Below are 72,089 nucleotides of genomic sequence, written 5' to 3' on the forward strand. Positions count from 1 at the left end.
GTCAGGTACTGTGCTGATACTAAACAGTCTCTTAGTCTGATAATTGAATTGCATTTCATCAACTGACATTTACATACCCTCATATTTGTATTTACATTTCTATGTATATTTTATATTGTAGCCTCCTATTTGTACTTTTCTGAGATTCAAATGCTTTCCCCATGGAGAAGAACAAATACCATCATGTATATAAAGATTTGGACTACATTTTAGTGAACCATGGGAAGATATTCTGAGCAGGTGAAAAACAAATTTATTCAGATCACTTTCACATAAATTTGCAACCACGATACAAGAATTAAAAACAAGAATATGGAAGTGCAATGAAGAAAACAAAGCTAGTGTATGGATAATTATAAATAACCTCTCAGAGAAAGATGCAGATTTCACAAGTATATTTGGGGGGGGAAATTCCTTGCATAAAGAGTGGCTCTTCACTGAATTTTTAACATTTGGTTGCTTAAAATTTCCTGACAGCAAATTCAAGTTAAAATATGTAAGCACCTTTATAATATCTGGAATGTGAAATAATTTTGATGTGAGGCACAGGGTAGACCACTTTTAAAGAAATAAGTATACAGCTTCTATTATGTCCAACTGAACCTATAAGAATGTACAAAAAGGCTGACTGAAAAAATGTTCATGATGGCTTACCGTTAGAAGTCCTGTAGATTTGAACCTGAAATGGTTGGATTAGGAACATTTTCTGTGCTACAGTCCAAATTATGAGACAGCCAAAAAAGTGAAGAAAATATTTCTGTTTTCTGTGTCATGCAGTAAGAATGCAAAAGGATTCGTTTCTCACAAAATATGTGGCCTATTTAATTTCTCATATGTTCCAAGGACCACAAGAAAATCTTCCAAATTGCAATGAATCTTCATGAATTAGTAACTTTCTTTGTTAGACTAATCTTGGCAAAGTAAATCTTGGCTAAGGCCTGAATCCAAAAGTGTCAAATAATTCTGTTCACAAGTAACAGCAGATACTTTTTTCAGTAAAGGAAAACAAGACTTTGTAATGGGAAATACTGCAGCAAGTAGGCCACTCCTACCTCTTTGAGCTGCCACCATAGGGCCATCAGCTTTCCTGAGCCCCTGTTTCTCTCAGTAGTCACTGGCTCCCCAATACCAGCCACAATTGTTCCTGGTGCTAATACACTAAAAAAAAAAAAAAAACCCTACATATAGGCAGGCATGGTAGCTTGAATGTATATCGTGTAGACAATATAGTTGTTGACAAATGAAATGTTGTATGTTCATGTGTAATGTTGGCATATGGTGACCAGGAATGATAGTTCAACATCCTTGAGAGCTATCAAAGATAAGAGGTAAGCACTGTCAAGCTGCAAGGGGGAAACAGGTCTTGTCAGGCTAGACAGAAAGTATGATGGGCTTGTTGCCCCAGATAAGACAAACATTTGATTTAAACATACTAAACAAATTCTAGTACTAATGGAGCAGAGGAGGTTGTCTGGATGACTCTTGGTCTAAAATTGCATATTGTTCCAAGCCATCATATACCTCCAATGATTGAAAATGACCTTATATTCCCCACATCTAGCGTATCACTTTTTACATACAGTATTTAATATATGGAATACACTCAAAGTGCAGCAATTTTGATGTCAACAGCTAACAAAGCATAGCCAACAACTGAATATTTATAGGGACTTTCAGAAAGCTGGTAGTGGGAAGGAAGACTCCATTAGAAATTATTTCACAGTTTTTTGGGGGGGGGAACCCTCATCTATTTCATTAATTGGGTTTTATCAAAAGGAGGTATAATTCTTCTACCTAAACAACCAATTGTCAATTTGGAGTTGTATTTTTTTAACTTGGATTATTTACAAATTTGGCTCTTGAACTACTAGTAGTCCTATCTTGCATGTCAGGTATTATCATATAATACTGTATTATTTACTATGCTGCCTACTCAGTTTATGTTAGTATAATTTTTTAAACTTCATTCTTTCTAAGTGCCTAAACAGTTTAAAAGTCGGTGTTCATGGAGAACATACATTAGCCCCCTCCTCACAAATAAGACTTGTTTTGTGATGCCACTAGATTATATTGTTATCTGTTTATCTAACCAAATTAAATTTAAATTTCCCCTAAATAATGGAATATATTGGGCAATGTCAACTTTGAAAATAGTCCAATTGTTCTGCCAAGTGTATATATCAGCTTTAATCCAAGTTACTCCAGTTCTATCAATGGGGAATAGTTTCTTGATACTTGTAATTGAAAATCTTTAGAGCTATACAGAAGGAAAGAAAATATGCAAAGCAATCTTTAACAAGCATTGGAAATGGGCAACTCAGTGTTCCATAATTCTGAGAAACAGCTTGTGTCAAAATATCAATATACTTTGGGTTTAAGAAGATGCTTTCCTGCTAATACTTTTAAAATGTAAATACCTTTCATATGAAAAGATGTAATTAACAGGCACTGCTACACACTAAGTATTAACCGTTCTTAATGTGAACAATACATTTTGTCCCAAGGATAGAAACGTATCAAGCTAGGTTTTTTAGTTCCAATGGAACTTCATTTTTTCCCAGCGGGTCCAGATTTTGCCCCATGACCACTGATCTTTCCTCCTCCTCATTTTTATGTATTATATGGCTGCAAACCAAAGAATTGTGAAATTAACTCTATGACCCCAAAAAGGCTTTGGACAGCAGTGCCATGCCCCCTTGCCATACAGCAAGAAACATCCAAAGGGGAAGAGAATGTCAGAAGTAGTTTTGTGATATGGAGTGGGTGGGTGTGTCTGCTGTTCAAAATAAAATGTGTAAGATCCCATTGGGCATACATGAACCTTCAGATGAAACCTAAAGTAGCTCTTTGGATCTCAGCCTATATGAACACCCTTTAAATTGTTCCTTAAGCTCATTCACAAATACTGTACTGATTTCCAGCAGTCAAAGACAAGGCATTTCTGTGAATGGGTTAACTTCTTGTAGAATTTGAAATTCTGTGTATAAAGCACCAATCTTCCACTGTCCTCAAACGCTGAACGCATGAATTGAGCAACAAAATTCATTCTGAAGAAGGTCTTAATACTTCAGTCGTATTAAAATTCATTGTATATACTCTGGTCCTTTTTTAGTTTTCAGAAGTTTTTACATCCTGTCTCAGTTTATAAACTAATTTCATCTCAAAACCTTGGGCACTGATGCATATTTTTTCTTTCATCTTAATATCTATTAAAGAGAAAAGAAATAGTTAACTATAACATACTGTATATCAAAACAAAAGTACTAAACAGAAAATGAGAAATGGCAGCTGGATTTGAAATTTAAGCAACATTAGCACATTACTTTTAGAGTAAAAGGCAAAACACTGTTGGCTGCACCCATGCACAGGCCTGTGTAATATTCATGAGTGTTACTTATAAGGCTTTTAATCCAAGCTCTAGCGATCTTAGAAAATGTTTCATTATATCCAAATGGAATTGTGCCTGGTTCTTAAAGAAAAGGGGTTGTTCCCAGCATGTTGTTTTAAATTAGTTCTTAGCATAGTGAGAAGCTGTGATAAATTCCTCTTGCAGCTTTGCTAATATTACTGCTGACCTCTCGGAATCCTGCTGTTCTAGTTCTTAGGCTTCCACAAACTCACACTGTTAACAATTCTGTAGACCAACTGTAACTTTGGGCTGATAGTGACAAAAGTAAGTTCAATTGGTTGTTTTGATTAAAATTTATTTTCCCAGTAGTAGTAGTAGTGTTGGTAGTATTTAGGATGTGCCTTGTATTACATTCCTTAATGCTAGTTGAGGAATAAACATGGAAACTGGGTAACAATGTGCACTCGTAACATTTCCATCTCCCAGGTTCACATATGCATACAGAAACAATGCAAACAGAGAGATATACAAACACAGTGACTCCTATGACTGTGTGGTACAGTACTGCCCAAGAGACAATCAGCAGTTCTATCACTGGTCAGATTAATTTGCACTACCATACAAATTAACATATTAATTTGCACTACCTATGGCCATACTACCTTGAACACGCCCAATCTGGTCTGATCTTGGAAGCTAAGCAGGGTCAGGACTGGTTAGTACTTGGATGGGAGACCGCCTGGGAATACTGGGTGCCATAGGCTTAGAGGAAGGCAATGGTAAACCACCTCTGAATACCTCTTACCATGAAAACCCTATGAATATATGCAAAAAAAGATTGATAGGGTCGCCATAAGTCGTAATTGACTTGAAGGCATATAACAATAACAACAAACCATGAATCCATGCAATTGTGGGCCTGAAGGATACACCAGACTAGCTGTATATGAGCAAACCCTAAGGGGCTAGGTATGGAAATAAAAAGTTAGCATGGATCTGTTTGGACTTCGTTAGCAATCTTCTCCGTGGCTTTGTGATGATGCTCTGTATGTGAAATAGATAAGACGTATCCAGAGAGTTGTGTGAGTCAGGAATAGCAGCTGAGGCTCACTAAGTCCTGCTGCAGTAGGAAAGTACAAATCCCTTTAAATCCTCAAAACAAGTTTTCTGAAGAAGTATTTCAGAAAGAATCTGACTTGGCAAGCAACTCAACACTTGCATTATTGTAGGGTCATTCTAGGCCATTTAATTATATTGATTATATGAAAAGCCAAATGAAAGAAACTGGCCACATTCACACATTATGGTGAACCATGGTTATTGGTTTACCGTGAACACCGAGATTACTCCCGCTTTGGTCCTCCCCCAGTACGAGTGTAAGTAATAAACCACAATCCCTGACTTAGTATTACATCTGAAGCAAAGATCAACAAACCACAACTGGAAAGCAAAGATCAAACCGTATTTTACCCGTGGCTTGTTTGAAGTAAAACAAACCATGATCTTTGGCTTGAATGTAACGCTAAGTCAGGGATTGTATTCACAGTAACTATGATTTAGTGTGACATATGAACGCAGCCATTGTTATAACAATAGGAAGTGCTGCATGTATTTTATAGAATGAACTTTTTTAGACATAGTTTAGCACTATGTGTTAGCATTACATCCACATGTCTCAGGCTTGTACAATCTCCCCCACTTGTTCCTTGTTCCACTTGTTCCCCCACTTGTTCCTTGTTCCTTTAAAATATGGAAACATATTTTAAAACTGTAACTCACCCTAGGACATTTGGATGAAGGGCGGGTAATAAATTTCAATAATCTGCTTTCACTTTTAACTTAACCAGAGTTCTTTGTTGCATTTGAACTCAAAGGAATTCTGGTTAATTCAAACCATGGTTTGTTCAAACAAGTCATGATCATAAATCACAGTTTGATCCTAGCTTGTTTAAACTAACCAGAGTTCTCCTGAAATATAAAAAGGAGCTGTTAGTTTAAAAACAGAAGTGAATACTTCTGTTCTCACCAATCCACCAAAGGAAGGGGGAGTGCTCGATCCCTAGGCTTGGGGCTGTAATGCTAAACCATAGGTGTGTCCAAAAACGGTCATTCTATAAAATACATACTGCACTTCCTGTTGTTACTACACACTTTTCCCTAAGGACCATAAAATATGTTAATTATACTACAAAAATATTTAAACCAAAAAGTACTTACGGAGAAATTGTGCAACCAGATGCATATGCATGGTTACCTGTATAGCGGATATCGCAACGTACTACATTGTTGGAGTAGTCTGATTCTGGTACCAAGTAGCTTGGGTTTACACTAACCTGCAAAAGAAAAACATGCTATACTTTGCAATTTCATAGGATTATATTATTACACAAAGCTGCTAATTGATAAAACTTTAATAACTTTAAAATGTAATTTTCATACCTTTAAAATGTAATTTCCAGGTTTTACATCTGTAATATCAATCCATTGGCAGTCTATGTCAGCATTGTATGTGTCATAACACCCAGGACTCAGTCCCTAGGAGAAAAGTGTAGATACAAGTGAGAGGCTAACAGTTTTTTAAAAAAATCAGTACACTGTTGACAAATGTCAAGAAACTTGCTTAATAGCTACAATTTCTCAGTACACTAGGGCCCCGCTTTTCGGTGGCTCGCTAATACAGCGGCTTTCAATTAGAGTAAGGCCCCACTCATACAGCTCTTGTTCCACTTTTACTGTGTTTTTTGGGCGTCGGGCACCATTCTATTGAATGAATTCCGCTTTTAGGTGGGTTTTGCTTTTAGGTGGGGGTCTGGAACGTAACCCGCCGTATGAGTGGGGCCCTACTGTATATCACAATATAACACCTTATTGTCTCTATTCTTTCCATAAAAATGACTGGTGTCCTGATATATGAATATCATGGCCATTACAAAAAAAAGTTCAGATTCTAGCATAATTGTTTTGCATTCAACAGTTCAACAACAGAATTGCTTTTCTGTACAAAGCAAGGAAGCCACTTTCGTGGAGGATAAGGGTACCAATAGTTACTAGCCACAATGGGCACATTCTACCTTCACTTTACAAGGCAATATGCCTCTGAATACCAGTTGCTGGGTATCGCAAGTGGGGAGAGTGGTTTTGCACTCAAGACCTCCTTGTGGGCATTTGGCTGGCCACTGAGAACAGGATGCTGGACCAGATGGGCCTTTGGTCAGATTTAGCAGGCTGTTATGTTCATGGGAATAGCTTAGTAAAACAGGACTTATGTTAGGCTTTCTCAGTTCTCCATTGCTGTTTTGCTAGATTAAAAGTAGACTTAACTTTATGAAACATATTATTGTGCTGAAATGACAGCTCCCCTTAAGCCATGAACTTACAGCCCTTTAGGTCTACGTAATGTGCGCGGTCTAGTCCCTTTCGCAACCCTGAAATCATTTCAAGTGGTGTCTGACTGCCCCTAACAAAAGTACAATGTTTGGCCACAGATTGTGTGTCACTTGGCAAGAACCGTGTGCTTGCTATGGAGAGGAAGCTCATCAGTATACTGAGAGCTGGCAGATGCATGCATTTTAAAAAAAACAGGATGTTGTCTTCATATGCTGAGGAAAATACTGCAAAACAAGTACAGGTCTTGAAACAGATGAAGCCACAAATATTCTAAAAGAATTTGAAGTAGCAATCAGATGTTATACTGCTTGATAGACTTGGCTAGCCAGTTGTAGAAGAGTTAGAAAAAACTTTGCAGGCACTCTTAAGAGGTAGTTGTGAGTTTCTCTATACTTGTACTATGATCCCTGGCAACCAATACAGCCAGGGACTGTGTATTGCAATTGGCTGCCACCTGCAACATCACCAAATTAGCAAGCCTACAGAACTACATACCAATAGAGTTGCTACAAGTTACTGAGACTGAATCTGTCCAAACTGACAAAAATTTCCTCCTGCTGGGAGGAAGGGTGGGATATAAATCAAATAATAAACAAATAAATAAATAAACAAATGTGGAAAACACAACCATGGCCCACAGACTGGAAGGGTTTAATACAGTATACATCCCAATTCCAAAGAAAGGAGATCCCAGGGAATGCAGTAATTATCGAACTATTGCCTTAATATCCCATGCAAGTAAAGTAATGCTCAAGATTCTACAAATATATGGAGCGAGAAGTGCTAGATGTCCAAGCTGGATTTAGAAAGGAAAGAGGTACCAGAGATCATATTGCAAACATACGTTGGATAATGGAACGGACCAAGGAATTTCAGAAGGAAATCACCCTGTGCTTTATAGATTACAGCAAAGCCTTTGACTGTGTAGATTATGAAAAACTATGGAATGCTTTAAAAGAAATGGGGGTGACACAGCATCTGATTATTCTGATACACAACCTATACTCTGGACAAAAGGCTACTGTAAAGACAGAATACGGAGAAACTGATTGGTTCCCAATCGGAAAGGGTGTGAGACGGGTGTATTTTATCACCCTATTTGTTTAATCTATATGCAGAACATATCATATGGAAAGCGGGACTGGACCAAGATGAAGGAGGTGTGAAAATTGGAGGGATATGCAGATGATACCATGTTACTAGCAGAAACCAGTAATAATTTGAAACGAATGCTGATGAAAGTTCAAGAGGAAAGCATAAAGCAGGACTACAGCTGAAAGTCAAGAAGACTGAAGTAATGACAACAGAAGATTTATGTAACTTTAAAGTTGACAATGGGGACATTGAACCTGTCAAGGATTATCAATACCTTCCACAGTCATTAACCAAAAGGGAGACAATAGTCAAGAAGTCAGAAGAAGGCTATGACTGGGGAGGGCAACTATGAGAGAACTAGAAAAGGTTGTCAAATGCAAGGGATGTATCACTGAACACTAAAGTCAGGCTCATTCAGACCATGGGATTCCCAATCTCTATGTATGGATGTGAAAGTTGGACAGTGAAAAAAGTGGGTAAGAGAAAAATCAACTCATTTGAAATGTGGTGTTGGAGGAGAGCTTTGAGCATACCATGGACTGCGTAAAAGACAAATAATTGGGTGTTCAAACAAATTAAACCAGAACTATCACTAGAAGCTAAAATGATGAAACTGAGGTTATCGTACTTTGGACACATCAACGAGAAGACATGATTCACTAGAAAAGGCAATAATGCTGGGAGAAACAGAAGGGAGTAAAAAAAGAGGAAGACCAAACGAGATGGATTGATTCCATAAAGGAAGCCACAGACCTGAACTTACAAGATCAGAACAAGATGGTTATACTATTGGAGGTTGCTGATTCATTGGGTTGCCATAAGTAGTAATCAACGTGAGGGCATGTAACAACACAGAACTCAAGTAATGCTGCTGAAAACTGCATGAAGTAACAGGAGATTCCAAAATAATACAAACATAATTAGTATTAAAAGTTACACATTGAGGTAAACAAAATTTAATCTAAACCTTTATCCACAACTTGCCTATAGTCTGCTGCATATGCTAGGAATGTGGTCATTCCCAGTCTAACTTTGTGACTAATGTTGACGCATAATGTTTTTGCATGTAAGTCTGATCAAGAACATTTCATTACAGTTACTGCAGAGTTGTGTCTGTTTAGATCACTATAGGTATTTCACTAGTTGAATTTTTTGTTCTTACATTTCACAAATTTAAAGCACAAAAAATATTAGAAACACATTGTCTTTCACAAATGCTTATTAATGTGAGGGCATTACCTGTAGATGTTTCATATTTAATATAATATCAAATGAAAGAATGAATGGATTGTATGTTGAGAGGTAACTGAAGTGCACTAGCATTTTTGTATCTGACAGCCCTGTATTTTTACAGATATTACAATATACTGAATCAATGTGTTGTTCTTTATTTCCGTTCTTACTATGACATGTCTCTAAATTGATACCATATTGCTGTGTATCATACAGCTTTTGATTCAACAAGAGAAATAACAATAGAACTGGGTATTCATTGGAATATTGATAAAGAACACTCTGGATTTACGTAGAGGTGAGTTTTCAAAGTACAATAGCTAAAGATGAATATTGCAAGGCCCATGAAGATACACAAGAACAATCTCCCTTCAGACCAAAACAGCAAAATAAATGAGCAAACTACTGAAAGTTCAAAGCTACTGTTTTACTCGCTACTTGTAAGCCTCTCCTAAAAGTTGTGGACTACCTCTGGGTATCAAGTTATGGAAGTACTGATCAATTCTTTGCACAGATCTCTAAAAATGTCATATGTCTGCATTATGATAATATTCCATCCAGTCTGGTGGTATAGGCTGCAATCCTAACCCCACTTACCTAGGAGTAAGCCCCACTGAATTCAAAGGGACACTTATAAGTAGACAAGATTAGGACTTAATCTATGAAAATCTATCAGTACGATGACCTATTTGTTTGGCAAAACTGCCACAGAGAACCACAGAACACTTTTCACAGAAGAGGGTTCTTTGCACTATTCTCCTATCCTCAGCCTGCTGTGGCATGCTATTCTAACTTACTCCACCGGACAATAACCGAAAAGAGTCCACTAGCCCAAACAAAACCTAAAGCATCAACTTCCACTAACCATACCCCTATGCTCTTAGAAGATACCTACCCTAAGCCTAAAGAGAGCGGGAGAATGAAAGTTTATAAAACTGGCTATAGAGTATTCCTATGTGGCATTACTGTTTTACTGTTAAAACTGATGGCTGAAATCAGTCTGTATTCTTTTTTTTTTTTTCAATAATTTTTATTCAAATTTTCATAAAACATACAAGATGAAATCATAAAACATTCAAAGACAAAAAACAAAATCAAAGATAGTTAAACAAAAAAAATAAAAATAAAAATAAAAATAAAAATAAAAAATAAAGAGTAAAATATTGACTTCCCATTTGTCAAAGATCAGATCAGTTATAAGTCTATAATATATAACAATCCTGTCTCTTAAGTCATATTATAAAATCACTTTCCTCCAATAGTTATCTTACTTAATCATCAAATCTCATAAACATTACTTTATTCTTTCCACAAAAAGTCAAAGAGAGGTTTCAATTCTTTAAGAAATATATCTATCAATTTTTTTTTCCAGATAAGCATATCAATTAATCCATCTCATTACTAATTATGATAATCTTATTGTCATAACCATAGTCAAAATAAACATTTCAATTAATCCATCACATCAGAATCTGTTAGGTTCAGTAATTTCAGTAGCCATTGTTCTATTATCCCTATTAGTTCCATTTTCCATCTTCCATCTTCAGTAGTCTTGTTAAGTCCAGTAATTTCAGTATCCAATCTTCCATTATCAGTATTCCATAATAATCTTGCTGTCAAAGCCATAGTCATATAGTAAGAGTCTGATGGGAATTACCTCTATCCCAAATATTTTCTTGCCATCCATTCTGAATAGGTTGCTGAAATACTGCTGTAAAATCATATCTCTGTTCTTTTTTTCAAAATACACTGGGTCATCTCTTGAAAGTTTTTCCATTGTTACATGGCTGCAGTTAATTCCATAAATTTTCTCTATATTGGGCTCCATCACATCATTCCAGTCCAGAAGATTATCCATGCCATTGATAACTTTATCTCTAGAATCTTCATTAATTTCTTCAGAGATAACATTGAGTTCCAAACAATAGATTTTATTTCTAAAGTCCATAGACTCCAAATCTTTTTCCTGTTCCACGTTTGTTCCAATCTCCGGGGTCTCCTCTCTCACAGGGACCCCTGTTCCAGTCTCCAGGGTCTCCTCTCTCACAGGGACCCCTGTTCCAGTCTCCAGGGTCTCCTCTCTCACAGGGACCCCTATGTCTTTAATCTCCTGTGTCTCCAAACAATAGATTTTATTTCTAAAGTCCATAGACTCCAAATCTTTTTCCTGTTCCACGTTTGTTCCAATCTCCGGGGTCTCCTCTCTCACAGGGACCCCTTCCAGGGTCACCTCTCTCACAGGGACCCCTATATCTTTAATCTCCTGCGTCATTTTACTCAATTCAATTTTCAGCTCCTTACAACCCTGTCGCAGGTTTTGTTTCGTTATCTCAATCTCATCCATTATTTTCTGAAACATAGTTATTTCCAGATTCTCAGCCACTTTCTTAATTGCCATTTAAAAAAAAAATATAGGAAAACCACTTCTTATTTCAGCAACAATTGGGTTAATACTCCAAACTTGGTGACATCACAGTATAAACAGAGCAGACAGCCTTATCTCTCCATAGTTAAGTAAACAAAATGCAGTTCCCAGGATCGAAACAATTAATGGCAGTCGTCAAGAAACAGATTCGTCAAAATAAAATAGACCAAAAAGAGAGTAGTCTCAGACAGTATAATATTCTTCAAAATAAAAATCTGGAATAGAAATCCCTCTTCTGTGTATATCTTTAGAATGCAAATCCAGGACAGCTTTTTGCAACAAAAACAGAGATAAGCTATTAATTAGTGCGTAGCAGAGAGAAGTTATGGCTCCCCAGTGAGATGTCAAAAACCGATCAATCTGGCAAATCTCTTTTAAACAGCAACAATTTAAGTCAAGTAAAAGAAAAATATAGAAAGAAGGGTGCTTGCCTGTTAGTGCGTTCTCTCTTAGAAGATAAGATGAACGTTCGCTTTAACAGATAGAGCTTGCTGTTGAAAATCCGTCCCACCTTCGTCGGCTGGACCTCGTCCCATAAATTAATGAGATCTGGTCGTCCCAACAAAAATAGGCTTTGAGGTTAATCTCTTCGTTTCTCCCTACCCGGGAGAAGTTTAATCAGTCAAAAAAAAAAGAAAAAACTGACTGATATATCTGAATAAGCTTCTTTTGAGGCGGGAGCCCGTCTCAAAAGCAGGCACAGGCTAAGTCACCCTTCCCGGAAGAAGAAATCAGTCTGTATTCTGACAGCAAAGACAAAATTTTATTAATCTGTCTTACCTGTGTATGTGCCGTACATGCAAATCGCCTATAGTATCCATAATCGCAAGAAGTATCTTCGAGACAAAAACTTGCTTTGTGTCCTTCAGCTACTCTCCTCTGGGAGCTTGCTTCAAGCAAGTCATAATGGCTGAATTCATCCATACTGTGGTAATGTCTGTTAAACCACAGGCAAAGATTTACAAGATTTGCTTTTTGTAAAGTTAAACCAACATCCATAATAGTAACCGTTATCCAGCAAAGCAATTAATGTAAATCTTTAACATAAATCTTTACAATCACTGTTTAGTAATCAAGACTAATGGGTTAATATTTTGTTGCCCTGTGATATTATTCTCTACATATAGTTCCATTATTCAACAATTATATAAAAAGTAGCTCTTAAAAGTAAATTGCTATATATCATGTAATTTGTTTAAAGACAAAGCAATGCATGATCATTGTTGTTTCAAAATTTCCTGTTGCAATGAGAGTAGGAAGCACCTAAATGACTATATATGAATAGTTCATCCTTCAACTGTTGCCCTTGAGCATTGTTTATCTAACTAAAAATGCTTATCTTGCATAATATAAATTCCAAGGACAGTGTTGTCTCTGATTTTTTTATCAGTAGCCCCAATAATTTATGCAAAATAATTTGAGCTTTTGCTTCAAGCTCCGCTGTGTTATATTTTCTCATGTCCTAGTTTTACACAAATTGCCTTGTTATGTTTATGAGTATTTCTTGGTCATGTTCTGAAAAGCCTTTGTTGCACTGCTACATCATTTTTCTCACAACAGAGTAACAGGAAGGGTTATACTCTGCTATTGTTGCTTATGGCATATACAACAGAACATGAAATCAAACAACACTTCAACACAAGCTTCCCTCTTAGGGTCTAAAGCAGCCTTTGCCAACCTCAGGGCCCTGATGGGAGTTGTAGTACAAAACATCTGGAGGGTACCATGTTGGTGAAGGCCAATCCAAAGTCAATTACGGACATATTTGCCCTTTGTGTGACCTAAGCAGCCGAAAAAGAAAAACTTCCTTCTGTTGTTTGACAGTCTTCAGATTATAAAACCATAACTAGATTAACAAACATCTTTAAATTCTTCTCAGATACAGGAAACTCTCATTTAGTTCAAGAGGTCTGGTAGCAAAATTACATTAAGTTGAATGAATTTAACCACCCACTGTTTTCACTAGTTGTTAAATAATTATGCCCTTTATGTCCAAGGTCCACACAATGTTGTTATTAGTATTAGTATTTTAAATACAGTGAAGAGAAACAAGTTATCATTTTCTGTCACATTGGAATGGTCCTATTTCTTTTAAATTCTTAAAGTCATAAACTTGAGTTCAGTGGGAAAGGGTTCCACTGTTGCTGTTTTCCACACAGCAGCAAGTGAAGGGGGGGACCATATCACAACAACCAAATAGCAAATGAACATAATTGAAAAGTACCATACTAAGCATTTCACTCACTGATGACAGCTGTGCCACTCCCATGAGTATCGTGGTCTGCTTGGTAGAAAATCTGATGTGCCTTGGTTTTTCACTCTCTGAGGGAATCTCAGAAGCATTCGGCTATCATAGTCTCTGACATCTGACCTGTAAGCTGAGCTGCAATGATATAAACATACATAAAATAGGCTTGAAATTGCTTGTTCAACAAGCTTTAGCTTACAGTGTGACATCTGTATTCATGTTGGTTGAAACACTCTGGGAACTTATGGAGAATCCAATTTTCCAAAAGCTGAAGCTTTAACCATTTCCAATGCAGTACGGACCCATTCTTTTGAATATAGTATGGGTTTCAAGTAATGTTTTCCCATTATATTTAATTAACAAAAAAGACCACCTTCTGCTATGCAGACCCCCTTGGCTGTTAAGATTGGTAGACAGGGCCCTCTTGATAGTTCCACCAACCCCAATTACAGGGGCAGTAGCCTGGGAGAGGGCATTTTCTATGGCAGCCACTCTATGTTGCGGAATTCCTTCCTCACAGAGGTGCTGAAGACACACCTCTTTACCCTGGCCTTTGACACCTGCGATACCTATTTTAGGATCCACTCTATGATTTGACTGCAATTTATTTTAACTGATTTTCATATTGCATTTTTACTTTGTTGAAACCTGCCCTGGAAACTCATAGTGCAGATAAACAATCTTTTATTATTATTATTATTATTATTATTATTATTATTATTATTATTATTAACATCTGACCCCCCTTTTTTAATATGTCCAGGACCTGTATTTGGGGGGAAATATTTAGCTACTATGATCAGCAGCATCAATTCCTCTCTTCAAATCAGTGCCAGTATTCATAGCTTCAAAAAAAATTAGTAACATGTTTTGTTTAAAAGAAGAAGTAGGCCTTGACTGAATTTCAAATAAAACACAACAACAAAGTTTATTACGGTCAAAGACCCATATAGTATAAAATTGTACAACATATAGAAATAAAATAAAGGTGAAGTGAAATACGGATTAAAATGAAATTACATCCAGAGTATGTTAGTACCAAATATTAGTACCAAATCTAAAATTTCGGGACCTTTCTTATTCGGAAACCAGGGATAATCGCGTTTGTTGGATTGCATAGATAAACTTAGCTACTCGCTGGGAGATCCCTCTGTCTACGCCAGATAGGAGATAAGATATTATGATATCAGGAGGGTTGTAAGTAAAGAAGATAGAAATTTATTACGTATCTGGGAGTATAAGGTACAATTTAGGAGCATGTGTTGGGGGGTTTCAATAGAACCCGCTCCGCATGGACAGAGGCGTTGCTCATAAGGACGACCCACGAACCTTCCTTCTAACAGTGCCGAGTGTAAGGAATTAAACCTAGCCTTAGTAAAGGCTAGCTTTAACTTGGGGGCTGTAAGGAAATCCAAATAAGGAGCGGAGTTGCCAAAGTCCGCTTTTAATTTCAGAAAAATGGGAGAACATGTTTTAGAAGCCATGGCTATAGTAGATTGCAGGTCCAAGTCTTTAAGCCGAGTCCAAATTAAAAATTTAGCCGTGTTAATAGGTTGAGATGATAGATATTCTCCCGACAGACCTAACCGTGGGAGTTTTGCAATACATTTTTTATTCGAATTAGATATATATACATCGTTCCAAAGGGCATAGAGATATCCAGAGAGAGGGTTAAACGCTAATTTGGTCCAGTAACTAAAAGCCATCAACCATGCCTGACATTCTAGGGAGATAAAACCACACTCTAATCTGAGGACTGCCGAGGCAACACATCTAGGTACACCCAAGACTCGCCTTAAAAAAGGGAGAGGACTGCTTCCACTGAGGGGTTAAATGAGTGTATCTAAATCGGTGCTCCATATAAGAGCTGAGGGATGACTTTACCTTTGAAGACCTGACTAGCGGCTGGCACATACTGCCCCCCTTTAGAAAAAAAGTATCGCAACAGACCCTTTACTGTGTTCCGGGCATTCAAAATTGCCACTCTTATATGGGTAGCCCAGCTCAGTGAAGAATGAAAGATGATGCCTAGATATTTGTATTGGGAGACCTGTTCAATTTGATGGCCGTTAATTATCCAGGAGGAAGATGCTAAGAAAATACAAGGATTTTTGTTTTGGAAAAGTTTATAAACAGGAGGTTCTCGCTACAATAGGTCATAAAGGCCCGTAGTAGTCGTTTAAGTCCCACTTTAGAAAAGGAGAGAAGGGCAGCGTCGTCTGCATATAAAAGCAAGGGACATCTTGCTTCAGCAATTTTTGGAGCGTGGAATTCCTGGGAGAGGCAGCATGCGTTCAGATCATTTAGGTATAAATTGAATAGCAGGGGGGCTAGAACGCAGCCCTGCCTCACCCCCGTGTTGGAGGGGATTGTTAGATAAGCCACCCTCACGGCCACAGCGAACACGTAAAGAAGTGTGTTGGTAGAGATTATAGATCAGGAATAGGAGCCTTTTGTCAATAGACGTGATTGCTAACTTGGACCAGAGTCTATCTCTGGGGACGGAGTCAAAAGCAGCTTTAAGATCAACAAAAGCCACATAGAGTCCGTTTCCCCTTGGCTTGGCATATTTTTCTGCAAGATGACTCAATACAAGGCAGTGGTCAAGAACCGAACGTCCTTTCCTAAACCCGGCCTGCTCTTGTCCTAAAATCTCGTGTTCCTCCATCCAGGACACAAGTTTGGCTTTCAAGTAGGCTGCGTAAAGTTTACCTATTACCGATAGTAGACTAATAGGCCTGTAGTTGTAGGGGTCCTCTCTGTCCCCTTTTTTAAATATGGGTACAACTATTGCTTCACACCATGCACCCGGAAATTGACCAGTGTTGTTAATTCTGGTGAAGAGATTGGCTAAGATGGGAGCCCACCAGTCTGGGAAGTTTTTTAACAATTCTGGGGGGATATTATCGGGGCCGGGCGCCTTAGTCGTTTTCAATCCAGCAATTAAATCTCTAACTTCAGCCTGAGAGACAGGAAGCCAGGGAGGGAGGGCCATAAGATCGGGGGAATCAAAAGAGATTAAATCATTACCTCGGGATTCCACATAGATAGAGGTAAAATGTTGTTCCCACACTTGAGGAGGGATATTACATAATGCAAAGTGTGACGTTTTAAAAGCACTGGAGATAATGGACCAGAAATTTTTGGAGTCCTTAGATCTTGCTACATAAATTAAAGTCTCCCAGTCTCTCTGCACAGCCATCCTTTTTTTATTGGCCAGCAACAATTTATATTCCCTTTTGATAGCATAGTATTCAGGAGGCAACTGGTTGAGATTTTGGTGTCGATATTTCAGATAGGCCATCCTTAGCTGACGTTTAAGGGCCAGACATTCAGTATCGAACCATTTCGGGTTTGCACTTGAGTTTGTTTTGGCAGCATGCGAATTCGGGAAAAGGATGGCATTTAGATTTGAGATTAAAAAAGAATATTCATCTAGAGCATCTTGAAAGTTATTAAAATTCTTTAAGTTCTCCGAAATGGACATTGCCATCGGAGGTAAGAAGAAATTTTTTATCTTAAGGGCCAGGGATGTCGACCATATGGTCCTTTTACCTTTAAAATAGGCATTATTGAGTGTGGAGTTGTAATAATTTGTTAATCGCGGATTATCAGGGAAAAGGCAATTAATGTCAAGTGGAAGATGATCACTGTTTTGTCTATTACCTACATCAAAAACAGAAATTAGTTTTAGTGGAAATGAGATTATCGCATAATCGATTACACTGCTTCCGCGGTTAGAAATATAGGTGTATTCCGCACAGCCATCTATTTGGTCAAGGCCATTTAGAATTGTCAAATTATGATTGCCTACCAGACGCGCTAGGCATATTCCCCCATAGTTAATCCTATTGTCCTTCGACTGTCTGTTAAAGGCAGGGATAAGATGTTCACAATTTTCACCCCACCATAAATTTGAGGAAAAAAGTACAGCATTGTTGGGGCCTATCCTCACATTGAAATCCCCCATGATAATTAATTGTGCTCCAGAGTGGGTGGACTCCAGATCTAACAGATAGTTATCTAGCTCATCCCATATCTGATCCGCGTGAGCTCGCGAGTAATTAGGAGGCATATATACATTAATACACAGTATAGTTAAGGCATTAAGTTTCAGAAGGACTGCCATGGCAATGGAATTCAGGGGCTGCAAATCATTGACTTGGATAGCCAGGCCAGTTGATATCAAGATTGCCAGGCCCCCTTCTGCTCTACCTCTCCTTGAAGCCAGAGACACCGCTGGAAGGTGCCTAGAGGAAAAACCGTTCAGGGAAGGTTTGCAAGTTGCCCACGTCTTTTGTAAAAGTATTATATCAAATTTATTAAAATACGAAATCAGCTCTGGGTCGTTTTGTTTATTTCTCCAGCCAGCTATGTTCCACGACAAGAGCTGAAGGGCACGATTGGATAGTAGAGGAGGCCTGTGGGTATGAAACGGGTCTTGCGGGATGTTTGTCTCATCACTGGAAGAACCTAAGGCTAAGGAGTGTCAATTTATTTCTGAAATTTGGTTTAGGGATCCTGCAGCATCCCATAGAACTGCACCGTTCTGGGAGTGGCCAGGTTGGATATTACTGAAACCCCGTGCTTTTGTTGGGGATGATCTTTGCTTGGTAAAGGTACCTGGTTTCTCCAAGAGTAGAAACCTAGCTTTGCCCCGTTCCATAGCTGCCCTTGATGGTTGAGTAAGTGATATATCTTTATAATTCCTAGTGTCCATTGAGATAGAGTTTAGTGGGTTTCCAGCTGGAATGTTTGGGACGGGGGCATCTAGCAGAGTTGGAATACTGTCTACCGCTCTGAGATGTTGAATCAACTGGCACAGCTTATTAATTAGTGCCGGTAGTTCAAACTCTGGAAGTTGAGAGTACAATTCCGTAAGCTGAAGCTCCTCTGGTTCCAGATCCTGTAGTAAAGCTGGCATCATTAAAGATTCGCCAGCTGGAGAGAGTTGGGGATCTGAAGTATCCGAGACTCAGTGAGCCAAGTGGTGGGAATTACTGGTACTTGAAGTTACATCTAATTTAGCAGTGCTTATGGGTGAAAGCTGAACGAAAGAGCCGATTAGCGGCACCGGACGTGCAGCATTGATGTAATATCTTTGCACAGTAATCCCCCTTTTTTCTAGACTGTCTCTTATGCTAAGAATTTGGTTAGCTTCCTTACACGTATGGCAGGTGACAGACGCCAGTCGTGCGAATTATGAGAGATGTTAACCATTGACCTGATGAAGTTAGTGCGTCTCCAAGCGTTCATAGATTGTCGAAAGCAATTGTCCAGAAATGAGATGCTCAGGTGTAAAGGGCGTCGTCCACAAACACTTCGGTTACAGGAAATAACCAGCTTTTCCGGTTGTAGTTCTAGGGACCATGGGCTCCGATAATTTCTATTTTCCTCACCCCTACTTGCTGGATAGCTCTTCACTAATAAAACTCTTTCTGGCTTATCCACATCAAAGGGGCTCTTTAGATCATAAGATGACTCTGTATTCAAGGAAACAGATTTCTCAAGTTTGTTTGTCCAGGAACTCTTTGGGGGTTCTCCTCCATTGAGGAATCCAACAGTTTGAATAATTTACCTTTATTAATAATAATTGTATACAGCTATTGGCTATTACAACAGGATTACAAACACAAAGATACAATTATATTTAAAACATTCAAAATAAAAACACGAGCTGCGAAATGTCATTTACAACCACTATTCATGACATATATAGCTCTAAGCTTTTTTGCTGCCAAAGCAAAATTAGCAGTGGCAATTATTATGTGAGGTTGGATGGAGGACAATAAAAAAATCACAGTCTGAAACCTGTTATTGTCTTGATTTGCATGAATTATTGGAAGTAGGAATTTAGATCTTGGTAAAGAAAACAGAGGACAATCAAGTATGTAATGTGTCAAATCTTCTGGTACATTACAGCCGGCTATACATAGCCTTTTAGCGTAGGGGATGCCAAGGTATCTACCTTGTAGGAACATCAATGGCATCACCTGGAATCGCAACTCGGTGTAGGCTCTCCGAAGGGGAGCCCTTGTCAAGATATCCAAATAGTGAGGCCACATTCGGGTGGAGTTAATGTGGGAATACCATTTGGAAAATTGTGAGTTGGCAATCACTGCCCTATCTTGGTGTGCATCAAACTCAAAGATCTGATTTCGGAGAGACTTTGAATTAAGATTAAGTAGGTGGGTAGGGGTTAGCAAATATTGAATACCAAGAACAGGGAAATTCCCTGCCCAGCCCCCCTTATCCAACTGCTCCTCCCAGCATAGTTTGGCCAGTGAGGATGAATCAGTATCCGAGAGTTTCTTCCATAGTCGAAAAAAGGCTAGGTCTATCCTAGCCGTTAAAGAGGGAAGATTGAGTTCAGCTCTCAGGAGAGCAGCCGGGGTGCCCTTGGGTAGACCCATAATTTGTTTAAAGAAAGTGTTTTGAATTGGTTCAAGGGCAAGCCGCAACGAAGGACCCCAAATCTCGCACCCATACATAATTAACGAGAGTAATTTTGTTGAATAAAGCTTGGACATGGGTCTTATGAGTTGGCCTCCCTTAGAATAAAAGAATTTCTTCAATATACCGAGGGCCCTGCTCGCCTGGAATTTGATATGAGCCAATTGGTGTGACCACGACAATTTATTATTGATAAGGAGTCCCAAATATTTAAAAGTATGAACCTGTTCTATAGTGTGGCCGTTTAAACACCAGATGGATTTTGCTTTACTGTGTTTTCCACAGATCATTATTTTAGATTTTATATAATTAATTTGTAACAATTGGGAATCACAATAATTTTGGGGATGCAATAGCATTCGTTTTAGACCGATCTTGTTTTGTGAAAGCAAGAGTAGATCATCGGCATAGAGCAATACAGGGATTTTCCTCTCTTTGATTGAAGGTGGAAAGAACATAGAGGAAGTCATTTCTAAAACAATATCATTAATAAAAAAGTTGAACAGGAAAGGGGCCAATATACATCCCTGTTTGACTCCATTTCTCATTGGAATTTCTTGGGATAGGAAACCATTGAGACCCAGGTGAATTCTTATAACATTGTCGTGGTGTAAGGTTTGTAATAACCAAAGAAGTCTTTTATCTATGCCAGCTTTGTCTAGTTTACTCCAAAGGAGATGACGATTGATGGAGTCAAAGGCGGCCACAAAATCAATGAACGCTAGATAAAGAGAATGGGATGGTGTCTTTTTTGTTTTCATGATTAGATGCTGTAAAATAAACAGTTGATCAATCGTAGAGGCACCTTCCCTAAATCCTGCCTGGGCATCAGAAATAATGGTATATTTCTTGTCCCAATCAAGGAGTCTATTTAAGAGGTAGCGTCCGTAGAGCTTTGACGCAACGTCCATGAGGCTTATGGGTCTATAATTGGACGGGATAGTAGGGTCTCCTTTTTTAAAAATGGGGATTACTATGCTTGTTTTCCAGCTCAAGGGAATGCAACCCGTTTCATTAATTCTTGTGAATAAGGCTGCAAAAATGGGATGCCACCATGAAGGGAAAGATTTATATACGTCTGCTGGTATCATGTCTTGGCCTGGGGCTTTCCCCGTACGTAATATTGCAATTAAATTATCAATATCTGGACCTGTTACAGGGGGCCATTGTGGGGAATCAGCAGGGAGGGTTGGTGAACCCTGAAGGGGGGGAGAAAAATCACCAAAAATGGATTTGAAATGTAATATCCAAGTTTCAGGGAGAATCGGAGGAATTGAAATAGAAGGTCTATCGGATAGAGAATTATGGGCCAATCTCCAGAAATCCCCCTGGTTGTCTTGGAGGGCAGCCCAGCCAAGTCGTTGCCAAAACGAAGTAGTATAGGTGGATTTTTTATACTTTAGTAAATTGTTATATTCCTTTTTGAGTTTAATGAGTTTTGTTATGGCCGTTTCCGAGTAATGTAGCCTGGTGAAACGTGTTTGATGGCAAATTTGTTTCTTTTTGGCCATACAAAACTTGTCAAACCATGGTTTACTACCAGCCTGTGCATTAGTTGGGAAAGCCTTCGAATTTGTAACAGTTGGATGGAGATGTTTAAGTATCTGTTCAAATGTTTCTCTAATTTCGTTTGGCGACATGGTAGCTTTTTGGCAAAGATCCAATAGCTGAGGGGAGTTTAGAATTGTGTCAACCTCTTGAACTAATAAATGAGACCACCTTCGGCGTTTCCAACCCAGGGATACAAAGGAATCAGGTCTATTCTGTATAAGTGGTAGATAGCCGGTTGGAGAGGATAGGGTCAGCGACAGAGGAAGATGATCACTATCAGATCTGTCCATGGTGGTAAAATTCATTACAAAGTCTAGAATTTGTGGGGAAACCAAAATGTAGTCGACTACACTGGCCCCTCTTTTAGTGATAAAGGTAAAAAACCCCTTGGACAGATCGTATTTGGTACCATTAAGGCACACAAAGGGGGTGGAGAGCAACAACTTATATAGAGCATGTCCATTTGTATTTATTACCTTATCGCATGAAGTACGAGAAAGGAGTGGACAATCCCCTAGACTAGGGTCCAGGTAAACAGGAGGGTTCGGAAAACTAGGACCTAACCTAGCATTAAAGTCACCGCCCATTATTATCTTGTGTGTTGGATAAAATTGCTGTATTAATTCGATAAATTCAAGGAAATCTTGCCATGTTTGAGTCCGAAGCCTCGGGCCACTGGGGGGAAAATAAACGTTTATGCATATGAACCAAAAAGGAATAATGGTTTGAAATTCAATTTCTCTGAGTTATGAGACTTCGAATTCTTAATATTCTTAGATTTTTTTGATTAATTTGTTTTTGGGACTGGAGGTGACTGTTTCTTCCTGCCTCTGCCCCTTTTCTTACCCGCTCCACGGGAGTGACTGTGAAACTGCTCGGGGCTGGAAACTGGTGGCAGTATGGGGCTGTGATCTCCTGTTATTTCGCATTGAGATGTTGTTAGTGCCCGCACCAACGTAGTAAGTAGGTTGTTAGTCTCTGAGATATAGGCTTTAATCAACTTGAATTCATCAAGCAGGATAAAGTACCATTGTTGACCAGGGTCAGGTGGAGGGGAATTTCCCTGCTCCTTTTCGCTCTCTGGAGAGGTCATTGATTGCCCTTTATAAGGACAGTAGGAGTCAATGGTTATGATTTCTGACGGAGGTTTATCATTAGATACATTCAAGGAAAAGTTTAGACCCACATCCTGCAACTCCTCTGCAAGGCTTTTAGCAGCTGAAAAGGTCACAAAGGATTTAGCAGCTAAGAGATGTCCTAAGGTCCATTTATCATCCCGCTGTGAAGTCAGATGTTGAGTTAATATTGTCTGTGATGGTGAAGATGATAGGTCACGTGAGGGGGAAAAGTAGCTCGTGATTTTAGTTTGAGCATTACTTAACATTCCAGTATCTTTCAGCGTTAATCCCAGCTCCTGATAGTTCCTTCTGGTCATAACCATTTGGTCTCCGCACTCCATACACTGAGTAGTTTAATAAAAACAAGCTCTGTTCTCCGGTTCCGCCAATTTAGTTTGAAGATAGTGCAGGAATGTTTGCTATAGTTATTTGTCAGGCACGAATGTTAACAGGAAGATTAATGGTAGTGCCTCCTGCGTATCAGCGTCCTTATACAAACAGGTCAGCAGTCGGAGATTAGGGTTGTAAATTATTATACAGGATTACACCCGCAACTCTTCCTATTCCTTACTCCTCAATCCTTATAAAAGTTCAATTCTCCACACAACTCCCTTAATAAAGGTTTTAAAGTTCACTTTAGGAAAGACAGGGAGAGGTGCATGCGTCTTACCGCAAGCAGACCTCACCGGAAGTCAACCAAATAAAACACATGCAAAGCCTGCTTTTATTTATTGAACTTCTTTTTAACGTCCCTTGGTTAGGGGGTCCTATGAAAGTTGGATTTTCTATTGTTTTAATAGGCCAAAATTTGCTTTGGATACTCAGCCACCAAGTCAAATTTTTACACTAGATTTGTCTGTGTCTTCTAAGTCAGAGCAGGTGTAGCTTCCTCTTCCTATTTTTCATGCCCCTAGTGTCTTTTCTTTATTCCTCTCCTGCCAATTTCAGCAGAGTTCTTTGTCTTTTCCATACTTTTCTACTGTAAAAAATCTCAACTACGAATATAATGGAATAGTGTGACATTTCTACTTCAATTTGTGCTATATATATATATATAGCTATAGATATACATACAAGTACTCCAAGAACGTTAGCTAGCAATTTTTGTATGATCCGTTAAGTACAATATTACCTAATCAATTTGCTGGCATTATTACACTGAAATTATTACAAGTATGTAAAGCATATTACCTAATATTGGCTGGCATTGCTATGCACTATTTTTAAGGGCTGTTTTGCACAATATTATTTCATTCAAATAAAATAGTAAATTCACTAATAGGCAAAAAACCTTGCAGTTTAAGAACATACCTATAGCCCACAGATATTTCTATCAAACTTTAAAAAGCAGGGAAATAGGGCAGCTTTAGTGAATGCACCAGGGGAGCAGGAGACCTGACCTCCTCTCTGAGATACTGGACTGCCCTACAAATATGTCAAAATGCAAACACCATTTGGGTTGGTCTTTCACAGTCCAATCCACTTCCTGTGTAGCTTGGAAGAATTTGGTAACATGTGCCTCTGAACATATGGTGAGTGGTGGCAACACTTGCCATCTCCAAAGATAGATAATTATATTTGTGTATGTTTGTTGGTGTTCTTCTTACTTTGCTTCTTTCCTGTGTTACTATTGTTTCTACAGAGAATCTAATCTAGAAAATTTTATTTCCCTCATTATTCATCCTAGAAATCTGTGCCAAATTTATTTTATTAATTTCAAAGCCTTTTATTGGTCAATATCATATGATGGTGAAGACAGCCTTTTGTGTTTCAAATTGGAGGTTATGTTCTATTTCTATTTTAGGTGCATTAACAGTTCAGTCTGAAACTGCAGTTTGATGTAAAATCAGACTGATTACAATACGTTGCTACTTCAGCAATGACTCTTAGCTGTGGGGAAAAAGAGGATGCATGTTTTCAGCCTGCTAGGTTTAAACCACTTCATTTAAGGCAAGGTCGGCACGGTCAATTAAAAACATAGAGCACACCTAGAATTTTGCTAGAATATATTTCACCTCCCACTGTTTTATCTTGTGTAAATTGAGACGCTCCTGAGGTCCACTGGAGACTATTCTGCATAAGTCAGTCCCATTATTCCACAATTATATTTGGAGTTTTTTTAGTGCAAAGTTTGCTCTACTTCACATATTCACAGAAATAGAAACAAAAGAAAATGATTTCCTATAGGAAACTTCACTAAAATTGCAAAGGAAATCAGACATATTTAAAGTGACCATCTGAACTGTATCAACTGTCTTAATAATGTTGCTGCCTCCCTGCTAAAACAAGATCAGCACAGCACGTCTTCTTTCTATTATTTGGGCTGATTGCAGGTGTTGCCACCACTCACCATATGCTCAGAGGCACATGTTACCAAATTCTTCCAAGCTACACAGAAAGTGGATTGGACTGTGAAAGACCAACCCAAATGGTGTTTGCATTCTAACAAATTTGTAGGGCAGTCCAATATCTCAGAGAGGAGGTCAGGTCTCCTGCTCCCCTGGTGCATTCACTATAGCTGCCCAATTTCCCTGCTTTTTAAAGTTTGATAGAAATATCTGTGGGCTATAAGTACGTTCTTAAACTGCAAGGTTTTTTGTCCAGGAGGTAAGAAATGGGATCCTGTCCAAGTTTGCTGAGAATGGATTGATCATTTGCATGCTTATTGAGTTCAGTGGGATTTACTCCCCTGCAATCATGCTTAGGATAGGTGAAACTGACCACAGGGGATGAGGAGAGGAAACACACAGGGGAGGACTGGGATGGGAGCAGGCAGGACGGGAAGGGGAGAAGGGCAGGTTTGACCATTTGCATGTTTATTGAATTCAGTGTGATTTACTCCCGTGCAATCAAGCTTAGTATAGGTAAAACTGACTAGGGGGGAGGGAGGGAGGGCTGGAGTGGGCGGGGGAGGAGGAAGAAGGAAGAGGGAAGGGGAGGAGGAAGAAGGAAGAGGGGAGGGGAGTAGGAAGAAGCGAGGGGAAATAGGAAAAAAAGGTCTGATCATTTGCATGCTTATTGAGTTCAATGGGATTTACTCCCATGCAATCATGGTTAGGATAGGAAAAACTGACCACGGGGGAGGGGGAAGGACCGTATTGGAGGGGGCAAAGGAAGGGGGAGGGGAGGGCTGGTTTGATCATTTGCAGGCTTATACAGTTCAATGGTATTTACTTCCCTGAAATCATGCTTAAGATAGGTAAAACTGACCATGGGGAGGAGGAAGGGGAGGGGGAGGCGGGGGAAGGGGAAGGAGGGGATTGAAAGGTGATGGGGATAGGGAGGGAGGGGCAAAGGAAGGGGGAGGGAAGAGGCAAGAGGGAGGGAACACGAGGGAGAAGGAAGGGTGGGTTTGATTGTTTGCATACTTTTTGAGTTCAGTGGGATTTATTTCTGTGCAATCGTGTTTGAAAATGGAAATGGACTGCCTTCAAGTCAATCCTGAGTTATGTTGACCCTATGAATAGGGTTTTCGTGGTAAACGGTATTCAGAGGTGGTTTTATCCTTGCCTTCCTCTGAGGCTAAGAGGCAGTGACTGGCCCAAGGTCGCCCAGTGAGCTTTATGGCTGTGTGGGGATTCGAACCCTGGTCTCCCAGGTCATAATCCAACACTGACCTGGGGGAGGGGGAGGATATTGGCTGGGTGTGTACTGGGCAGAAGGGAAGCCCCTTTCCTTTATTTATTTATTTATTATTTGATTTATATCCCGCCCTTCCTCCCAGCAGCAGCCCAGGGCGGCACACAGAAACGATAAAAACACTAAAACATCATAAAAAGACCTTAAAATACATTAAAACAAAAGAACGTTAAAAACATCTTTAAAAAAGCTTTAAAAACATCTTTTTTAAAAAAAAGGGTTAACAACATTCTTAAAGAAAACATTAAAAGCAATTCTAACACAGGCGCAGACTGTGATAGGTCTCAACTTAAAAGGCTTGTTAAAAGAGGAAGTCTTCAAAAGGCACCAAAAAAAAAGCAGAGAGCAAAAGGAAAACATTTTGAACAGTATCATTGCTTTTCAGCCTTTCCCCCACCTTTTTATTCTACAGCAGGCACATGTAGCCTCCCACCCAAATTTAAACCAAAGCTGTCCCTGGCCACATCCACACCAGGCCTTTATTTCACTTTGGACAGTCATGGCTTCTCTCAAAGAATCCTGGGAAGTGTAGTTAGTGAAGGGTGCTGAGAGTTGCTAGGAGATGCCTTGTTCACCTCACAGACCTCAATCAGAGCGGCTGACTGTAAAACCACTCTGGCCACTGAAGCTCTGTCAGTGGAATAGCAGTCTCCTCTCAGCACCCTTCACAAACTACACTTCCCAGGATTCTCTGACGGAAGCCATGAGTGTCTCAAGTGAAATCAAAGTCTGGTGTGCGTGTGGCCCCGATTAGCCAAGCCCAGCAGCTGTGAGGCTTTTAGGACATTGATAGTTGGTTCTTACTGAGCATGCCCAACGTTATCATAGGGTTCCAACCAAAATTTATTAAATTAATTAAAAATCAACCAGGCATTTTTTTAACTTTTAAACTGCAGAAGATGAAGGTCAGGGTATGGGCAAGGTCAGTATTAGGATTACAGGTACTCTGTGAACATGGCTGATTTTTAATGAATTTTAACAGATTATGAGAACTCTCTGAGAAAAAAGTCCAAAAGGGCTCTGAGGTTTTTTTCTCTCTTTTCAGACTTTGAACTCTCGATTCTCTCTGACTGTTTTGTGTATCGCCATGAAAATTGACAGGGTTGTTAAGCAAGCGTTTCTGAGTTCAGGACTATACGTTTTGTAAGGTTTTGTTTTGAAAAATGAGTTTATGGGAAGCATCAGAATGGCATGGGGGGTATTTTCAATTTAACATTGCAGAATGTGAAAAATCCACGCTGGCTATAGTATACAGCCACTCTTGTGGCTGTATAATAATAAAAATACATATCTCATATATTAGTATCCTCACAGCCTCATCCTATGCATATTTACACAGGAGGTCCACTGAGTTCAATGGAATTTACTACCCGATAGATAAGCACTGGACTGCATTTTTAAGAGTGCAATCCTAGACATGTTCATTCAGAAAAAAGGCCTACTGAGTTCAATGAGACTTGCTTCCAGTATGACTTGGGGAGGTGACTACCAGTCACTCTAAGTGTTGAAAAGCAATGGATTAAAAAAAAAGATACGGAGTTAAATGGTTTATTAAGGATTAACTACAAATTGCAATTATCAAATAGCAAGATATTTTTTGTTTTTAAAAATAAACTTATTTCACAGTTTGTAAATGATGTGTTCAAAGAGTTGTTTTCAAAAATTAACAAACAAGCGACTTAATAAAAAAACAGGCATTTATAAGGCAGTGATTCCCAAACAATAAGGGCATTGAAGCCTTATAGTTTTGTCATTACAATCTCAGTAGAAGATAATTAAAACAATATATTTTATAAACTGGGATGGAGACTGAATTCTCCCCTATTTAGAATTTATTGACATTAACCCCCCTCCTGTTAAGGTGCCAGTGATATTTTAACATTTTAGTCAGTGTATCCTGAACTGTGATGTAAAAACAATGTGTTGGATCCATGACAAAGTGAGCAATCACTAGCGTCCCATAGAAAAGCAAAATGAACTTAGTCTGGATCCAGTCCAGCAGGTGCCTCTTTTACAAACTCTTGTTTTAAAACTGTAGATTTCCCCATCAGACTCAGTAACCTGATGCTGGTGTAAAACGTCAGGGGCAGTAACTGTGTTTACCTTGCTAGGCAATTTTCTTCAGCAGCACACCTCAGGTTGTACATGGATGTCCTCTGGACGTATGTGGATGCCTGGATGTAGTAGGGATCGGGCACTAAGTCTGGAAGACCTGCATTGCATCATACCACAACACACACAAACAACAGAGATCAAGCTTAGGACATTCGTTTTGCCTGCAAAGAGTCACAATGACTAAAGCTTTCTATAACACTGTTCTTCAAATTTGGGTAGCCAATGTTGTTGGACTACAACTCCCATCATCCTTGGCCATTGTCTAAGCTGGCTGGGGTTGATGGTAGTTGTAGTCCAACAACGTCTGGCGACCCAAGGTTGAAGAACAGTGCTCTATAGCAATCCACAAATCTCACACCCCTGGCCAGTTAACAAGGCTAAGAACCATTTTTCTCAAGATCAAACGAGAATGAAAAGATAGTATGTAGATACTGTGAAACATCCTACTCTTTTAACCATTTTTCTCATAAATCTTCAAGGCAGTTCTCCTCATAAGGACACCAGCTGAGGACTACATTTTAAGTTTGCCAGATCAGAATACCAGAAATGTATCCCATACTGTAGAGCTGCACTCTTTTGTTCTATGTACTTGCTGAAACAAAAGATGTTAGGCATCCATTTGGCAGGCTATGTTTTGAATTAACCACATTAAAAGATGAGCCCTAAAATGAAGGACATCTGCCAGCCTTACTTTGGTGCTCAAGTACACAGCTCTTGTGTTAAGTTTCCTTTGTTCTAGAAGTGGGGAAATGGGAAATGTTATAACCACAATGCTCCTTTCTTCCAAAGGGTGGAGCGCAGGTTTTAATTTCAGCCATGGTTCAGCTCCACCATCTGTTCTCTATGCATAGGAGAACAGGTGAAAAAATAATAGTCTCTGATCATGCGTAGAGAGCTTTTTGTTTGCTATTGAGTAATCACAAGTGACCAAAGGGGTTTGTGGGCTGGAGTTAAAATAGGAACCTCACCACCTCCAGCATAATCTTTTTTAAGGATATTAACTATCATTGAGATAACAGAGAACTCCTTCCCTCCCCAGCTATATATACTGAATTGTCACTGCTGTAGAAGATAAGTGATTCTTATGCGAGTTTTTTTTTAGAAAGAAATAACCCTTCTTCAAGATAACAATGGAAAGAGTAACTTTCCAATGAGTATCTCATATTCCCATGCAATAAGTTCAGACTTCAAACTGACTACAGTGCAGCCATGGTGGAGGCCAAGTGGGAGAGTTGGGGCCAGATGGTGATCAGTGGCTGTGGACCTGGCGAACTCGCCAACTAGCCCATGTTAAAACGTGCTGTGTATCGAGGAGAGCGGGATTTGCCACTGCCTGGGCTGGAGCTGTCTTTTGGAGAGAGGAGTTGTTGCACACGGGGATTAATTTATTTCAGTTGCACAAATCTGCAACTCCCCACCACGCTTCTTCCAAGCGGCGGCAAACCTTAGGCAGGTACAGCCGCGTGATGGCGGCGGCTGAAGCGCGTGCTCTTACCGTACTGAAAATAGCTAGTGCCGTAACCGGGCCGGTAGGGGCTGTTCTGTCGAGGCCGCTCATAAGTGTCATAATAGTTATAATAAGGGTTGTCGTCTGTGTACTTATAAGGGTTGTAGGGGTCGTCTCCCACCATGCTGTCTTCGCGACGCGGCGGTGGAAGATTGCTCGGAGAAGGTGGGCCGCTCCCGTTGCCCGGCCTGGAGGAAGCGCTCTCGAGGAGGCTCCCCCGGGGCGCTCCGGGCGATCTGCCGGCGGCTTCAGTGCTCCGTCCCCTCTCCCCGCCGCCATTATTGCTGGGTGGCTGCTGGTAGCCGGCTTGGAACCAGTGTCGCGCCTCCGCCGGCCTTCTGGCGGTGACGGTGCCTCCGTCCGCAGCAGCCCCTTGAGGTCTGCGCGGGGTGGTGCTGTTGCCCCTGAGGAGCAAAACGTGGCCTCTCTGCGCGGGCTCCTCGCTATGCCGACGCCGAGGGGGTTGGTACTGGGAGCCCACGCTGAGGAGGCTGTACACCTGCCCGTTGTTCTCCCATTGAATCCTTTGCCTCCACACAGCGGGAGGGAGGGGCGGCGGCGGGTTCCTCGGCGGCAGCCCGCCCGCCGGCATCCACAGCAGGCAGCTCCAGTAGACGCACGCCTGCAGCTGAGCAAGACCCAAGAGGACCGGCAGCCGGGAGAGGAGGCGCATCGCGGCGGGAGCACAAGCCAGGGAGATCCCGCTCAGAGCGCCGGTGGGCTGGGAGGGCTGCCGGACAAAAAGCCAGCCAGCAGGAGCGCCTCCTCTTGCAGCTGCCCCGCTGTCTTTTTCCTCACGCAGGTCACAGGCTTTTCTTTGCACGCAAACGCAAAGGCAGAAGGTGGCTTCTCCCTCCTTCTCTCGTTCGTCCCAAGATTGTCTTCTGCACAGAATTGGGTTTGGAGAGGAGGCGCCGGAATGAGGAATCCGTCTCTCCCTCCTGCTTTTGCTGGTGTCTGGAATGAAGCGGCAGGAGAGAGAGCGGGAGGGAGGGAGAGGAGGATGGGCGGGGGAGCAGAGGAGGGAGTTTTTAAACTTTCTGGCACATTTTCAAAGTTACACAAGCGAGCCCATGCTGGCAGGCGGCTCCTCGGCCATTTGTTCACGTAATGCCATTGGAAACGTGCGAGTCTGACAGTTCCCCGTCCTCCCTCCCCTCCGAAAACTCCCGGCATCTCTACCCCCGTCCGTCCCCTCCCCTTCCTTGGCCCTGATTACCCCGACTGACACACCAGGCAAGACGGCGCATCGAGGACGCGCGCGGTGCGGTGGGGGTCTCTCTGCAATCTGTAAGCACCTCGCCGTCGAGGGTTAACGACAGGCAGGCATCTCACTTCCCTCAGACGAGGCAGGCTGCCAGGTGGCGGGGCGCTGCCAAAATACGCACACGGAGAAGGAGGGGGGAGACTTATTAGATCATCAGCACAACTAGAGAGGCAAGAAAGCACAGTAAGAGAGAGACGTGGAAGATGTCTATTATGGTGAAAATATTACCCAGAAAACATGTTTCACTTGAGCTCTGGCGGGGAAACTTGGTGGCGGTAGGGTGGAAGGGGGGAGGAAAACACGTTCGCCTGTAATGCCCTTTTCATTATGGCCCAAATCCTCCGCAAATAAACTCATGCATACCACGTTTTGTTTTTTCGCTCTGTGAGTCACACGAGAACTTCGTGACTGATGTGTCTCCTGGAGCAGAGGTTCACTGAAAAGTGAGTTTTCCCGTGGGGCAGGCTGTCCCTCATGCTGAGAATACCGGGGGGGAGGTAGGGAGTGGAAGGGTAAGAGATGGAAATCCTTTTCCTCTTTTCCAAACAAAATGTTACTAGCCCAGCGTCCAATTATAATGAATCGAGATAACCAGACTCACCCCCAAGAGAACTGTTTAAAAATCCATAAAGTGCAGACACCAGGTGTTTTTGAAGTATCTGCCACAGGTTAACGGATATTTGCTAATGAAATTGTTGAAAAGCACTTTACCTCAATACTGAATAGATTAATTGTATTTAAGTCTTATCAGGTTTGTTGATTTCAATGCATGTCTTAGACAAGGTCAGACAAGTATTCTCCATCTAGCCTAAATATTATCTACTTTGACTGGCAGCAGCTCTCCAGAGTCTTTCTCTTGACCCACTATCTGAGACTTTAAACTGGAGATGGTGAGAATTGAACCAATTACCTTCTTTCGCATGCTCTGGTACTGACCTTTGGCCCTTCTCCATTTTATAGTACTTCAGTAAAATATGCCTAGTTTTGTGTTTTGGAACTCTCATAAGCAATTCCAACCTATCTGGAGGACACCAGGTTGGAGCAGGCTGTGTTAGATTATCAGGGCATTTAGTTTGATGAAAATTAGTTTTATTTCAGGTACTGGGATCTATTCTCGTGTATCTGGAGGCGAGTGACAGTTATCAACTGGGTTCTAGCTCCAGTGCTGTGGAATACTCTCCCAGAAGAAATTTGGAAAGCTCCATCTTTTGACCTACTTCAATGCTTGAAATGGTTATCCTGTTCAGTTTTTGACTTGATGTTTTAAATGATATAATTTTTATAATGTATTTATTGGATGCTGATCTTTGTATGTATTATTATATTTACTGCATTTTGATTTTCTAATTTCCGTAAACCATTTAGGGATTTTTGCCAAAAATGTTAAGTGGTATATACATTTTATAAATAAATAAAATAGGTAAATTATCATTTATAGTGATTTCTTTCTAGCCCCAATATCAAAGTATAGTTACAGAAGCCTATTACTTGTGCACAACATCATAATTTTCACTTTGGAATATCTTAAATAACCAGGACTGCTCACTTCGGCACTCAAAATCTCCAATGCAAATTGCAATCTCTTCTTGACACCCTAAGCTGACATTGAAATGGTGAAATCCAACCTTTTTACACCCTTTCGCCATCTTAATTGTAGCCCCCTTGATTCATTATCATTCATATGATTGTCATTCTGTGGAGGGGGAGAGTGGAGAATATACTTCCTGGTCCCACCATTGTATCTCTGTTGGCCCCTCCTCCCACATCAGTATAGGGGAGCCTTCTCTAGGCACATAGACTACCCAGTGATATGGAACCCTGCACAATCAGGATTCCACATTGTGGGGGAGCTTACATAGAGCAGGTTCTGCTCTATAGGCAGGCACCCCCAACATAGTGTGATGAGGCCTGCGAGTTGAGCTCCACTCTCCCCTTTCATGTGATTGCAATTTCATGGAGGATAACGTGTAAAGGTTGCATGTCAAGCTCATTAAACTGTGTTAGATGGTATCCAATCCACGTTAAGTGATCTTGAATAAACTTCCCAAGTTTTAACTGTTGTCAAGCATTCTTCAACAAGGAAAATGTTTCTTACCCTATATGAATTCTTATGGTATGTAACATATTTATTTATTTATTTGTCCAGAACTCAGATTATTTATGTAAAGCCCACCAAAAAAGCTCCTGGAGCATATTATAAATCAATAAAAATAGCTTCAGGAACTTTGGTTTAGGTTAGGGATGCAGTTTGTAGTTTGGTGCAGGTTTGGTTGTCATTTTGGTGAACTGGTTATGGTTATGGTCCACTTCCCTCGCTGGATCGTCACCTTGTAGTGGTGAGTGGGCTTGCGCGTTCAAATGAACCCTGTGAGTGATGCCGTGGGGAGTCATGTACTTCCAGCAGGGTCACCCATGGCAGTAAGGTCGAGGGACAGGAAAGATCCAAGGAAGTCCTCAACGGCAGAACAGGCGGAGGATATTTATCGGCTGTGAAGGCGGATGAAGTCTGCAGCAGATAAGACTTCCAATCGTCATGGTATCCATGCCATCGGATCAAAGCCTTTTTCTGTCAAGATTGTGTGTTGATCGTCGTGCTCCGATCTCCCCACATAAAACAAATTCACGCACAGGCATCTTCCAAGCAATCTTGGAAGACAATCTTACTCAGCCATGAGTGATCGCCAGTGAATGAATGATGGTCCACTATAGTCAGCACTTCATTATCTTGTGCTTTTACCATTTCCATTCTAGAAAAATAACAGTATTTTTGTTTTTTCTGATGATGGCCTGCATTTTTTTTTAAATTCAAAAGTAAATGAGCCAGGTGATTGCCCATCAAGTAGGCCTCTTGCCTCAAGGTTATTGTCTGTCAGAGGATAGGAGACAAACATTCCTCCCCAATACAGTTAAACGAGGCTAGTGCAGTTGAATTCTTTTTCAGCTCAGCTCTGTGATGTAAGTGAAAGTTGAAAACTCAACCCAATTTATCTTCAAGCCTTGGGTGCTGCTGCCTGCTGAGTTCTTGACCATACAGTTAGTCTGTTTGACCAACTGCATGTTTGACCTGCAGTTATACAACTGATTTCTTTCAGCCCACTCCACCTCTGTGCCATGGCCAGTTTTTCAGTGAATTGGTGGCGAGATACTTTTTGCCTGCCTGAGGCAGTAAAGAAGTGTGAGTTGGGCTAAAGTCACAGATATTTTTTTAAAAAATAGATACAATAGGAAAACAAGCTAAGAATCAAACAATGAATGTTTATGGCTACCATCATCACCTCAATGACACAGAAGTTAAAGGGAATACACATTTCAGCAGTTGAAATAGAATATGTCATCAATAACTATGCCATTATTCTTACCACCCTTGTGTTTGTTTTTTTAATGCAGTATCAGGAAAAGCCACAGAAGCTCGTAGCAAACAAGACCACTCTGCAAAGATAGTGAATGTGTGAACTGTAGGGTAGTCTAATGTACAGTTCATTTTTATTGAATTTGTCACCCATCCCTAGCGTTGGCAACACAGTGCCCTCATAAAGTACTAGGGAGGGATCAACAGAGGCAAGATCAGAGATTTTCCAGAACAGGATCTTTTACTGAAAAAGTAAACCAAATCCAAATTACTCAGTGAATTACTGAAGACTTGGGGAGGGTGAGAAATATGGAAAGAAATGCAGGAGCAGCAAGACACGAGCAGTTGCACAATGATGCCTCAGCATTTGAGAAAGGAGTGGAGCTGAAGCAATGGGAGCTAGATGATGTGTCTAGACAGAAACATATAGAAGAAACAAGTTATACCTTTCCTTATGATCTATCTGAAAACACATCAAAGGAAAAGGAGGGATGGCCCTTAGTATCAGTTTGATTTCAAAAAGAAGGCAAGGAAAGCAGGAGCTCCTCAGCCATATCAAGGGTTTGCTGGGCAGGGGTCACTAGCTGAGAGAGTGCAAGAATGGGCTCCCAAATCCAGGAACTTGAAGGATCAGTCAGGCTGACTTTATCCCAGTAAGATTGTTCTTGTGAAAATGCACAGTTTGTGGGATCTCATGAAGTCTCTTGGAATGTCACTGAGGTCATGGGTCTAAGATCAGCTAGTTAAAATCACTAGTGACAACTGGAAGATTTCCAGGTAAAAAAGAGAGAGAGAAGGTAGATAGAATAGCCTTCTCAACAAAGGGGAATGTTTGACTCTAGGTGGGTATGTTTTGATACTGATTAAAAAGTCACACAAGAACTTAGGGTTCTTGTCTTGATCAAATTAGGATGTAGGGGAGATAAGGCTTCCTAGAGTTTGGGAGTTTCCAGGCCAGTGCATAGGGGACTTCGGCACTGTTCTTTATTTCAATAGAGGGAGCTAACTGGGCCTGCAAATGCATTCTATCTTAACTACTTTGGTCTCTTTCTACCTTTCATTTCCAGACAAAATGACAACATTTGAGACAAGTTTATACCAGGGTGACTGAAAATGGAGATGGAGTAGAGTTCTTCAGCAACACCTCTCTCCTATTTGTCATTTGAAAGCATGCAGGTGTGGCCCCTCCCATCCACAATGTGTTATTTTACATAGTAGTCAAGCCATTCTGCTCCTTTCCTTGGGCAGATGTATCTGTATTTTATATATCTGAGAAAGTTGTTACTACTGTTGCTTAATTAAGAGGCAAGGAATTTCATGGAGTCCAGATGAGGACACATGTTGCTAGCTATATTCAATAAAACAGGGGTTCTGGTTTTCTCAGTTACTGCAGCTGGATTTTTCTTTTTTAAAAAACCACCTTTTTGTCAAATTAACCCTTTTGTTACAGATTTGGTGGTGATAACGTGCCATCCCAGATAATGGCTTAAAATATGTATAGATTAAGCTGAAATCATCTACATCTGCTTATATTTGCTTACAATATGCTTAAGATTTCCTGAAATAGCCTATAAGGTCTGCTTCATTCATAACAGCCAAAGAGTAAGAAAGGAGTAGTTTAAAACTGCCCCCCTTTTTCCTCTGTCTCCTGACTAAAGCTGTAATTTTCCTATAAAATAACTGAAACACACATAGAGATAAGATGTCTGGGCAGACAGCCAATGTGTTATGTTAACATGAGATAAGAGGAAGTTTCTCATATGGTGAAGTTAAGCTAATTAGTTGAAAATAGAAGACTCACCAGGAGCATCTGACTAATGATCTGATGGAGAGCCTGATGAAGCTGCATAGTGAAATGTACCAAAAAGGCAGATAAGGCCATGGGAACACACCTTTCCTTAGATAAAAAGTGTATAAAAAGCCAGGTTGTGTAGCACTCAGGACCCTTCAGCTCTGCTGGAATGGGGGGTCGAAGAAAGCAGGAGAACCATCCATCTATTCCATCCATGACATCTGATGGGTGATGTATCATGATGTGTATTTCTATGTACTTTGTCCTTTGGCTCTGTAATATGACTTAGAGTTTAACTCAGTCCTTCATCTATTGTAACTTGTTTTAACTAAGATGTGCTTTCAGAGTATTTTACTTTGATGTTAAATGGATATCCAGCTCCTTCTTTCATGCTGATATATATTTCTGTTTTTCTGTTTCTGCCACCTAGAATGCATATTATTAGTTGTAGTGTGGAAAATATTAATACATAGCATATATTATAAAGACTCTTCTGCTGTCTGAAGTCTGACTCCCAAATAGAAAATTTCTGGTAACTCCCAAGACTCAAGAATTCTTGAGTGGGGTCTCCTCTATTCTCCACCTACACTAGGTGACTGTTGTTGATAACCTGTGAGCTTAAGTGAACTAACGTTTGACATACAAGGACTCTATGTAGACACTGAGGGAGAATGCAAGAACCCTCAATCCGGGGAGGGTTAATTACTGTGACTGAAATGCCTCCTACCCTGTTTTATCATTGTTGCTGCTGTATTGTTCTCATACTGTTTTTATTGTATTATTGTATTTTATCTCATTGTGTTTTAACTGTTTTGTACGTCGCCTAGAGTGGCCTTTGGCCAGATAGGCGACACAGAAATTAAATTTATTTATTTATTATTTCACTGGCAAAGGGGCTGATCTTGCCAATATCAATAACTACACAGCAAAATAAGCACTATCAATTGTATTCTAATAAAATGTTTTCAGTAAGTATTACAGCTGCTGTTCATGACATGTACACTGCAGAGATTGTCTTATGTTATTTTCAGGTAAGGCATTTCAAGTCCCTAAACCATTTCCATTGTGGTTACTTGGTCTCGTTCTTCACTCTGTGTCCCCGAGATCAGCAAACAATGAATAAGTCGGAGGGAAATGGAAAAAGCTGGAAAATATAACCATGAATAAAATGAGTGTTCTGTCTTTCTAATCTTCACATAAATCTTACTAGCTTCACAAATAGCTTGTTGTTTCCCATGTGTGATATTGGAAAATGTTTCCACACACTATGGGATTCCAGCCATAGCTTTTTGTGATTTTCCTGATGACTATACTGTTTTTATAAAAATGAAGAAAGCATGAAACTGAAGACATCACTGCCCACTGATTGGAAGAACACATTTTTATCATTTCCCCCCAGTGTGCTTTGTGTTATGTGTTTTTAATTAATATGGAGTTTGTAAATCATAATAGTGCTAGATCAACAATCCCGAGGACTGTTCTAGTACAAATTGAATTTATTTGTTCATACTGTGCTTGCAATCTGTCGAGTATTGCCAGTTGGAAGCAGCCAGACTTTACTAGAACTTAGTATGGAACTTGCATCGCTTGCTATATTTATATAGTGGGATGCTTCATGTCAAAGGCATATCAGACTGTGCCTGACCAGCATCACCATATTGTTTTTGAACAGGAGAGGGCATTTAAGCACAGATGGCAAGATCCTTATCAGTCACCACCCCCATGGGCCAATTATGACAGGTGGGTGGGACAACCCACATATCAATCACCTGATGTCATTATGATAGCATATGATCGACAGGTGGGTTGTCAAAGTCTCCTGTGCAGCGCTTCCCAAGTGCTCACCAGCCAGCTGTTGTTGGGGGCTTGGGAATCACAGCGCAAGGGGAAAGCACTGAGCATAAGACCTGCAAAGCACTTTGTACAGGGCTTCCCAGACACATGATACTCAGCTGGTTGCTGGGCGTTTGAGGAGTGCTGTGCAAAGTGCACTCACAGATTCAATACAGAATTGAGCCAACTAAGGAGATAAGCCACGACAATAGTCCTATAGCCGAAGCCTACAGACCAGCAACACTGGAGTGAGAGTGTCTCCATATGTGATGTATGGGGGCACTTTCTGAGCCTCTGTGGTCCTCCAAATGTTATGGGAATCCCAACTCCCATCAAACCCAGCCAGCATTACCAATGATCAGGAATGATGGGGGCTAAGTTTCAGGGGTGGGGAACTGGTTCTGGCCAGTAGGCCAAGTCCTTATCTCCCCTACCCCCATGGGCCAAATTTGACAGGTGGGTGAGGTGCCCACCTGTCTATCACATGAGAAAGCATTTTGAAGGGGCTTGCACTGAGGGTTTCTGCAGTGCTATCAATCAGCTGATCAGCAGCGCTTCAGAAGCTCCTTTTGGCCCAGCCCAGTTACCTTTTTACTTGCCCACACTTGATATCTAAGATGTTGGGTGATTGGCAGGTGGGTGTAGCTTGGCTAAAATGGCCAGGCAGGCCAAATGTCAAGGCCTAGTAGGCCTAATTAGGTCTGTAGGCCAGAGTTCCCCACCCTTCTAGTAGTCCGTCAATAGCTGGAGAGCCACAGGTTTCCCATCTGTGCACTGGCTGATGGATGGAATAAATGTCTGTTAGCAAAAGAGTACACCATCAGTTTAATCCATGCTGCCTTAATTTTATTCTTCATGCACAGTCTTCCTAAACTGTTTTAATGGATATAGCCTGTGTTAAAACATTTTTATTTTATTTATTGATAAAGTATATATTCCACATTTCATCTTTAAAAGATTTCAAAGTTGCTAACAAAGGTTAACATATCCATTAACAGAAAACAATAAAAGTACAATAAAAACAAGACAGAAAGGATTTTAAAAGAGATAATATACAGTACATGGGATATCAGTAAAAGAGAAATTAATCAGCAACAAGAAGCACATGCACAATAGGTCATAAAAGCCATCAGATAAAAAGCTTGGGGAAATACCATTGTTTTACCTTTAGCTGAAAGTTAAAAGAGGAAGCTCCAGTCAAATGGTCCATAGGCAGGATGCTCCAAATATGGATGCTGCCGTCCACTGGAAAAATTAATTTCTTTTCCATAAATGAAATGTGCAAAATAGAAACTGGGGTGGAGAAAATAAAGCTGTGTTCAACAGTGTGCCTGTTCCAGGAGAATGAAATGTCACAACATGAATGAATGTATGTGTGACATTATATGAGATCCACATTATCTTTTCTGTTTCTATTGTAGCTAGCAGGATTTAAAGGTGCTTTGTTCTTATTCTCACTGCAGTTATCTGTCCAGTTATATTTAATTCCATTAGGAACAGAAGAAGCTGCCCTATACCAAGTCAGACTATTGGTCCATCTAGCTCAGTATTATCTACACTGGCTGACAGTGGTCCTCCAGGGTTTTGGACAGGGGTCTCTCCCTGCCCTACCTGGAATGTGGGGGTGGGGGCGACGACACTGAACCTGGTAGTCCTTGAGCCAGACAGCTGAAAAGGACTACCTTTTGCTTTAGACAAGGGGGAATGGAATACATGTGGCTGCACACCTTCATGCAGACGTTGACTTAGGAAATTTTCATATGCCATTTCACCTTTTTCATATGCATTTAACAAATCATTTCTGATGTCTGCAGTAGCTACCATTCCCATGTGAAAACTATTTGTTAGAACAGTTAGGCATGCATTAGGAAAGCAAAGCAAATGACATGCTTTCTAATTTCTCAGGTTATCATCTGCCATATTTGTGACATCACACAAACCAAAAGCTACCATCATTTTTAAAAGTATCATACAAAAAATTAATGCTCTAGTGATGCAGAATCGAATGGTATATTTGAAATTTACTCCTTTGAGATGAAACCAGACACTCCTCTGGCTCTAGAACTATGGGACCTTCTGCATGTGCAGATGCTCTGCCACTGAGCTACAGATCTTCCACTGATTTCAGTGGAACTACATGTTTGTTATCTAGTACAGAACTGTAGTAAAAATGGTTAGAACTTATTAAAAAATCACAAGATATGTCATTTTAAAGAGGAAGTTCTTATACACCCTGGGCTCCTGCTGGGAGGAAGGGCAGGATATAAATTAAATAATAATTAAATAAATAATAAAAATACACTATTGCAAGAGTGCATGTTTGCACTTTGAAAACTCATCAATTGTGCTTAATCATTCTTGTGTGTAAGCTTTCTCCTACATCAATGTGTGTTCTTATGCATCAGCATTATCAGTTATTTATTTATTTACCTCTTGATTCCATTTATGAATCACTTCCTATAAAATATCTTGCAGCAATTTCAGTTAATGGGAACATGGCACTTAGGAAAGTTAGGGGAAGGAACTAAATGCTTACCTAGAATGTCCACAGAAAAAATCTACTCTTCAATCTATAGCTGTTGTTATGTGCCTTCAAGTCGATTACGACTTATGGCAACCCTATGAATCAGCGACCTCCAAGAGCATCTGTCATGAACCACCCTGTTCAGATCTTGTAAGTTCAGGTCTGTGGCTTCCTTTATGGAATCAATCCATCTCTTGTTTGGCCTTCCTCTTTTTCTACTCCCTTCTGTTTTCCCCAGCATTATTGTCTTTTCTAGTGAATCATGTCTTCTCATGATGTGTCCAAAGCAGAGCTTGGAAAAGTTACTTTTTTGAACTACAACTCCCATCAGCCCAATCCAGTGGCTATGCTGGCTGGGGCTGATGGGAGTTGTAGTTTAAAAAAGTAACTTTTCCAAGCTCTGGCCAAAGTATGATAGCCTCAGTTTCATCATTCCAGCTTCTAGTGACAGTTCTAGTTTAATTTGTTCGAACACCCAATTATTGGTCTTTTTTGCAGTCCATGGTATGCGCAAAGCTCTCCTCCACCACCACATTTCAAATGAGTTGATTTTTCTCTTATCCGCTTTTTTCACTGTCCAACTTTCACATCCTACATAGAAATCGGGAATACCATGGTCTGAATGATCTTGACTTTGGTGTTCAGTGATACATCTTTGTATTTGAGGACCTTTTCTAGTTCTCTCAGAGCTGCCCTTGCCAGTCCTAGCCTTCTTCTGATTTCTTGATTATTGTCGCCATTTTGGTTAATGACTGTGCCGAGGTATCCTTGACAAGTTCAATGTTCTCATTGTCAACTGTAAAGTTACATAAATCTTCTGTTGTCATTTCTTTAGTCTTTTTGATGTTGAGCTGTAGTCCTGCTTTTGTGTTTTCCTCTTTAACTTTCATCAGCATTCATTTCAAATCATTACTGGTTTCTGCTAATAGTATGGTATCGTCTGCATAATTTAAATTATTGATATTTCTCCCTCGCATTTTCACACCTCCTTCATCTTAGTCCCATCCCGCTTTCCGTATATGTGCTGCGTACAGATTAAACAAATAGGGTGATAAAATACACCCCTGTCTCACACCCTTTCCAATGGGGACCCAATCAGTTTCTCCATATTCTGTCCTTACAGTAGCCTCTTGTGCAGAGTATAGGTTGCGCGTCAGGACAATCAGATGCTGTGGCACCCCCATTTCTTTTAAAACATTCCATAGTTTTTCATGTTCTACACAGTCAAAGGCTTTGCTGTAATCTATAAAGAACAGGTTGATTTTCTTCTGAAATTCCTTGGTCCGTTCTATTATCCAACGTATGTTTATGGTATGATCTCTGGTACCTCTTCCCTTTCTAAATCCAGCTTGGACGTCTGGCATTTCTCACTCCATATATGGTAAGAGCCTTTGTTGTAGAATCTTGAGCATTACTTTACTTGCATGGGATATTAAAGCAATAGTTCGATAATTACTGCATTCCCTGGGATCCCCTTTCTTTGGAATTGGGATATATATTGAACGCTTCCATTCTGTGGGCCATTGTTTAGTTTTCCATATTTCTTGACAAACTTTTGTCAAAATTTGGATAGATTCAGTCTCAGTAGCTTGTAGCAACTCTATTGGTATGCCACCTGTTCCTGGTGATTTGTTTCTTCCAAGTATTTTAAGAGCAGCTTTCACCTCACATTCTAAAATTTCTGGTTCTTCATCATATGGTTCCTCCATGAATGAATCTGTCATCCTGGCATCTCTTTTATAGGATTCTTCAGTATATTGCTTCCATCTTCCTTTTATGTCATCTCAGTCAGTCAGTGTGTTTCCCTGTTGATTATTCAACATCCCTACTTGTGGTTTAAATTTCCCTTTCATTTCTCTAATCTTTTGGAATAGGGCTGTTTTTCTACCCTTTTTGTTGTTCTCTTCTATTTCTATGCAATAATTATTGTAATAGTTCTCTTTGTCCCTACATACTAGTCGCTGTATTGTTGCATTTAGGGTTCTGACCATGTTTCTATTTCCTTTTGCTTTTGCTTTCCTTCTCTCTTTAAACCATTTTAAGAGTTTCTTCAGTCATCCATTGAGGTCTTTCTCTCCTTTTAAGTAGAGGTATTATCTTTTTGCATTCTTCTCTGACCATGTCTCTGACTTCAGTCCATAGTTCTTCTGGTTCTCTGTCAACTACGTTTAAAGCCTCAAATCTGTTCCTTATTTGATCTTTATATTCTTCTGGGATGTTATTTAAATTGTATTTTGGCATTATGATTGCTTTGTTGTTGTTCTTTAGCTTTATTCTGATTTTTGATACGACCAGTTCATGATCTGTACCGCAGTCTGCTCCTGGTCTTGTTTTGCAGAAAGTATGGAACTTCTCCATCTTCTGTTGCCAATTATATAATCAATTTGATTTCTATATTGACCATCTGGTGATGTCCACATGTAGCTACCATCTGGAAAGTTAAACTCAGTTGCATCTGTTCAGCTTCTGGTAATGCTGCTTTGGGGTTTGCAACTGAAATATATTTCCCATTTTCTGAGGCATTTGAGGGACTCTTCTTCATAAACCAATCACTTTGTTGTTGTCCTGGCCAGCCCTGTTTGATTCAGACACTGACTCGCTGGTGTGGTTTTTTCCATTATGGTTAATGAAAAAATTAAGCTTAGAGTGTTTCATAGAATAGCTTACAGAACATACCGGTCTCTGCGACTCTACATGGCATTGCTAGGAATGGCTACTCAGGCTAAGATGTTGTCACAGCAACTCAACCCTGAGGCCACTCTTGGGGCGGGCTCTCTACTTGTGTGGGAACTGTCTCCCAGATTGGAACTGGGCAAGTAAATGGGTACTCCTTCACAGGGGCTGGAGAGAAAGTTCAGTCTGTTTGTGCCTATGCAGCTGTCAATGAGTCCTTGGAAGTGGGGGTGGTGACAGATCCTCCAAGTCCTCCTTCTGCCCCTCTGGTCCTGACTCCTCTCTGGCAGATAAGGATGGCTCTGACTCTGGAGGCAGCTCTGTGGGTTGGGCAGGGCATAGAGGTGTGGTGACTCACTGGTGAGTGAAGGTTCTTTATCCAGCTCCATCTCTTCAGCAGCAACCTGAGCCTTAGCGACATGGCTGTCACTAACTAGGCTGACACTATCTTCTCCAGTTTCCTCCTATTCCCCTTACAACCCACTGGTTTCTTCTCGTGGTTCCTAGCCCTCCTCCTCTTCCTGCTCTCTCTGCCAAGAGTTCTCGACAATGTGCGTGACAGTTATAAGACACTGAAGGTAAAATCCTTTTACTTTTTTTGTCTTGTATATTCATATTGAATATGAAGAGTAAAATCCTGACTGCTCATTACTTGGGATTGGGGAGAAATTTGATTTCATTTGCATTTAAAGCCAAATTTATCAAATTTGCACTTTTCAAAACAATGTGAGAACCGAAACACAGCCAATCTTCAAAATTCAAATGTATCCAAATTTTGTGATGCAGTTCTCCAATCAAACAGTGCATATGTTAGGAGAAAGCAAACATGAAATCAGTAAAAATAACATACAAGAATTTATTATATTAGGAGAAAATGCTTGCAAAAATGTGTATGTTCACTGTATAGAGAAATGTGTTTTATTAGGAGAAATTCACACTAAACTACTGAAGAATTTTCATGAGGATTTTTTTTTAAAAAAAACCCCGCAGATTGCTAAAGAAATGTGAAGAAATGAATTTAAGATGGGAAAAGTAACAAACTAAGAGAACTGAAACTGACAGATTCTTCCATCCCTACTCAGTATCAAATAACATTTAAACATCAAGCCAAACTGAATCTTGAATATCATAAAGGAATTATTCATCTATTAGGGACTTCTGTGTTTTTTTAAAGGCTTTTTCATTTCCCATACAATTTTCTTTATGGAAACACTTGGTTCATAGTCTGACAAAGACTGAAAAAGTGGACTTGTTTGGCTGCTACATGAATCAGGTAAAAAAAAGACAATTATATATCTGTATAAGAAAGTGGAATTGCTTTTGGCTTGTCTTGGAATAACTTGTGCTCCTGATATCTTCTGCCTCAGCAGACCAATCTAAATGAGAAGAACTGGGTGGATGTGTGACTTTAGTGTCTGTAGCATAAAATGTAATCACAATACAGTTGAGGAAGAACCATTGCATCTGTAGTTCAAAGGATATAGTATTAATTAATACAGGCTTTGCTGAAGACATTTTACTGTCCGGGGTAAGGGACAAGATGCCCCTCTCCCATTTCCATTGCCAGGAGACTACTGGCAGTTGAATCAACACTGGTGATGGAATAGCATCCTCATATCACACCTGAGACAGACAGACATTTTAGGGGACCCAGCATAGGCCATGTGGTAACAGAGGGGAATGGCTGGAAGGGGGCTCAAGAGAAATGGGCTACTGCCATCGCTGATCAACTGCCTCTGGAGTCCTTTGTCTCACTCTGACTAATGGTGGAGTGGCCCTGCATTTATAGCCTATGTTCTTCATAATGAACTGAGGAAGCCATAGCCATTGTACACAATTAGGCAGCTAACACTGACAGGTTAAAAATAACTGAACCAATGTTATTAAAATCAGCAGGATACAAATACAAATAGACAGGCAGGCATTAAATTAAGTGAACATTCTCCTTCAATAAAACAATTGTGCAGCCACTTAAAACATAAATTAGTAGGTTATATAAAACACTCAGTCGAGCTGCTTCTACAACAATACTGAGCTAGATGGGCAAATCATCTGACCTGGGATGCTCTTAATGAACAGTTTTATGGTCATGCTTGTTCTGCAGCTTGTTCTGGCCATAGAAGTGTATTCCAACCTAGAGTTTGTAAGAGCAGATGTTCCCATTGCTTGCCAGAGCTTCCCACTCATTAATGTCAAAGTTTCTCAAGTCATGTTTACAAACAGTCTAATATTTTAAGCTTTGGGAAGCCTATGATTCTCCTTGCATTGGCTGCCTCACTCTGAAATATACTCTTTTATATGCATCCTCCAGTGCACTTACCCAAGTGACCAGAGCCATCTCTCTTCTTGTGCCCTCCATTGCATGAGGACATATTACATTGGCGTAGACGAAGATACCTACATTACTATTCTTATTTTGCCAGGGTGCTATGCAAACAAAGACAGTCTCTGGAGCAGATTATAAAGCAGTCAATCTGTAAGCACCTTGAAAACAATGCAGTGATTACTAGGAGCCAACACGGATTTATGAAGAACAAATCCTGCCAAACTAATCTTATCTCATTTTTTGATTGGGTAACCTCCCTTGTAGACTGTGGGAATGCTGTGGAAATAATATATCTCGACTTCAGCAAAGCTTTTGACAAAGTGCCCCATGATATTCTGATTAGCAAACTAGCTAAATGTGGGCTGGATGGAACAACTATCAAGTGGATCCACAGCTGGCTCCAGAATCGTACTCAAAGAGTGCTTATCAGTGGTTCCTTCTCAAACTGGGTGGAAGTAACGAGTGGGGTACCACAGGGCTCGGTCCTGGGCCCAGTGCTCTTCAACATTTTTATTAATGACTTGGATGAGGAGGTACAGAGCATGCTTATCAAATTTGCAGATGATACAAAACTGGTGGATATAGCTAATAGCATGGAAGACAGAAAGAAAATTCAAAGGGACCTTGATAGGCTGGAGCATTGGGCTGAAAACAACAGAATGAAATTCAACAGGGATAAATGCAAAATTCTACACTTAGGAAAAAGAAACCAAATGCATAGTTATAAAATAGGGGATATTTGGCTCAGCCATACGACATGTGAGAAGGATCTTGGAATTGTCGTTGATCAGAAGCTGAATATGAGCCAACAGTGTGATGTGGCTGCAAAAAAGGCAAATGCTATATTAGGCTGCAATAACAGAAGTATAGTTTCCAAGTCGCATGAAGTATTAGTTCCCCTCTATTCAGTACTGGTTAGGTCTCATCTTGAATACTGCATCCAGTTCTGGTCTCCGCACTTCAAGAAGGATGCAGACAAACTGGAACAGGTTCAGAGGAGGGCAACAAGGATGATCAGGGGACTGGAAACCAGGCCCTATGAGGAGAGACTGAAAGAACTGGGCATGTTTAGCCTGGAGAAGAGAAGACTGAGGGGAGATATGATAGCACTCTTCAAGTACATGAAAGGTTGTCACATAGAGGAGGGCCAGGATCTCTTCTGAATCATCCCAGAGTGAAGGACACGGAATAATGGGCTCAAGCTGCAGAAAGCCAGATTTCGACTGGACATCAGGAAAAACGTTCTAACTGTTAGAGCCATACGACAATGGAACCAATTACCTAGAGAAGTAGTGGGCTCTCCAACACTGGAGGCATTCAAGAGGCAGCTGGACAGCCATCTTTCGGGAATGCTTTGATTTGGATTCCTGCATTGAGCAGGGGGTTGGACTTGATGGCCTTATAGGCCCCTTCCAACTCTACTATTCTATGATTCTATGAAAGTGGGAGCTGTTCTTTTGTTTTGTTTTGTTTGTTCTCTTGAAATGATCCAGGTCTCACTGCCATGCAACAGAGTTCTGAAAACATAGACCTGGCAGATCAGCATCTTTGTCTTGCTGTTCAGTTTAACATTATTCCAGATACACACTGTAAATCTGCCAAAGGTAGTGGCTATTTGTTTGTTTGTTTGTTTACATCCTGCCCTTCCTCCCGGCAGGAGCCCAGGGCGGCAAACAGAAACGCTAAAAACACTTTAAAACATCATAAAAACAGACCTTAAGATACATTAAAACAAAACAATGTTGTTGTTGTTATGTGCCTTCAAGTCGATTACGACTTATGGTGACGCTATGAATCAGTGACCTCCAAGAGCATCTGTCGTGAAGCACCCTGTTCAGATCTTGTAAGTTCAGGTCTGTGGCTTTCTTTATGGAATCAATCCATCTCTCGCTTGGCCTTCCTCTTTTTCTACTCCCTTCTGTTTTTCCCAAGCATTATTGCCTTTTCTAGTGAATCGTGTCTTCTCATTATGTGTCCAAAGTAGGATAACCTCAGTTTCATCATTCCAGCTTCTAGTGACGGTTCTGGTTTAATTTGTTCGAACACCCAATTATTGGCCTTTTTTGCAGTCCATGGTATACACAAAGCTCTCCTCCAACACCACATTTCGAATGAGTTGATTTTTCTCTTATCTGCTTTTTTCACTCTCCAACTTTCACACCCATACATAGAGATTGGGAATACCATGGTCTGAATGATCCTGGCTTCAGTGTTCAGTGATACATCTTTGTATTTGAGGACCTTTTCTAGTTCTCTCATAGCTGTCCTCCCCTGTCATAGCCTTCTTCTGATTTCTTGACCATTGTCTCCATTTTGGTTAATGGCTATGCCAAGGTATTGATAATCCTTGACAAGTTCAATGTCCTCATTGTCAACTTTTAAAGTTACATAAATCTTCTGTTGTCATTACTTTAGTCTTTAAAAACAACTTTTAAAAAAGGGTTAAAAACCTCGTACTTTCCTGATAGGAGTGTTTAGCTATTCTTTGACCAGTCACTGGATCTAAAGTAGAAGAAATTATTAGCCACCTCAAAAGAAGTATTACGTAGCCAGATAATCACTAGCTGTTGTGTGATATTTGGCCAAATAACTGATTTTTCAATGTTAATCAAGAGGGGAACATGGAACATACATGTAACAGGGATTGCCAACCTTTTGGGGCTCATGGGCACATTTGCAAACCAGAGAACTTGTGGGTACCATATGCACACTGCAACCAAGCACATACAGCAACCTATTCTATTAGCTAAAATATAATGCTTCTTTCAAGGCTAATTTTAGCAGGAGGAGGGGATCCTACAGGCACCAGCAAAGGCCTCTGCAGGTGCATTGGCAACCATTGAAAGATGATCCATGAGGTTTTATAGCATCAGCTATGAATGCCATTTTTCCAGTACTAAAGGGCTGCATTGAACAAGATTGCACGGTTATCCGCACAGTTTCTTCATGTGGAACATGCACTGACCAAAATGCCAAATGAGCAGATATGGAACAAAGGCCAATGTAACAGAATCCAGTATTGCAAAAATATCAGATGTAAATTCATCAAACTACATAGTACTATGCACATTGCTAGGGAAAGCTTGGTTGGGATACAAAGCTTAGAGACAATTAGTTTTCCTGTTTGGAAGCCATACTCTGTCTCAGAGTCTGTCTCTGTGTTTGGGTCTCCTCAAAAAAGCCAGGCCACAAACGAGATGGAGATTGATTATTTTTAAGGATGGATGAATCTGTCAGTTTTCAGTTCTCTCAGTTACTTATTTTTCCAATCTTAAATTCAATTCACATTTCTGCACTAATTTGCAATTTAAGCATTTTCAATTTGCCATTTAAGCATTTTAGTGTGAATTTCTCCTAAGTTTTACAAATATACACATTTTTGCAAGGAATTTCCCATGATACAATGTATTTTTGTATGTTATTTTCACTAATATATACATTTATAGGCACACTTTACCAGTACATGCATTTTTATACACCTTGTTTTGCTGGACAACTACAGTGCAAAATTTGGAAAATTTTGAAGCCTGGCTGTGTTTCAATTCACATATTGTTTCAAAAAGTGAGAATTTGGTAAGTTCACCTCTAAATGTGAACTGAATTTAATTTCTCCCCCATTATATCTCTCGCTCCTCTATCATATCTTAATTAGGTTTTGTAAACAACAGATCATAATAAGAAAAGCCTGTAACTCCTGAAATTGGCAATGGGTGAGGAACACCCCCAACTGTGTATTGTCAAATGTTATATATTAGCTGATTTTCACTAACATTCATGCTATGTTATTTGAGCTTCAGTGAATGCAGGTCTATGAGAAGATTTTAGATGTGGAGGCCCATGACGTTGGAACTCAGCAACAGACCACCATAAAGCCACCAGAGGTCAAGTCTTCAGAAAAAAACCTTGAAGACCCACTTATTTTCAGTGGCTTACTTCGGAATGAAATCTTATTCATTATTGTGTTCCATTAGGCTGATAGAATTGTTTAAAATGTCTTTTATCTTTGGGCTGGATGTGTATTTCAGCTAATTCCCTTTATTTATCAAAGCTTGTCTTTCATACTTTGAGAAAGGCATTTGCAAAACTATGTTTCCAGACAGAGCCAACGGCATTTGTAGATGGAGGATATGAGAATGAACCATTAGAAAATATTGTTGTAAGTGTGGTCATACGAGAAGATATCATTCATTATGTTTTGTATTATCAATTATATAAAATTCTCGAGGAAAGTTTCCAAAGAAATCTGATTAGTAGTAACGTTTGTCTGTCTGACTTAATAAGTCAGACAGACAAACGTTACTACTAATCAGATTTCTTAGGAAACTTTCCTCGAGAATTTTATATAATTGAGTTTTTTTGGCAGTCTGATGCAGGCAAATATGTGACTTGAAGTAAAATGGAGAAGTATTTCACACATCACACAACTGGTTGTGTTTAATTATTGTTAAATAGCAACTGTTAGGGAGGCCTGATCAGATTCATGGGGATGCAAGGAAGGGTTTGACCCTCCCCTTCCCCACTGAAGTCCTAATGAAAATCCTGCTACCCTAAGCTGCTATTTGTCTAATGAGGGAATACTTTATCAGCTTCCCTCCCATAGCAAATAGCAGCTTTGAAGGAGCATCAGGATTATGGCATTAAATCTCCCTCCCTGTGTGCCATGATCTTGATCCTGAATGGGCCCTTCCATTCAGCTGCTATTTAGCAAATACCTAGACACATACCATGCAAGAGTACATTTCACACATCCTGTATTGTGGCACTTATATGACTGCAAAGTTTGCAATAGCTACTGACAATATCTGCAAGAAATATGTACTGTCTGTTGTTCTGTCATGTTGAGGTAATCATCTTCTCTAGTTGTGTATTGTTTTGACACCTTTGTTGATATCCTGTACAGGTAACCCACTTTTTATGGATTTGTGCTAACTCTGTGGCTTTAAGCAAATAAATTTTGCTTCACTGATTGGAAATACTTTACCAAACAAGTGCAAACAGTAGAGCTGCAGGATCACATCCCAGATGCATGGAGGAAAACAGTCCCTGCTCACCCAGTGTTTCACAAAAATGTGGAAGCATGCTCACTATCACTGCAGTCTCCAATCAGGGAAGACGGCAGCAGGCCTTGGTCGCTCTGATGGATGACCTTTATCGGTAGAAGGACAGGAGGAGTGCGACCCTGTTACTCTTACTTGATCTCTCAGCAGCTTTTGATACCATTGACCATGGTATCCTTCTGGGCTGACTTGGTGAGGTGGGTATTGGAGGCACTGTTTTAGAGTGGTTCCAATGCTATCTCCAAGGTGGTTTTCAGACAATAGCATTGGGTGACTGTCTTTCAGCCCTCTGGCCCAGGTGACCTCAGTGGCTAGGAATGCCTTTTACCAGCTTCGGCTGGTAAGACAGCCATTTCTGGGATAGCCTGACCACTATTGTCCACGCACTGGTAACCTCTAGGCTCAATTACTGTAATGAGCTCTATGTAGGGCTGCCCTTGAGGTTGGTCTGGAAGCTGCAACTGGTGCAGAATGCGGTGGCAACACTGCTCACTGGGGCAGGGTATCGCTAACATGTCACCCTGCTGCTAAAAGAATTGCACTGGCTGCCCATTTGCTACCAGGCCAGGTTCAAGTTTCTAGTCTTGGTGTACAAAGCCCTATACAGCTTGGGACCAGGATACCTGAAAGACTGTCTTACTCCTTATATACCCAGTCGATCACTGCGCTCTGCAGGTGAGGGCCTCCTGCAGATACCATCTTATCAGGAGGTCTGTTCCTCACAACATAGGAAATGGACCTTTAGTGTGGCGGCACCTACCCTGTGGAATTCCCTCCCTTTAAATATTAGACAGGAGCCATCTCTGTTATCTTTCCGGCACCTATTGAAGACTTTCCTCTTTCAACAAGCCTTTTAAGTTGAGACCTTATCCCAGCCTGCGTCTGTGTTGGAATTGCTTTTAAATATGTTTTTAAATCTTTTAAAAAAAACAATATGTTTTTAACCTTTTTTAAAGATGTCTTGAAAGCTTTAAAAATGTTTTTAAAGATTTTTGCTTTAATTTATTTTAAATAAGAGAAAAATAAACTCATTTGAAATGTGGTGTTGGACGAGAGCTTTGCGCATACCATGGACTGCGAAAAAGACAAATAATTGGGTGTTAGAACAAATTAAACCAGAACTGTCACTATTATTATTATTATTATTTAATTTGTATCCCGCCCTTCCTCCCAGCAGGAGCCCAGAGCGGCAAACAAAGCGCTAAAAACACTTTAAAACATCATAAAAACAGATCTTGAAATACATTAAAACAAAACAGCATTAAAAACATTTTTTTGAAAAAAAACTTTAAAAAAGGGTGAAAAACATTAAAAAAACATATTAAGCAATTCTAACACAGATGCAGACTGGGATAAGGTCTCAACCTAAAAGGCTTGTTGAAAGAGGAAAGTCTTCAAAAGGCACCTAAAAGATAGCAGAGATGACGCCTGCCTAATAGTCAAAGGGAGGGAATTCCACAGGGTAGGTGCTGCTACGCTAAACGTCCATTTCCTATATTGTGCAGAACAAACCTCCTGATAAGATGGTATCTGCAGGAGGCCCTCACCTCCTGCAGAACCTTGAACTTGGCCCGGTAGCAAATGGGCAGCCAGTACAGTTCTCTCAGCAGCGGGGTGACATGTTGGTGATACCCTGCTCCAGTGAGCAGTCTTGCCGCTACATTTTGCACCAGTTGCGCTTCCGAACCAACCTCAAGGGCAGCCCCACATAGAGCGCATTACAGTAATCCAGCCTGGAGGTTACCAGTGCATGGACAACAGTGGTCAGGCTATCCTGGTCCAGAAACGGCCACAGCTATCTCACCAGCCAAAGCTGGTAAAATGCACTCCTAGCCACTGAGGTCACCTGGGCCTCTAGCGACGAAGATGGATCCAGGAGCACCCCCAGGCTATGGACCTGCTCTTTCAGAGGGAGTACAACCCTGTTCAAAGCAGGCAACTGACCAATTATCCAAACTCGGGAACCACCAACCCACAGCGCCTCCATCTTGCTACGATTCAGACTCAGTTTATTGGACCTCATCCAGCCCACCACCGAGTCCAGGCAGCGGTCCAGGGCTTGCATGGCCTCCCCGGATCCCAGCTGACACATTGTCCCAAAGCTCCTGATGACCACTCCCAAGAGCTTCATATAGATGTTAAACAGCATGGGGGACAAGATGGTACCCTGCGGCAACCCACAGCACAGCTGCCAGGGGGCCAAAAGATAGTCACCCAATGCTATTCTCTGAGAGCGACCCTGGAGATAGGATCGGAACCACTGTAAAACAGTGCCTCTAATACCCAGCTCACCAAGTCATCCCAGAAGGATATCATGGTCAATGGTATCAAAAGCTCCTGGGAGATCAAGTAAGAATAACAAGGTCGCACTCCCCCTGTCCTTCTCCTGATAAAGGTCATCCATCAGGGCAACCAAGGGCAATTCAGTCTCATAACCAGGCCTGAACCCAGACTGGAATGGGTCAAAATAATCTGTTTCATCCAAGAGTACTTGCAGTTGCTGTGCCACGACCCTCTCAATCACCTTCCTAAGAAGGGGGTATTTGCAACCGGTCAGTAGTGTCACAAACCAATCGGTCTAGGGTGGGCTTTTTCAGGAGTGGTCAGATCACCGCCTCCTTTAAGGCGGCTGGAACCACTCCCTCTTACAATGATGTGTTGACCATACCCTGGATCCACTCAGTCAAACCCCCTCGGCAAGCTTTAATAAGCCAAGAAGGGCAAGGGTCGAGAGGACACGTTGCTGGCCACATCATTGCAAGCACCTAGTCCACGTCATCAGGCCGCATCAACTGAAACCGTTCCCAGGAAGTTGCAGCAGACATTGCACTGGACACCTCATTGGGGACTACAGTAGATGTGGATGGGGCATCAAGACTGCTACAGAAGCGAGCAACTTTACCGTCAAAGTGCCTAGCAAACAATTCACAGTGGCCCTCCGAAGGGTCTAAGACTCCATTTCCTGGAAGCTAAAATGATGAAACTGAGGTTCTCATACTTTGGACACATCATGAGAAGACATGATTCACTAGAAAAGACAATAATGCTGGGAAAAACAGAAGGGAGTAGAAAAAGAGGAAGGCCAAGCAAGAGATGGATTGATTCCATAAAGAAAGCCACAGACCTGAACTTACAACATCTGAACAGGGCGGTTCACGACAGATGCTGTTGGAGGTCACTGATTCATAGGGTTGCCATAAGTCATAATCGACTTGAAGGCACATGATAACACCAACAAAAAGTGTTTTTAGTGCTTTTGTTTGCCGCTCTGGGCTCCTACTGGGAGGAAGGGCGGGATATAAATCAAATAATAAATAAATAAAAAATCAGCACTGGCTTATGTGGCACCACTCCCTCCTCTCTCACACGCACATGTTGTGCATCTAGGTTCAGGGACTCCAGCTGCGGTCTGTTGCTTGTTACTCTCTTTAACAGACTTCCCTTGTTCTCCACAGGCTGCTTTCCTAAATGTGCAGGATCCACCCCATATCCTGTTTGCTGCAAACTGGGAGGGAGGCACATCTGCAGCACTGACAAGGATGCTTCTGACTGATTCTCTGTGAGGTTACCGACTTACTTACTCCAGGCAATCTCTTGTCCCCTTGCATGCTCCATGAAAGGCAATTATTATGCAATAGGTGAAGGTGCTACTAGCATAGTGCTGATGCCATAAGCGATACTGCACCTGCTTCCCTACTGATTATAAAGCCATTGTCCAAGGCACAGGAGCCCTGCCGGCTTCTCCACACTTGTCTTTCCCTTTCAAGATCTGCTCCATACTGTAGGCTGATCAATAAAAGCTTGACTAACCTGTGTCATTTCTTTGTTCCTAGTGATTGATAAGGATCTTTTCCGATAGTCTAATTTGATCTGGCTATAGCTGGCATTGGATGGGGCTGTAAGGGGAGGGCATAGAGCCTGTTGGTTTCAAGGATGGCTTCAAGACATTCTCTGTTCACTGAAGTTCCCTGAACTGTTAGGGGGCAGGCCTTCCAGGGTGCATGGGTGTGATGACTGTTCTGCCAGGATGCATAAGGCAATCAGTTGACATGGAAAGGGGGGACGAAGAGGGAGGGTCAATGAGTCCTGTTAGGATGATACCTGGCAGGGTCAGGCCAAATAGCAAGAGGTGTAATGCTCATGCAGGTTGCCAGAGTGAGGGGTGAGCCAAAAGGGCTAGCTGACCCACGCAAGTGCCAGGCTATTGGTTCATGCAGTGCTCCTACTGTCTAGCTCAGATGTGCTTGGGTGGGGCTCCTCCCAGTGTGGCTACCCTTGTCATGTTTCTTGGCTGCTCTTCTTGGCTGCTTGTCAGAAGAAACCTTCATTCTCTGGGTGTGTGTTGAACCCTCATCCCAGCAGTACAATGTGTTCTCTCTACAGGAGTCCTACCGAGGGAGCTATGTAGATGCTGTGTTGTGAAGGCTCTTCTTCCAGTTTTGTATTGTGCTCCCAAACTGTGCTTATAAGCAGTATAAGGGGATTGAAATTCCAGCCTGCAGGGATGCCTGGGAACTGGCAATACTAGGGTCTTTTCTGGCTGTGCCACTGGGGCTATGGGTTATTCTGAGACATCTTGTTTGTTGTGTGGGCTGAGCCAGTGTGGTGTAGTAATTAGAGCAGTGGTAAATGTGGTGCCCTCCAGATGCTGCTGGACTACAACTCCCATTATCTCTGACCTTTGGCCATGGCTGGGCTGTTGAGAGTTATGGTCCCACAAGAACTGGAGGACATCATGTTAGATTAGAGTGTTGGATTAGGACTGGGAGATCAGGGGTCAAATCCCCACTCAGCCATGATGCTCACTGGATGACTCTGGTCAGTCATAGTATCTCAGTCTAAGCTACCCCACAGTGTGATTGTGAGAAGGGTAGGGAGAGAGAACCCCTTATGCCATCTTGAGTTTCTTGGAGGAAAGGTGGGATATACATGTCAAAACAAATGAATGAAAAAATAAATATGAAATAGGGGCTGTTCTGTCAGCATAATGATGGTGTATGTCTGCCTCTAGAGTACAGAATTGCTCAGTCCACGGCAAAAACAGAATCCACCCTGAGAATTTAATCTTGACCGATACAAACCAATTTAAAAATACCTGCTGAACTATTAAAAGCTTCCTTAGTGTAAAATGTAAAACTATGCACTTGTTAACACATTAAGACACTCATTCAATAGCTTTCAGCAATATTTGCTTTGACCAAAGCTACCTTCCTTTTTCCCTTTTTAAAAAACTGCTGGGTCTTTGAAATTATAAGTTATGTTGCCTGTCTAAAGGGAGTTTCCAGCTGAAGAAAAACAAAGAAAATTATAAGCTTGTGTCCAGTAGAACTATTTATTGTTGTTTATGTCTGCAGTGAGGCTAGAAGCAACAGTTTCTTTTTTTTTTTTCCCCTGGAGAAAATATTGACAGATATAGCCCTCTTTCTGTTAATACATTTTTCAGATTTCACCAAATGTAACTAACTTTAAATAACTTCTTACAAGTACACACATCAGAAAGTCCAGGGATGGGGAAACAGAGGGAGTGATGTGCTTATGTTTTTGGGACAGCGGGTTCCTAAAAATGCACCACATACTTCTACTAAGTACAAATTCTTCCATGGAATTTAGTCTGGGATACTGTCCAGTAAAACACTTTCTTCCACATCTGCTGAAGAGGAAGCTCCCAATAAGAGCCACTGGATTGCTTTACGTTCTTTCATCTAGAGAACTTGTCTTCACATATATGCTTTTCCAAAAAAATAAAGATGGTAGTGTTTTTAAGTTCACAACCAGAACTGAATGATACAGGGAAACCAAGGAAAATGCAAATTGCTGCAGCATGGACAACTTTTTGAAAACAAACTAAAAGGACATCATTTTCTTCATTCAGTAGTTTGTGCTTTGCCAACAATCAACATTTTATTCATTTGGGTTCATCGCCCTCTCGTGGTCTTAGATTGTAGAGTTTCCATTTGAAATGAGAAGAACAAAACTCATGTCAAACTAGAATGGAAACAAATGTAAGAAAACACAGTCAAAGTCACAAAATGATTGTAGCCACCAGAGCTTTAAGCAAAGCAAGATTAAGCTTTGACAACGAGGACATTGAACTTGTCAAGGATTATCAATACCACGGCACAGTCCTTAACCAAAATGGAGACAATAGTCAAGAAATCAGAAGAAAGCTAGGACTGGGGAGGGCAGCTATGGAAGAACTAGAAAAGGTCCTCAAATGCAACGATTATCACTGAACACAAAAGTCAGGATCATTCAGACCATGGTATTCCCGATCTCTATGTATGGATAGGAAAGTTGGACAGTGAAAAAAGCGGATAAGAGAAAAATCAACTCATCTGAAATGTGGTGTTGGAGGAGAGCTTTGCGCATACCATGGACTGCAAAAAAGACAAATAATTGGGCGTTAGAACAAATTAAACCAGAACTATCACTAGAAGCTAAAATGATGAAACTGAGGTTATCCTACTTTGGATACATCATGAGAAGACATGATTCACTAGAAAAGGCAATAATGCTGGGAAAAACAGAAGGGAGTAGAAAAAGAGGAAGGCCAAGCAAGAGATGGATTGATTTCATAAAGGAAGCCACAGAGCTGCACTTACAAGATCTGAACAGGGTGGTTTATAACAGATGCTCTTGGACTTCACTGATTCATAGGGTCACCATAAGTCGTAATCGACGCGAAGGCATATAACAATAACGTGGCTATGCTATGGAGTTCATCACATGTTAAACTCCTCAAAATAGCCATTTCTCTGGGCTACCATAATTCAGTAATGGCAAAGAATGTCAAATACTGGGAAGTAAAACTAGTTAGCCATAGTGCTGGCTGTTGGTGCTTTAACATTTTTGAACTTAAAGATGGCAGAATAGCAGCAGGGGAAATGGCACCCCAGCCATAAGGTAGTTTACCTCCTCCCATTGCTTAACCCCTGTGGTTACCTCAAGGATATAAGAAGAGCCCTGGTGGGCTAGATGAGCCGAAGGCCCAACTTGTCCAGCATCCTGTTCCCACAGTGGCCACCCAGGTGCCTATGAGAATCTGCTAGTATGACATAAGTGCAACACCACTGGTTGGTTCCATGACCCACTGCTCTAGGCAAGTCATTTAGGGAATCTAGAAATTTTACCTCTCTGTCATTATTTTTATTTTATTTAATTACATTTCTAGACCGCCCTATAGCAGAAAGCTCTCAGGGCGGTGTACAACAAATAAAATCACAATTAAAATATGAGCAAGTGTGGAAAAAATATATATATATAGTACAATTATAAAACATTAATAAAATTGCCATTGAGATTTATAAATTAAGATCATATTCAGTTTAAAATGTTAAATTAAAATATTTAAAAATTTACAAAATTTAAAAAGCCTGGGCGAAAAGGTAAGTTTTTACCTGGCGCCGAAAAGATAACAGAGAAGGCGCCAGGCGTATCTCGTCTGGGAGGGCATTCCATAGTTCGGGGGCCACCACCGAGAAGGCCCTAGATCTAGTTGTTGATCTCCGGGCCTCTTTATGGGTTGGGACCCGGAGAAGGGCCTTCGACGTCGAGCGTAGTGAACGGGTAGGTACATAGCGAGAGAGGCGCTCCATCAGGTATTGCGGTCCGATGCCGTTTAGGGCTTTATAGGTAAGAACCAACACTTTGAATCTGGCCCGGAAACATATCGGTAGCCAGTGCAGCTGCGCCAGGACAGGTGTTATATGGTCAAATTTCTTTGTCCCAGTGAGAACTCTGGCCGCAGCATTTTGCACTAGCTGAAGTTTCCGAACCGTCTTCATAGGTAGCCCCACGTAGAGTGCATTACAGTAGTCCAATCTAGAGGTTACCATAGCATGGATAACTGAGGCAAGATGCTCCTTGCTCAGATAGGGTCGTAGTTGGGCTACCAGCCGGAGCTGGTAGAATGCATTCCGTGCCACCGAGGCTACCTGAGCCTCAAGTGACAGGAGCGGATCTAATAAGACCCCCAAACTACGTACCTGTTCCTTTAGGGGGAGTGTAACCCCATCTAGGACAGGTCGAACGTCAACCATCTGGGCAGAGGGTCCTCCCACCAACAGCATCTCAGTCTTGTTAGGATTGAGTTTCAGTTTATTAGCTCTCATCCAGCCCATTATCGCGGCCAGGCAGCGGTCTAGTACATCAACAGCCTCACCTGACGAAGATGAAAAGGAGTAGTAGAGCTGCGTATCATCAGCATATTGCTGGAAACGCACTCCAAAACTCCTGATGACCTCACCCAGCGGCTTCATATAGATATTAAAAAGCATGGGGGACAGAACTGAACCCTGCGGGACCCCATATTGGAGTACCCAGGGACTCGAGTAATGTTCCCCCAGCATCACCTTCTGGAGACGATTCCCGAGATAGGAGCAGAGCCACCGCCAAGCAGTGCCTCCCACTCCTAAATCCGTAAGTCGCTCCAGAAGGATACCATGGTCGATGGTATCAAACGCCGCTGAGAGATCAAGGAGAACCAACAGAGTTACACTCCCTCTGTCTTTCTCCCGACAGAGGTCATCATACAGGGCGACCAAGGCCGTTTCTGTACCAAACCCCGGCCGAAAGCCCGATTGAAATGGGTCTAGATAATCAGTTTCATCCAAGAGAGCCTGGAGTTGGCGAGCGACCACACGCTCTAGAACCTTGCCCAGGAATGGAACATTTGCTACTGGCCTATAGTTGTCCAAATTATCAGGGTCCAAGGAGGATTTTTTTAGGAGCGGTCTCACCACCGCCTGTTTCAGGCAGGGTGGGACCACTCCCTCTCGTAAAGAGGCATTAATCACCTCCTTGGCCCAGCCGGCTGTTCCATTCCTGCTAGCTTTTATTAGCCATGAGGGGCAAGGATCCAGAGCAGAAGTGGTCGCCCGCACCTGTCCAAGCACCTTGTCCACATCCTCGAGCTGTACCAACTGAAACTCATCCAATAAAACAGGACAAGACTGTGCTCTGGACACCTCATTAGGATCAACTGCTACAATAATGGAGTCAAGGTCCCGGCGGATGTTCATGATCTTATCACGAAAGTGTCGCGCAAACTCATTACAGCGGGCAATTGATGGTGTTATTGCGTCCTGGGGACCAGAGTGTAAAAGTCCCCGGACAACTTTATAAAGTTCCGCTGGGCGGTTAAGGGATGACTGAATAGAGACAGCAAAGTATTACTTCTTTGCTGCTCTCACTGCCTTCACATAGAGTTTGGTAGAGAGCTTCACAAGTGCATGATTACAGCCGTCGGGAGTTCGCCTCCATTTGCACTCAAGCCGTCTCCTTTCTTGCTTCATCACTCTTAGCTCCGGAGTAAACCAGGGAGCCAACTGAGCTCTGCAACGGAGAGGGCGCACCGGGGCGATCGTGTCAACTGCCCGGGCCATTTCCGTATTCCACAGCATGGCCAGGGTTTTGACAGGACCGTCAATTCTATCAGCCGGAAAATTCCCTAGAGCCATCAGAAAACCCTCAGGATTCATTAGTCTCTGGGGACGGACCATCTTAATTGGTCCTCCACCCTTGCAGAGGGGAGAAAACAGTGTGAGTCTAAACCTTAATAGGCGGTGATCTGACCATGACAAAGGAATAGATGAAAAATCCCTCACTCTCAGATCACCATCCCCTAATCCAGTGGCAAAAATCAAGTCCAGAGTGTGCCCCAACACATGCGTAGGGCCAGTAACATATTGAGACAGCCCCATGGCTGTCATGGAGGTCATGAAGTCCTGAGCTGCTCCAGATAAAGCGGCCTCAGCATGAATGTTGAGATCCCCCAATACCAAAAGTTTGGCGGAACGCAACAATAGATCCGAGACCACCTCTGTCAGCTCAGTTAGGGAGGCTGTTGGGCAGCAGGGTGGACGGTACACCAACAGAATTCCCAGTCTGTCTCGCTGACCCAACGTTATGTGCAGACACTCTAGACCATTAGCCATCTGGATAGGGTGCCTAACAAGAGGGATGGAACTTCTATAGACCACAGCGATTCCCCCTCCCCGACCCTCGGATCTACCCAGATGCTGAACCGAATACCCAGGTGGGCACAACTGGGAGAGATTAATACCTCCCAGATCGCTCACCCAGGTCTCGGTAATACATGCCAGATCGGCCACCTCATCCACAATTAGGTCATGGATGAGGGAGGTTTTATTATTTACCGATCTGGCATTAAAAAGCAGCAACTGGAGATCCGAGGGTTGGCTGATAGAACTACCAGCAATCCTGTGGGTGTGAGGAGGACCGGAACACGTCACAGCCACCAGTTGTCTGGGGCGAGTTCCCCTTAACTGGCATGTCCTACTCACAGCGCCATACCTCCCATTACCCGTCACTACACTAATAGGGGTCCCCTTTGGTCCTCCCTCCCACAACACTGTCCTCTCGCCCAGGCACATAATAAAAATAAAATAAATAATAAAACTCATGGCATATACACACAATCACACACTCACTCATACAACCCACTCATACATTCAGACAACACAGCAGCATCCGAGGAGCTTCAGCAGCCGATAATCCGTAGTAGCTGATCTAATGGGGCCCAAGAACAATGGACAGCAATGACCCCCAACCTGGTGATAATGACAGCAGCAACGGTGGCATACACCTCAGAAGAGGCAGCAGCAGCACTTCAGTCTCGCATTCCAGGACAGCCCAACGGCAGCAACAGAAACGTCCACGCCCCGATCAGGATCAGGCCTGGGGCCTGGTCCTGCCAGGCAGAAGTCCCTCTGGGAAGGGTGGTGGAGGTGGTGGTCCCACGGCAGCAGCAGCAGCAGCAGCAGCAAGAGCAGCAGCAAGAGCAGCAGCAAGAGCAGCAGCAAGAGCAGCAGCAAGAGCAGCAGCCTCTCCTTCCCTTGGGCGATGGTCTCTTCCTCCTGCAGGCCCTGGGTCTCCCAGGCCACCTCAGCCAGCCGGCTTATGTATCCCTCCAAAGAGGGACAGGTGGTAAGAATCAGTCCTGGCTGGCTGGGTACCTGGGGCCTGGTCCTGCCAGGCAGAAGTCCCTCTGGGAAGGGTGGTGGAGGTGGTGGTCCCACGGCGGCAGCAGCAGCAGCAGCAGCAGCAGCAGCAGCAGCAGCACAGCAGCAGCCTCTCCTTCCCTTGGGCGATGGTCTCTTCCTCCTGGAATGGAGGAATACACATTTATCTACCCTATATGAGGGTAACTGAAGTCACAATTGCTACAGTATTTCCTCCTTTGGAAGCCTCCCTGATTTCATTCTCTATCTCAAGATCACCCCAGGCATTTTGGTCAAGAGGTCTGTAGTACATCCCCAGTATTAAATTATTGCCACTCACATAGTCTAGCTTCTTGGAATTTGACACACAGAGCAACACCACCTCCAATATGCCCTTCACTGACCTCCTTATATAGTTTGTATCCAGAGATAACTGTGCCCCACTGCTTCTTTCCATTCAACCAGATTTCTGTTATGTCCACCTTTAAATGTTCTCCTTTAAAAGGAAGGACTCCAGCTTGCCCATCTTGGCTTGGAGGCTTCTAGTATTAGCATATGCATATGGGCTCCCTTTGAGAGGAAGAGCATGATATACATTTAATAAATCAATCAATGGACACTTGGACATGGTTTTTCTCTCCAAGTGTTTCTGGCATGTGGGTTGTACCTCTTAGAATTCTTATCATCTGCCCCTGCACTTTCACTTTGAATTGTTATCAGTCACCCCCACCCATTTAGACAGAAATATTTTATCCCACATCAGATGCCTCTCAGTCCCTGACAATTTTCCTCCCAGTGATCAGTTTAAAAGAAATAGGCAATTTCACATAGAAATTATACCTGAATCTTAAACTGAAAATTAAAACAAGGATGAAGTCTTAAGCATTCTTAAAAATTAATTCTGTCAAAATCAACAAGACTTGTTTCAGAGAAAACAGGTTTAGGATGGCAGCATTAATTGAAATAATACCTTTATTCCTCTGGCATACTCAACCACCAGTTGCAAGAACACCTGCTTCAAGAGAGTGATCTTACCTTAGGCAAATGCCTGGATGTAGCTTGGGTTGCAGAGGCCTCCAAAACCAGGCTGAAAACTATAGGAGTGCAAAGACTACGCCCTGCTGTACACACAGTCAGAAAAAAGCTAACCAAATCAAAGCAGAAACAGCAAACCAGAGTTCTGTACCCACTGTGAGCTGCATCTACTGTGGCAGGCAGCCCAAACAGAGAAGAAAATGCCTGCATTTGGCTAGCAATGAGCACACTGTGGCAAACTGAATAACTTCCAGAATGTGTGCAGAAAAAAAGGCAAGAGGAATGCTCTACGACATTTGCAGGAAGTTACAGACTCCATAGTCTGTGCTGATGACATGGAAGTCAAGACAATGACATGGAAGTCAAGAGTCCAAAGCCATATCAAGTCCAGACATTGGGCCCATCACCAGCAACAGGATTATTTGCAATAATGTTATTGGATCGACAACCTGTGAGATTTCAACTGAATAGTGGAGAATCATGCAGTGTGTTTCCCTAGGATGAATTAGACTCAAGCACGAGCATCAGGCCGAGCAGCCACTCCCTGATAATATACAATAAGAGCATCATGCAGACAGAGGGAAGTACAATTTGACACTAACAAACCTCCCAAACAATAAAATGTATCGACTTACATTTGTAATTGTGCAGGAAAGGAATCAACCTGCCTTTTTAGGTAATGCAGTCATACAAGCAATGGACTTGATCAGAGTGGAGCACCAGAACTTTGTCTCTACAGTATGGAATTCTCCCAAACCCTGGACTATGGGAACTGTCCTGGAGAAATATGGAGATGTTTTCAAGGGAGATGGCTGTTTTGATTGAGAGCTACCCCTAGAAATCAACCCACTAGTAGACCCAGTTTGCTTGCCATGGAGGAAACTTCCAGTGGCACTGAATTAGCCTGTTCATAAAGAACTAGAAAGCTTGCAGAGAAGGGGATCATCATTGCAAAAGAATCCAAAACTCCTTGGATAAGTAGCATGCTTGTAGTAAAGGGGCCATCAGGCAAATTAAGGATCTGCATAGATCTAAAGCCATTAAACCAGGCACTCAAAAGATGGCATTATCCTACCTACACTTGATATATCTTGCCTGATTTCTCCAGAGCCCAAATATTAACTGACTGAAGTATCAACAATGGCTTTTGGCATGTAAAGCTGAATGAAGAGTCAAGCAAGTTGCTATATCTTTTGGTCCACCTTCCCATGGGCATCTCCCCAGCTCCCAAAGTGTTTCAGAGGAAACTAAATCAGGTACTCGAAGGTTTGCCTGGTGTGAAGATAACTGTGGATAACATGTTTATAGGAGAAGGGATGAATGGTGCAAAAGCAAAAAAAGATCATGATTACAAGCTGCAGTTATTTTTTCAGTGTTGCAGGGAGAGAAACATCAAACTAAACTCAGAGAAAATGAACTTCAAACAGTGACAGGTGACATACATAGGCATGTGCTATCAGCAAAAGGACTAAGGCAAGATCCCCGCAAGGAAAAGCAATTCTGAACATGCCACCACCAGTGGATGGGTCTGAAGTACAGCACTTCATGGGAATGATAAACTTCCTGGCTAAATTTGACCTACATCTGGCAACTGAAGCAGAGCCCCTGTGCCAGCTAACAAGACAAACTGTAGAATGGGACTGGGCAGGACTATAGCAACAGGCATTTGAGAGATTAAAGCAATTAATTATGAATGCTCCTGTCCTCAGATACTACAAACCAGGAGAGTAGCTGATTCTACAATGTGATGCATCTGAAAAGGGACTGGGTACAGTTGTTTTACAGGAAATATGCAAACAAAAGCCAAGTGCCCATAGGAGCTGAAGGATATTTTCCATTTAAAGAAGAATTTATTGTCTAAATAGTCTCATATATCATGAGCAGACCCTTGTCTTCCAGCCTCTGCTCATGAGTCATGGAAAAGATTCATGCCTCATATATGGAAGTTGACAGCTACCTGTGAGAGCCTAGAGAGTGGGTGTACACAGCTGAAGGAATATATGGGAAAGCATGAGGCCTGCCGCTCTTGTGACAACCATCAACAGAAAGAAACCTTCTCAGAGAAAAAATGACAGATACATTTCTCAAGGAATGGAAGCCTCTTTTGGACTTTTTGTTGAAAGAAAAAAATGAAATGATGATAATGGGATTTGACGATTAATTAAGATAGACTATGGAAAAAAGTGAATTCCGTATGTTTTAGGGGACAGGTTTGATATATATTATATACTTATAGCTGATCTGTAACAAATCGGAAGTCAAGTTCTTCTTTTTATTTTTGTTGTATTGTTTTTGTTGTTTGATTTTGTTTGCGTTTGTTTTACGAAAATTTGAATAATAAAAAATTATTAAAAAAAAAAGAAAGAAACCTTATTGCTACATGAGCTTCCCACATGACCATGGAAGAAGATTGGTATAGACTTTTTATATTTAAAGGAAAGCAGTACCTCATTACAGTAGAATATTTCACCTTCTGGGAAAGTGATAGTCTACAAGAGCCAGAGAGGTGATTTGGAAGCTAAAGGCACACTTTTCCAGATATGGGATACCTGACACAGTCATTAGTGATAATGGACCCCAGTTCACATGTGAAGAACTCAGAGTATTCTTACAGCATGGGGAAGCTGACCAGCTTACCTCCTCCCCAGCATATCCAAAGAGCAATGGAAAAGTACAGCCTGCTGTTCAAACAGCAAAGAAATTGCTACATAAAGCTGTCACCTCAGAGTCTGAGCCCTACTTGTCTCTCCTGGTCCATTAATACTCCATCACAGGGATGCCAGACAAGTCCAGCACAGGCTCTAAAGGGGTGCAGAACCAAAACTCTGCTGCCAATGTTCATAGATCTGCTAGTACATGAACTAATTGCAGAGAGGAGATGGCTTTCAATCAAAGAAGACAAGTGGAGTACTACAACTGTTCAGCCAGAGACCTTCTGGAGCTAATGAAAGATGATACAGTGTGGAAACTGCCTGTGGAAAGACACAAAAAAACATGGTCACCTGGAGTTTTGAAAAAAACAGAACCTCCCAGATCATGTGAGGTGACTACTCCAGAAAGCAGTATACGGCATCACAATCACAGACATCTCCACTCTTACAAGCAGAAAGAAGAGTTACAGCAGAATATGTCACAGCAATTTCCACAATCTGGAACTCCCTCAGAGACCAAACCCCAAAGATCAGACAAGACCTAGGGGTCATATCTAGATAAAAGAAAAAAGGGGAAAGAACCAAAGATATCCAAATAAGGCCACCTTTTTAAAAAAGCCAGCATACTTCAAGGACTATGCAGCTGAGTCCATGGTAAACATGTGACTCTATCAAGGCCATAGAATCATAGAGTTGGAAGAGGCCTATGAAGCCATCGAGTCCAACCCCCTGCTCAATGCAGGAATCCAAACTAAAGCATACCCATCAGGTGGCTGTCCAGCTACCTCCTGAATGCCTCCAGTGTTGGAGAACCCACCAACTCCCTAGATAATTGGTTCTATTGTTGTACCGCACTAACAGTTAGGAAGTTTTTCCTGATGTTCAGTCGAAATCAGGCTTCCTTTAATTTGAGCCCATTATTCTGTGTTCTGCACTCTGGGACAATTGAGAAGAGATCCTGGCCCTCCTCTGTGTGGCAACCTCTCAAGTATTTGAAATGTTCAAAAAGCGTTTGACAAGGTACCTCACCAAAGACTTCTGAGGAAGCTTAGCAGTCATGGAATAAGAGGAGAGGTCCTCTTGTGGATAAGGAATTGGTTAAGAAGCAGAAAGCAGAGAGTAGGAATAAACGGACAGTTCTCCCAATGGAGGGCTGTAGAAAGTGGAGTCCCTCAAGGATCGGTATTGGGACCTGTACTTTTCAACTTGTTCATTAATGACCTAGAATTAGGAGTGAGCAGTGAAGTGGCCAAGTTTGCTGACGACACTAAATTGTTCAGGGTTGTTAAAACAAAAAGGGATTGTGAAGAGCTCCAAAAAGATCTCTCCAAACTGAGTGAATGGGCAGAAAAATGGCAAATGCAATTCAATATAAACAAGTGTAAAATTATGCATATTGGAGCAAAAAATCTTAATTTCACATATACGCTCATAGGGTCTGAACTGGCGGTGACCGACCAGGAGAGAGACCTCGGGGTTGTAGTGGACAGCACGATGAAAATGTCGACCCAGTGTGCGGCAGCTGTGAAAAAGGCAAATTCCATGCTAGCGATAATTAGGGAAGGTATTGAAAATAAAACAGCCGATATCATAATGCCGTTGTATAAATCTATGGTGCGGCCGCATTTGGAATACTGTGTACAGTTCTGGTCGCCTCATCTCAAAAAGGATATTATAGAGTTGGAAAAGGTTCAGAAGAGGGCAACCAGAATGATCAAGGGGATGGAGCGACTCCCTTACGAGGAAAGGTTGCAGCATTTGGGGCTTTTTAGTTTAGAGAAAAGGCGGGTCAGAGGAGACATGATAGAAGTGTATAAAATTATGCATGGCATTGAGAAAGTGGATAGAGAAAAGTTCTTCTCCCTCTCTCATAATACTAGAACTCGTGGACATTCAAAGAAGCTGAATGTTGGAAGATTCAGGACAGACAAAAGGAAGTACTTCTTTACTCAGCGCACAGTTAAACTATAGAATTTGCTCCCACAAGATGCAGTAATGGCCACCAGCTTGGACGACTTTAAAAGATTAGACAAATTCATGGAGGACAGGGCTATCAATGGCTACTAGCCGTGATGGCCACCCTAGTCGGAGGCAGCATGCTTCTGAAAACCAGTTGCCGGAAGCCTCAGGAGGGGAGAGTGTTCTTGCACTCGGGTCCTGCTTGTGGGCTTCCCCCAGGCACCTGGTTGGCCACTGTGAGAACAGGATGCTGGACTAGATGGGCCACTGGCCTGATCCAGCAGGCTCTTCTTATGTTCTTATGTTCTTATGTTAAACATGCCCAGTTCTTTCAGCCTCCTCGTAGGGCTTTGTTTCTAGTCCCCTGATCATCCTCGTTGCCCTCCTCTGATCCCGTTCCAGATCGTCTGCATCCTTCTTAAAGTGTGGTGTCCAGAAGTGGACACAGTACTCAAGATGAGATCTAACCAGTGCTGAACGGAAATCAATACTTCATGTGATTTGGAAACTATACTTCAGTTAATGCAGCCTAAAATAGCATTTGGCTTTTTTGCAGCCACATCACACTGTTGACTCATATTCAGCTTGTGATCAACAACAATCACAAGATCCTTCTCACTTATAGTATTTCTTGAGCCAAGTATCCTCCATCTTATAACTGTGCATTTGGTTTCTTTTTCCTAGGTGTAGAACTTTGCACTTATCCCTGTTAAATTTAATTCTGTTGTTTTCAGCCCAATGCTCCAGCCTATCAAGATCCCTTTGAATTTTGTTTCTGTCTTCCACGGTATTAGCTCTGCCCCCCAATTTTGTATCATCTGCAAATTTGATAAGCATCCCCTGCACCTTCTCATCCAAGTCATTAAAAACAATGTTAAAGAGCCCTGGGCCCAGGACCGAGCCCTGCGGTACCCCGCTCATTACTCCCCCCCCCCGTTTGAGAAGGAACCATTGAGAAGCACTCTTTGAGTACTATTCTGTAGGCAACTGTGTATCGTATCTTTGTTATTAATGGGATTATTTTTCAATCAGGTACAACCCAAGTAATGTTCAATAATTTATTTCCAAGTAACACTACTGGTTTGCAGTAGCAGAGAGCACATTATGTTCTGCTAAAAAACTACAAACTTCCAAGTGAGCTAAGATTTTCAATGTTGCCGTGCAAACACTCACTATTTCCTGGCATTTCAGCACAAGTCTTGGTGATAAAGAAATCACAGAAACAACTGTGTTTACTTAATAAAGCTAAGAAGAGGTTATTGAAGGCTGGGCCCTGATAAACAATTTTAAAGGCTGTAGCTGTTGCATATTGGAATCTTGGAATCCTGAAGTCATAGGTGTTAGGAAATACCTCGAAAATTATGTGTGATTTTATTTGAGAGAATTTTGCTATGTATTGTCCAGATTTAACTAGGAAAAAGAAACCATATTCACTTAACTGTCTTCATTAAATATCTGATGAAAAACTGAATTCATAAACCTCCAAATGACATAATTCAATAGACAATATTACAGTGGAATTATGACTAAACAATCATCTACAGCAGTTTTGAATGTTTTATCTTCAGTACTTCTAAAAGCATGAGCACTCTGCTGTGAAACAAATAGCATACAAGAACTGAATAACAAATGTTCAGTGGAGGTTTAGACAAAGGAATGGCTAAATCCATCAGAGAAATCACGGTTGAGCGAGGACTGCAAATGTCAACTTCAGAACATCAGCTCGTAGGATTTACCACAGAAACCTATATTATTATTATTATTATTATTATTATTATTATTAATAGATTTATATCCCACCCTTCCTCCCAGCAGGAGCCCAGGGCAGCAAACAAAAGCACCAAAAACCTTAAAACATCATAAAAACAAGCTTTAAAACACATTAAAACAAAACATCTTCAAAAATGTTACTTAAAAAAAGCGTTCAAAACATCTAAGATTAAAAACATTTCAAAAAAGAAGGCTTAAGAACATATTAAAAAGGAATTCCAACACAGACGCAGACTATATAGGTGTTAACTAAGGCAGGATAGAAAAACAAATTGTCTTACATCCAGGACACTGCTTGCAGCCCACACAAGTACAGATTTGCAGAGTGGGCCAAGGGGCCTGGCACCCTAATCCTTTTGTAACAGCCTCCTAAACTACTATTTTTCAAAGGCTGTAGGAAGGATAATAATTTAGCTAAAATTAGGAGCTCCTGTGGGTGAGGTTTATGGATCTTCATCTGTAATCTGAACTCTGGGCTCAGACACTTAGCCTCCAGCTTGCAGGTAGGGCAAAATGTTGGTGTAATTTTTGCTGCCCTTTACTACCACCAGTGTAGATAGGCAGAGACTACAGCTATTAGCCAGCTGAACAGGGAGCAGGTGACACAATGAGCCAATAGAACTCCTGGTTAGATGCAGCATGAGGTGCCTGTACACTGCTTGACTATCTATAGAACTGTTCAGTTGCCTCTGGCCCTGACTACTCAATATCATGTTACCATGACATTCACCTGGTTTCGTCATAGGGTGTCCAATCTATCCAACAGGGTGTGGCAGGTTTTACTTATGGTCACCTGTGCTAGAGCAGAAGGATACATGCTGGAGTCCCTAATTGCACATTTCTGTTTGATATAGGCTTCATACACACTGTACCTTTAAAACAAATTCATAGCACCTTTCCCCCCAAAGAATCCTGGGGAACTAGTTTGCTAAGGGTGCTAGGAATTGTGGTTCTCTGAGGGCTACAGTTCCCAAGATTCTTTGGGTGGGAGAAATGTGCATTAAAATTAAAGATACGGTATGCACACTGCCTTAGACTATTTATAAGCTTTCTGTCTTTCTAGGTCTTTCATACTGAGCTGTTCACTGCAGAATCTCATTTATCAAACAATATTGATCTGTCCTTTTGAGTGCGTGCTGCTTTTAAGATGCCCATCCCATGTGAGCTTCGTGTAAGTTCATCTTGAGGAAGATAAAAGGCCTTCTCAGATGATGAACCCCATGACATTTGGTTGGCCATCTCTCCATGCTATATTATGCAGTTTGGTTATTTCAGCAGATTTTTGCTTACCAGGGAGTTAGTGTTGTTACATAATGAATTTTGTATTTTCTGTTGAGTCTGTATTTTATATTTCTTTAATTTATATTGTTGCCTTATTGTACCAATAGCAGCTTAATAACTGTTTTAAGCAGCCCTGGGCAATACACATGCAGTAGAAAGGTGGGATATAAATTTTAGATTTTTTAAAAAAATATATGTTCAAACTGAGAGGGATTTTTTTTCTTTTAATAGAACTGCTGCTACATATTATAGGCCCAGAAGGGTTTATTTGCTCATTATGCCAAAAGCAAAGTATAGATTGTTCATTGCTGTGGCAGGCTAGTGACATCATAACAGGGCAAGGCTCCAAACATCTTTTCTCTGAATTTGGCCAGGTGGCTCCTTGCAACTTGGAGACACCTTTTCCCATAGTCACTTAATCTCATGTATAGTGTACAGATGCTTGAAGGCAATAATTTAAAATTATCGTCTGGCTCTGGATAATCCATGGACTTTTACAGTATCCCTGTTCTGTTACCAGCTTCACTTCCTCCCCTCCTCAGGGCAGGTGCTATCATTAGGCCAACTAGGCAGTCGCCATGGGCGCAGACCTCAGAGGGGCGCAGTACTGACCTTTGAGGGGCACAGTTTTATACAGATTCATATTTTTAACCCTTGGAAAAATGCAACTAAAATAAATTTAGCAGTTTCAAGTTTTGTGCTTTTCATTTTTTCTATAAGACATCTGTTTTTGAAAATTGAAGTTAGCAATTTGGGGGGGTGCAAGTAGTTAGCCTTGCCTAGGGCGCAAAATAGCCTGGCACCGGCACCGCCCCTCCTCCCAGGTTCTCTCCCCTAATCGAGAGATTTGTCTTATAATGCCTGATGTCCTTCTGTCTTCAAAGTGGAATTCTTTAATATAACCCATCACATTGATGCTCTTGTTTTTAACCACATTTTATAGAAACTACAGTGTACTTCAAGAACTGCTGTTAAATGTGATACCCTCATTTTTCAGCTGATTGCACCTAAAGAATGTTGCTGTTCACTGTAACCACACTCTACGCATGTTTCCATTTACATATATCCTGCTTCCTAACAGCAGAATCTGATGTTTTCTCCTCACCATCACAATAGAGTGCAATTCATTCTTTATCCTCTGGTAAATAACAGCTTATTAAACACTAAAGGGCAATTATTGGAAGAGTTACAAGTCTCAAGAGTTCAGACTTAGCTTTAAAGTAGGCATTTGCCTTCAAAATCCCATCCAGTAAATATTTATTTTAAATTAAACTTCACCAGATGCAGGCTTTTCTGTGGCCAGCCTTCCCCATAGGTTAGCCTTCCCCAACCTGAAGCCTTCTACATGCTTTGGACTACAGCTCCCATCACCCCCAGCCTGCATGTGCATGTGTTGTAGTCCAAAACATCTGGAGGTTTGGGAAGGAAGTTCGCCATAGTCCAAAAGAGCCACCTTTCACAGCATCTCCCAGTAGCTTATTTTCAGTCTAT

The 72,089-nt window shown here is 41.3% G+C and overlaps 1 protein-coding gene and 1 pseudogene across 2 annotated transcripts; one reads left to right on the plus strand and one right to left on the minus strand.

The window, feature by feature from the left end:
• Positions 1 to 270: 270 nt before the first annotated feature.
• Positions 271 to 31,206, minus strand: LOX (lysyl oxidase). Of its 2 annotated transcripts, XM_061624782.1 has the most exons (7): positions 30,109 to 31,183; positions 28,602 to 28,710; positions 13,735 to 13,872; positions 12,270 to 12,426; positions 5,789 to 5,884; positions 5,567 to 5,682; positions 271 to 3,206 (listed from the first exon to the last, which is right to left on the minus strand). In XM_061624782.1, the coding sequence occupies exons 1-7, from the start codon at positions 30,791 to 30,793 to the stop codon at positions 3,200 to 3,202; spliced, it is 1,308 nt and encodes a 435-aa protein (XP_061480766.1). In that variant the 5' UTR covers positions 30,794 to 31,183; the 3' UTR covers positions 271 to 3,199. The 2 variants fall into 2 exon arrangements, with proteins under 2 accessions (XP_061480766.1, XP_061480776.1); XM_061624792.1 differs by lacking the exon at positions 271 to 3,206 and having other exon boundaries at positions 5,563 to 5,682; positions 30,109 to 31,206.
• LOC133375741 (5S ribosomal RNA) lies at positions 3,995 to 4,113 on the plus strand (annotated as a pseudogene).
• Positions 31,207 to 72,089: the final 40,883 nt, after the last annotated feature.

This window comes from Rhineura floridana, chromosome 1, assembly GCF_030035675.1.
Source record: "Rhineura floridana isolate rRhiFlo1 chromosome 1, rRhiFlo1.hap2, whole genome shotgun sequence".
NCBI classification, from domain to species: domain Eukaryota; kingdom Metazoa; phylum Chordata; class Lepidosauria; order Squamata; family Rhineuridae; genus Rhineura; species Rhineura floridana.

Coding starts and splice junctions, on each gene's coding strand:
- LOX (XM_061624782.1), bottom strand. CDS start 30,793: ATGCGCCTCCTCTCCCGGCTGCCGGTCCTCTTGGGTCTTGCTCAGCTG. Junction 12,427..13,734: donor GAGTGGCACAGCTGTCATCA/GTGAGTGAAATG, acceptor GTGGTTTAACAG/ACATTACCACAGTATGGATG. Junction 5,683..5,788: donor CTGGAAATTACATTTTAAAG/GTATGAAAATTA, acceptor TTTCTTTTGCAG/GTTAGTGTAAACCCAAGCTA.